Here is a 72,089-nt window from a genome sequence, read left to right as displayed (position 1 = left end):
TTCAGTAGAACTTGGGAAGATCATGTGAGTCATGTTAATAAGATGATTGATGTTTCGAAGAAAGAAAATTTGTATGTCAAAATGTCTAAGTGTGAATTTGGTAAGACCTCTTTGGTTTACTTAGGTCACATTGTTGGAGGTGGATGATTAAAAATAGATCCTTCTAAAGTTGTTGTGATTATAAAGTGGCCTAAACCCACCAATGTTACCGAGTTTCATAGCTTTTTGGGTGAAGTACAATACTGGAAAAGATTCATTGCCAACTTCTCCATCATTGCATCCCCCTCCATGCTTTGATGAGTGTGAAGCAAATCTTTTAGTGGGGAGGAAAGCAACATAAAGCCTTTGATACATTGAAATAGAAGATCAATATTGCACCATTTTTTGCCTTACTTGACCTCCAACAACCTTTTGATATCGAGACAGATTCTAGTGGGTACACCATGGGAGCTATGTTGATGCAACAGAGGAAATCGATATGTTATCATTCAAAGATATTCTCCCACGATGTTGTGAACTATCCCACATATGAGAAGGAGTTGTATGCCTTGGTCCAAAGTGTGAAAAAGTGGAAACACTATTTGATTGGAAAGGAAACCATCATTCACACTGATCACCAACACTTGTAGTACCTGCAGTTGCAAACCAAGCTTCAACAAGAACGTCATTTCAAATGGATGGGGTTCCCTCAATAGTTTCATCTGGTAATAAAGTACAAGAAGGTCACTAGCAACAAAGTGCCAAATATGCTCTCTCGCTTTCGTATTTTTGCATCTATTATTTTGAAAAATGTGTTTTTATATTTTGAAAGTTATGCTGAACAATATGTTGATGATCAATATTTTAAGGAGATTTATGCAAATAAGACTCATGGATCACAGGTACAAAATTACCATTTGCAGGGAAAATAGTTGTACCACCTTGGAAAACTTTGTATCCCCACCAATGAAAGAATACATGCAATCTGAGAGGCATATAATTCTCTTGTGTTAGGTCATTTTGGTGTAGGGAAAAATTTGTGTCATTTGCAGAGGTTTGTTATTGGTCTCACATGAAAAAAATTGTAACAAGATATGTAAAGGAATGTGTGTTGTGTTCAGTTTGAAAGCCCACTAATAGAAAATTGGGGCTCTACTGTTAAGTTATGGTATGTTCTACGCTTATAACAATTTACTTCTTTTTCTTATTATATTCCACAGATTAGCAACCACATGTACATAAAGCAAAGTATAGATAGAACATTAAACGATTGACAGAAAACAAGCCAAGACAAGAGACACAAGATGTGGTGGCTAGCCAGGGACAAACCCCACAATGTGTGGGGAAACCCTTTGATCAAATCTTCTTTTATATTTAATAATTCAATAGAGAGAAATAGTACAATAAATCTGATTCATATCAGCAGTAGCAAACGCTAGATCAGCAGCATCAGCATTAGCGACTCCATTATCAAACTAGGGCAGACGATATCTCACAAACTGACCGTCGGATTGACTTCATTCCACCACCAAAAGTTGCATCTTCCAGAGGAGGTTCAGATGAACCTACAAAACAATTCAAATGAGGAGATCTTCTAGGCCACGCAGGTAAATCTTTACTTCTGTAGTTGCAGCTTCAGTTTCAGCAGTTTCCGGCTTCAAACTAGGGCAGTCAATATCTTGCAAACCGTTCGTTGGAATGACTTCATTCTACCACCAAAAGTTGCGGCTTTTAGAGGAGGTTTAGATGAACCTACAACGTAGTTCAGATGGGGAGATATTCTAGGCCACGCAGGTCAATCTTTACTTCTACAGTTGCAGCTTTAGTTTCAGCAGTTTCCAGATTCAAACTAGGGCAGTCGATATCTTGCAAACCATTCGTCGGATTGACTTCATTCCACCACAAAAAGTTGCGACTTTCAGAGGAGATCTAGATGGACCTACATAAAAGTTCCAAAGAGGAGATCTTCTAGGCCACGCAAGTCAATATTTGGATGTGCAGTTGCAGCTTCAGGTTCAACAACTTCCGGCTTCACATGTGTGAGAGAGAGACCCATTTCTGCGCAGTAGAGAAGAGACTCATTTCTGCACAGTAGAGAGAGAGATATATGTGATGAGAAGAGTGAGTGAAAATGAGGAAAAGGTCCTCTTATATTTATACACAATGTTGGTGTTTGAGTAGATGCGACTGTTGGGCTTCTGAGCCTACATGAGTTGTATGTCGGCTTGATAATAATTCCATAATCAAAATAAATTCCTATCTCCATGAATACTTATAGGAATCGGATGATCTTTATATCAATCCTACACCTCTCGACAATAGGAATCTAATAAAAATATTATCAGCCATGAATAAGATGACCTACATGAAGTTTTGCCCTGGTTTCCAATTTTAACACTCCTTCTCAACCAGGGAGAACTTCATCTGCAATCTATCTATCGGTCGTTACTATTCATCCATCAAATGCACTGCCCTGTACAACCTGACCCTTGCCCTGCTCTACTCTATTCTGCCTGTTCTGCTTTGTCTTGTTCTCCCCTATACTGATCAGTATTGTCTTGCTCTGTTCTGCTCCTCTTGCATTGTTCTGTTCTTCTCTGCTTTTGTCCAAATTATGAAGAAGAAGAAATGATCAAGGATGTATCATACTGACTCAAAGTCAGTCTCAGAGTATGTACCACTGGTCCCAGACCAGTCTCAACCAACCCGAAGTCAGCGTCATAGTGAGTACAACTCCACTGGTCCTAGACCAGTATCATCCTCCACTGACTCAAAGTCAGTCTCAGAGTGCGTACCACTGGTTCCAGACCAGTCTCAGCCGACCCGAAGTCAGCTTCATAGTAAGTACCACTCCTACCACTAGTCCCAAACCAGTATCGTAGTCTCAGAGAGTGTACCATTTGTCCCAGACTAGTCTCAACCGACCCGATGTTAACGTCATAGTATGTACCACTCTCACTGGTCCCAAACCAGTACTGCACTGACACGAAGTCAGTCTCGGAGTATGTACCACTGGTCCCAGACCAGTCTCAACCGACCCGAAGTCAGCGTCATAGTATGGTACAACTCCTACCACTAGTCCCAGACCAGTATCATTGATCCCAGATCAATGGAGGTCATCCTAGCGTAGGGAGTACGGTAGATACAACGATGCATCCTTTAGTACTACTATGGTCCCTAACTTCATTTCCCTGTTCATTCCCTGCTCATTGATTAGATGAGAGGTACTTCCCATGAGTCCCAAACTGCATGGGTAGGATTCCTCGATAGGAGAACTAATCAATCCTATCCTCATAGGAGAACACATCAATCCTGCTACAATCGCCATGGAGAACACATCAATCCAGGCCGCCATGGAGAACACATCAATCCAGGCCTCACAGGAGAACAAAACAATCCTGCTACAATTGCCATGGAGAACACATCAATCCAGGCCTCACAGGAGAACACATCAATCTTGCTACACAAGAGAACGAAACATCCTGTTCCACAAGAGAGCAAATCATCTTGTCCCATAAGAGAGCGAGTCATCTTGTTCCAGTGTGCACCACCAGGGGAGGGTGAGTCACCCTGTGGTCGTATGTTGCTCCAGTAAGAACCGCAAGCCCTCAGAGCTCCCAGAGCTCAATGTATGCAACATGCAGGACCCTTGTACAAGGGTTTCTTGATGACTCCAAGTTGTTTGGGAAAATCATAGATTAGATCTTTCCTCGGGGCTTTGACAAGGTGTATCAACCTGTACATCATCTTAATGCGATGGAGCCTCCTTGCTCATTGACTTACCATATCCCAGATGATGTATATCTGCTGGAGCAATCGACAAATACGGGATTCACAATGGTATGTGTTCAAACAGCTCACTGAAGAACTTCCCCAACTAGGCAGCTTCTTACGAGATCATACTCGTAGATATGTATCCGGTCTCGGTGGTGCTTATCACAACTGACTTCTGCTTCCTGCTCATCCATTATATTGAAGCAGAATCCAAAAAGAAATAGCAATAAAAAGTGCTCCAGTGATCCTCCACACTACCTGCCTAATCAACATTCGAATAATCGTGCAGTTGCATATTTCTGGTAGTGTATCTCAATCCATTAGTAATTGTGCCATGAAGATATCTTAGAAGATTCTTGGAATCAATGCAGTGAGGCTCAACCAAATATGAGCTCACAGTGCTAACTGCAAAACATATGTTCGGATGGAGGTTCACCAAGAACATCAACACGAATGAGTTTTTGAAACTCAGAGGCATTTCCAAAATATGGTCCGACATCACTACCATATAACTTCTAAAAGTTAAGATCCTCGAGGTAGTCACAGGCTTGCAGTCCATCATACCAAATCTTTCCAATATCTTTACCACATATTTTCCTTGAGATAGGAAAGTTTCCCTTGGCTTCTGCCATACTTCAAGTCCTTGGTCCTTCATTTCAAATTCAGAAGCCAACTCCCTCTTACATTTGTGAATGAGGGTCTGCACCTGTTAGAAAGCGATCATCCACATATAGCACCAGTATGAGAGGCTTTTCATCTTCAACCTTAAAGTAAAGGTTAGGATTGGCTTCACTCCTAGTGAATCCCAGCTTCATCAAGTAGTTGTCGATCCTCTCATACCATGCTCGGGGTGCTTGCTTCAGCCCATAGAGAGCCTTCTTCAACCTGCATACATGAGATATTCAATCATAAATCTCAAATCCTTCAGTTTGCTCCACGTAGAACTCTTCTTTGATAGAATTGTGCAAGAACGTGGTATTGACATCCATCTGATGTAGGTTCCATCCTTGTGAAGCCGCAAGGGCTATGATCAAGCAGATGGTCATATATCTGGCAACAAGTGCAAATATCACATCATAGTCTATACCTTCCTTATGGGAGAAACCATGAGCAACAAAACGAGCCTTATACTTTTCCGTGCTTTCATTTGCTGCATGCTTTATCTTGTAAAGCCATTTAGAAGAGACAATGGTCTTGTCCTGGGGTCTCGGAACTACTTCCTAGACATCATTCTCCATAATAGACTCATATTCTTTGGTCATAGCATCCTTCCATACTTGATGCTTGACAACATATGAGAATGATGGAGGCTCATTTTTTATGATTGTGCTCATGATGGTCAAGTATCCCTGATACCTATTAGGTTTCTTACTTTCACGGAAGGTTCCTCGGGGTGTAGCATGTCCTTCAGCATCATCAAGTATCCCCCTAAGACATGAAGGCCTCTTCCTAGAAGAGGAAGGCTCATGTGGATCCATGGGTTCTTCTACATCAGGCATTGATCCGTCATCATTTTCTTTCGGTTCCTTGGTGTCGGCTTCTTGAGAGATCCTCTAAGTTGGAAGATTGTTCACCTTGCTTAGAACCATATCTTCGTCAAAGGTGACATCATGACTAATTACGACTTCCTTTTGACCAGCTACATAGATTCTATAGCCTTTAGTATTTTCACCATAGCCCACGAAAATTACCTTCTTTCAAAATGAACCCAATTTATTTCTTTTCTCTTTTGGCACATGAAAATATACAGGGCTTCCAAAATTTCTAAAATATGAAACATCGGGTTTCTTACCAGTGAAATTTTCTTTAGGAGTCTTGGAACCCAATCCTTGATGAGGGCATCGATTTTGTACATATACAACAGTGTTTGTAGTTTCAGCCCATAGAAACTTCAGAAGTCTTTGATCATGTAGCATGGCCCAGACAGCTTCCACAATCGTGCGGTTCTTCCTTCCCGCCACATCATTCTGCTCAGGAGTACATGGTGTAGTAGTCTCCCTATTAATGCCAGCCTCAGATATGCCTGAGTGAACCAACTGTAATATATCGAAGGTCTTGCTTTGGCTTGAGGGGAATGGTCCCCTTTTGAGCTTTCCTTTGGCACATCCCGGACATACACCTTCTTTCTCTACTTGGAATTCGGGCATCCCTGTTACCATTTGTCTTACATCGGGTAGAGCTTTGTAATGAAGGTGGGCAAACCTTCGATGCCAAAGTTCCGACTGAAGAGTTGTGTCACATGACACCTAGCGGACTTCCATCGACCTGATATAATGAATCAACACTAAACCCAAGAGTAAAGGCATCTTTAACATTATTTTTCCATATACATACCTTGCCATTGCTGAAGGTTACCTTGTAGCCTTTGTCTTCCATTGCCGAGATGGACACTAGGTTCTTTTTGAGGTTAGGTGCATTTAATACATCCTGGACTTTCTAGCCTTCTTGAATGGTTGTCCTCTTCCTCGATCCCTAGCTCTCCTCTTACCTTTGCTGTTGAATTTGTCATTCCTTTGATTTTCCATCAGAGGGATTTTGATCATCATCCCGGTGTGAGTCCTTTCTATCAAGGCGCTCCCTTGCATAGTGACCTGCTTTATTGCAAATGTAACATCATCCTTTTCTTCCACCCTTAGGTCCATCCTTTCCTTTTGATTTAGTACCAGAATTATTTCTTTTCTTAGCATGAGAAGAAAAGGCAACAGGGGGACCTTTAGGCATGGGCATTTCTTGCCCTTCTTCCCTTGTTTCTTCTTGAATGCATCTAGCCATTGATTCCTTGAAACCAGGAATTACATTATAGTTCAGAAGAGTAGTCCTGAACACGTACCATTCGGATGGTAATCCTCCAAGAGTCGTGAGTGCCACTTCCCAATCTATCGTAGATTTCCTTGGAGGTGTCCAATTTAGAGATGTAGGCCACCAAGTGCTTGTCGATAGAGTCCCGGATGATCTTCTATTTTGTCTTCTTCGGTTTTCCATTTGTTCCATGCAGTAGCGGTTGCATTTGATGGAGGCTCAACAATATTGCCTCTTACATGGTCCAGCACTCCTGGATCTTCTAGGGTAAGATCGATATACATCTTCCAGGTCTGATAGTCATCTTTCTCACGGAACTTGTCTTCGATAGGAAAGAGTGTTGAGGACCCCATAGTTCTTTTAGGATAGCCTTGCCAATCTTCTCTTCGGTGATTGCTCTTGCTCTTGCTTAGGCTTTGTCTTCACCTCAGCTCCGATACCATGTTAAGTTATGGTATGTTCTATGCTTATAACAGTTTACTTCTTTTTCTTATTATATTCCACAGATTAGCAATCACATGTACATAAAGCAAAGTGTAGATAGAACATTAAACGATCGACATAAAACAAGCCAAGACAAGAGACACAAGATGTGGTGGCTAGCCAGGGACAAACCCCACAATGTGTGGGGAAACCATTTGATCAAATCTTCTTTTATCTTCAATAATTCAATAGAGAGAAATAGTACAATAAATCTGATTCATATCAGCAGTAGCAAACCCTAGATTAGTAGCATTAGCATTAGCGGCTTCATTATCAAAATAGGGCAGACGATATCTCACAAACCGATCGTCGAATTGACTTCATTCCACCACCAAAAGTTGCAGCTTCTAGAGGAGGTTCAAATGAACCTACAACACAATTCATATGAGGAGATATTTTAGGCCACATAGGTCAATCTTTACTTCTGCAGTTGTAGCTTCAGTTTCAGCAGTTTTCGGCTTCAAACTAGGGCAGTCAATATCTTGCAAACCGTTCGTCAGATTGACTTCATTCCACCACCAAAAGTTGTAACTTTTAGAGGAGGTTCGGATGAACCTACAGTGCAGTTTAGATGAGGAGATCTTCCAGGCCACATAGGTCAATCTTTACTTCTGCAGTTGCAGCTTCAGTTTCCGGCTTCAAACTAGGGCAGTCGATATCTTGCAAACCGTTCGTCGGATTGACTTGATTCCACCACCAAAATTTGTGGCTTTCAGAGGAGATCCAGATGGAACTACATCACAATTCCAAAGAGGATATCTTCTAGGCCACGCAAGTCAATATTTGTATCTGCAGCTTCAGGTTCAACAACTTTCGGCTTCACATGTGTGAGAGAGAGACCCATTTCTGCACAGTAGAGAAGAGACTCATTTCTGCGCAGTAGAGAGAGAGAGATATGTGATGAGAAGAGTGAGTGAAAATGAGGAAAATGTCCTCTTATATTTATACGCAACGTTGGTGTTTGAATAGATGCGACTGTTGGGCTTCTGAGCCTACATGAGTTGTAGGTTGGCTTGATAATAATTCCATAATCAAAATAAATTCATATCTTCATGAATACTTATCGGAATCAGATTATCTTTATATCAATCCTACACCTCTTGACGAGAGGAATCTACTAAAAATTATTATCAGCCATGAATAAGATGACCCACATGAAGTTTTTCCCTGGTTGCCAATTTTAACATCTACATAACACTCCCTATTTCTATTCGTCCATGGGAAAGTGTGTCAATGGACTTTGTTGGTGGTTTGCCTTTGTCTAAGAGAGGTCATGACTATTTGTATGTCATTTTGGATCAATTTAGTAAAATGTGTGTCTTAATGCCTCGTAAAAAGCATATCACTGCAGAGTAGACTACTCATCTCTTCTTCTAATTTGTATGGGTTCACTTTGGGTTGCCCACATCTATTATGTCTAATCAGGATTCTCATTTCGTTGGATAGTTCTGGACAAGTTTTTGGAGAATGATGGATACCAATATGAAGAGGAGTATGACGTTTCATTTGCACACCAATGGGAAACTAGAGGTTGTCAACCAGACATTGATACATTTACTCCGGGACTATTGTGGCAAGAATCCCAAATTGTGGGATGAGAATATTTTTTTTATGTAAAACATGCATACAATAGGGATGTGCATTCAACCACTCAAAGCTTACCATTCGAGACATGCTTTGGATATTTACCAAAGGATGCCTTAGACATGGTCTTTGCGAGAGATGAAGACTCAAGTGAGAAAAATGATAGGGACAAGGCACCAAAGTTCATTCAATGGATTTAGATGATTCATCGGGAAGTGTACAAGAAATTGGACAAAAGTCAAGCTCAATACAAGGTTCGACATGGAAAGCACTGGGCTGATAAAAAATTTCAGGTTGGAGATAGGGTGTCGCTCCACATCAGCAAAGACAGAATGAAAGGGGAAGGAAAGAAGTTGAGACCAATTTTATATTGTTCTTTTACCAAATTAGAGAAGATTGGAGACAATGCTTTTCATCTCAATTTTCCAACATAAATGCAGATGTACTTAGTGGTGAACGTTTAAAACTTGAATCTTTATGAGCCTCATTTGATCATGGACACTGAAGAGGTTGGACAAGTTCCTACAGTGGCTGATTTTGTACCTGAATACTTTGAAAAGCTACTTGAACATCTCATTCTTGATAGGATAACTAGAAGTTCATGACGGGGAGACGTGGAGTACATTCATATTGGTTTCAAGTGAATTCATCCAAGTAAGGCCCGTTCAATTGAAAAGGATAAAGTGAGGGAGAAATTCCCTCACTTTCTAATTGACTGATAAGGATTTTGGTGGCCCAAAATCTCATTAGTGAGGAGGAATGATCCAGGAGGATCCTAAAAGGCCAAATTTTCAAAGTCCTTGAAACACAACAAACCAATCTCAAATCAAAGAGCTCGTTATTCTAAATGCAATGGTCTAAATGACACCTCAATCCGACATCATATGAATAAGTTATGGTCCACTAAAGTTTTTTGGAAATAACTAAAATTTTTTCACAAAGGACGTATAGGTGACACTTGGCATGCTAACATCAGCAGTTTGGACACTGACATCAGTACTACGGATGATGATTTCAGCAGGGTGGCATGGTTGTACTGATGTAGGAGCACCAATCAGGTGACGACATGTGGCAGGTGACATCAAAAACCTAGCCACTCGTAAGGACTAATTAGAGCACGCCATGTGGCACCCAACCAATGTTGCCATTTTTTCTTAAGTAGGTGACATTTTGTACCTTTTCAGCGATCGACGGTGGAAAAATTTTATTCTCATTAAATTTTCTAGTGACCCCTAAAAAATCATCGAGAAAATAGAACAGTTGGTCTATTATATATTATATTCAAAAAAATTCAGCAGACAGCTGGCGGGCATTCAAAACCCACCAACCGACCTAGCCAATGCCCAACTCATAATATACATATATATAGTATTAGCGACAATGAGTTTCGAACCCACCCGATAGGTCCATCGATGCCGGTCCCAACATATATAACGTGCCAAAAACTAAATAACCAACATCGAATATAACACAATGAGCAGGTCGGGCGAGGAATCAACCCCACTACCTCTGTTGGGCCAATGACCCCACAAAAAAATCGCCAAAAATGTGCCAAGTGGTGCTTCATTTTAAGTAACATTGGCACCCATTACTTAAGCCTCATTCAACTAGCACCAGGATAGAGGAGGATGCGTGGAGAGGAGGCAAAGTTTCAGTAGCATATAGGAACTAGAGCCGAATTGGCACCCCACCTGGGACGGTTTTGGAGACAAATTACTTTGGAATCTTGGGGAATGTTCCACAAGGAATCACCAACACAAAACAAGGCTGACTTTATAGTCATTTTTCACCAGGAATCAAACTGTGTAGTCTGTTTCTTCAACAAAGGTCTACATTTTCATGCCATCCTCGGAAGTGGAGGTATAAGGTGTCATTTTGTAATTGCATGTAATTTTATTTTGCTTCGAATTAATCAAAGAGGCCTCCCCACATTGAGTAGGGCCCAAAGACGTAGCCCACACTAGGTGAACTCCGTTATCAACTTGTTTGTGTGAATTTGATCTCATGGTTTCTTTTTATTTCTGCTTCTTTTATGTGTATGTTTCACTTGGTTACATGCTCTTTTAAATGCAATTTCGTATGCATCCTTGAATTAAAATATATGGATCAATAAGACAAAAAGTAACTGATATAAATGAAATATCTCATGAGATGTATGGTTCTACAATAATATCCTATTATAGGGATTTGTTTAATTCTGATAGTGTTGAAGTTGCACAAGTTGAGTGAACGTACAATGTAATCAATCATCACTGTGTGATGATTTTCAATCTTGTTTGTTCGTATGTTTCATTGTTGAACAAGGTATAATTGTGTTAGTATGTTTATTAGTCATTCGGGACTGAAGGGAAGGAGGCTTGTTTGCATCCCTTGTGACTACATTCTTTAGTTGAATTGATATGTGCATGAGATGTTGAAACCTTGATCATTTATTTTCTTAGCTAGTAGGGCTGACTTTGTAGAAATTCCTTGTATATTCAAGCTGCTTATGTAATATGATAAAACAAAATACTTGAATCTACTCTACTCATTAGCGGAAATAATTAAATGATCGAGAACTCACATAATAGAAATGCTACAAGATTCAATCACAAATGATCATAGATTTATCTAAGGGGAAATAAACTGCACAAAACCCCTTCCTATTCGTATTTTATTAGTCAAAAAATAGAGAAGAAATATAATGCTTGCTCAATCCCTATCAACCTCTGCACTAGTATAATCTATCTCCCTATTCCTAGACAAGCTCTGGTCAATACTTAACCAAATCTAAGCCTACTCAAGTCCCTATTTCCTTGTCTTGTTCCTCAAGGAATTAGCCCCCTATTAATTAGGGAATCCCAATTAGAATTGCGCAATCCCTATAGGCCATTCTCTGACTACATGCACCACTTGTACATTTTGGAATTGTATATAACTGATAGTACACTTCCCTTGAACTCCAATCTCAACTGGCTAACTCGAGTTATTTTCATGAATCAATTATTATGGGCTGATTGATGAGTTAACTAAAACATCAACTGAAGTTACACCCCACTTCTGGACCCTCCACTAGTTCTTAATCAATTGGAACTAGTTAAACTCATAATAAGTAAATTTAACTAAACCTGTTGGTAGAAATTAGGAATTATTCATAACTAAACATAACTCAAGTGTCTCCTACTCAGATTAACTAAGTTAATTGAGTGACAAGGAAATGTCACCTTAGTTAACTACCTCTAAGTATTTTTATGAAATTAGAATTTGAATTTCTCCTGATTAATTTTGGGCCAAATTAAATTAGGAATTTCTTGCTGCATTTTCAACACTCCCTCTCACGATGAAAGGGATTATCTGCTACCCCAATCTTGCATCTGTGGAACTTGAATGTGCATTTTGACAATGCCTTTGTCAAAATATTTGCATCTTGTTCCTCTATAGGAATGTAATCCAACAACATGATTCTCCTTTGCACACACCTCGTAGATGGTGATATTGGATGTTGATATGCTTCGACTAATAATGAAAAACTAAATTCTCAGAGAGTTTGGTACAACTTTGAATATCAAAATAAATCACTATAGGATCCATCATCTGACCAAATAACCCAACAAGGATATTTCTCATCCAGATAGCCTCACATGGTAATTGGCTAGCAATCATGTACTCTGGCTCTATTGAGCTGAGTGCAACACCTCACTCCTTCCTACTATTCCAAGAAACCGTTGTTGACCCAACATTAAAAATTCCTCTTTATGTGCTCTTCCTATTTGATGGACTACCCATCCAATGTGAATATGTGAATCCTCGCATCTTCACACCCTCTATCCGCCTTCACTAAAGACCAAACTCAGTGGTGCCTCCAAGGTATCTTAACACATGATTTTTTTCCTTCCAATATAGTTTGGTTGGCTTAACCATAACTTGACTAAGCTAGTTAACTACATAACACATGTCCAGCCATGTGTTCACCAAATACATAAGTGAACGCAAAAGCTTCTTGTAGATGGTAGCCTCCACTAATTCACTTGAAGTATCATCTTCCTTCCTTCAATTCCCTGCTAGATGAGTCTCCATGGGTTTTCTACTCTCCATGTGGAAATTCTTCAATATCTCATTGGCATACTTGCCCTGAGAGACAAATAGTTCCCCATATCCTTTCCATACTTCCATACCGAGGAAATAATGCATGATCCTGAGGTCCTTCATCCCGAATTCTCTTGAAAAATCCTCTTTGCAAGACTTGATCAACTTCTCATCACTGGTTAAAATTAAATCATCAACATATAAAACTATAATCAATAATTTATGTTAAAAAAAATATATGGTAAAGGTTTGTATTTGCTTCACTTTGGGTGAAGCCCAACCCGGTGATATAATTGTCGATCTTGGTGTACTAAGCACGAGGTGCTCGTTTCAATCCATACAACACTCACTTGAGTCTGCACACATGTGAACCGCTATCAAAGGTCTCAAATCCTTTCGGTTGCTCAATGTACACCTCTTGCTCAATCAATCCATTGAGGAATGTTGTCTTCACATCCATCTAGTGGATCCTCCACCCCATCTATGCTGCAAGAGCTAGAATTGATTTGATTAAAGAGTAACTTGTAGCTGGAACAAAGGTATACTCATAGTCAATTCCCTCCACCTGAGAGAACCCCTTGGCCACAATCTGGCCTTGTGTTTCTCTATGCTTCCATCTATTGCTTGATTCCCTTTTAGATCCACCTGAAACCTATCACTCACTTATCCTCTGGTCTTGGTACCACTTACCAAACATTTTTTACGATAATGGATTCATACTCCTCTGCCATGGAATTAGCCCATACTAGTTTATGCATTGCTTCCTCGAATGAGGATCACTCAGTCTCTATAATCTCACTCATCATTGCCATGTAGAAAGTGTACTGATCTAGTAAACTCCTCTTCATGTGATATGATGTGGGTGCTCCCACATTCTCTCTAGCATCATGCAATAATCTGTTAGCTTCTCTGGTGTGCTTCCTTCCATCTTTGGATGTCTCTTCTTGAGTGGAAGTCTCCACTCTCTCTACCTCTACTTGTGGTTGCTCCACAACTTCCTGAGGTTCCTCCTTTGGATCCAAAAGCTCCTGCTCTGAATGCAACTAAAGCTCCCTCTCAAGGGAACACCTCATTTCCTTCTCCTCATCAAATTTTACATCTCTTCTGACAACTTTCATCCTAAGAGATGGAAATTACACACGATAGTTGTGAGGTGTATCAATGTACCCCACAAAATATGCCCAACTCAGCTATAGGCTCTATATTTTTCCTTACATCCTTGGAAACATGATAGTAAACTAATGATACAAAGATCCTAAAGTGTGACACATTTGGTTTCTTCCCTGAAAAATCTTCCTCTGGTGTACTCACGCCAAGAATCCTGTGAGGAATCCTATTATGAAAATAAACAGCTTTGTTGCATGCTTCAACCCACAAGTGAAATGGTAGGATCTGATCATGCAACATGGCCCATGCAGCTCCCACAATACTTATGTTCTTCCTCTCATCCACCCCATTTTTCTGTTTGTTATGAGGTGTTTTCAACTCCTATCGAATGCCTTCTTTTGCACAAAAGTTCTTAAATTCATTCGACACATATTATCCACCGTTGTTTCTCCTTAGAGCCTTCACTTTCTTGCCAATATCTTTCTCAAAAAGTGCATTAAATTCAACAAATTCAGAGAATGTATGGTCTTTCTTCTGCATGAAGAATATCCAGCACTTCCATGAGAAATCATCTACAAATATCACATAATACCTGTGCTTGGTTGTGGAGGTTATCGAGAAAGGTACCCACACATCCAAGTGAACTCTTTCAAGGATTACTTGCACCTTACTATTCCAATAATTAGAGTTGGATTTCATGTACTTCCTTAATATACACCCTGTGCATGTATCTTGATGCTCTAGTGCACCCTTGGCAAGTCCTATAGAAATCTGTTGCATGATTTTCAAAGCTCCATGGTGGAAATGGCCCAATATTCTATGCCATAATTCACCGATGTCACGACTATACACCTTCTCTAATTTTGTACTCAATGTTTCACAATTGTTTACATCTAATTTGTATATATTCTTCACCCGAACCTTGATCTTCTTCATGTATCCTGTGGCGATGTGTCTAATGAAATCATTTCCTTTGCTAAAAATCAAGTCGTAGCCACAGTCTTCCAACATAGCAACTAACATGAGATTCTTCTTCAGACCCGAAACATACATCACATATTTTAATTTGAGAGGGGAGCTAGACTTCCTTTAAAACATAACTATACCAATATTGATAACAATATACCTTTTGTCATCTCCCATTTAGATGTGCATCTGTAGGTCCTATCCTTCAATTCACTAAATATTTCTCAGCTTCCCGTCATATGGAATGAGGGTCCACTATCTATATACCATTACACTACCCATCATGGTGCTCACCATACAAGTGAGGAAGGCGAAATCAAGTTCAAATTGTGAAGCAAGAGCTTCACCTACCACTCCTCTTGAGGGATTCTTACCCTCATTCATGTGTGGACACTTCGTGGTATAGTAGCCCAATTCATGACTATGAAAGCACTTGATCTTTGACAAGTCTTTCTTCTTACCTCCCTAACCAGAGTCCCCTTTGGATTGGGATTTATTCACTTTCCCTTTCTTTTCCTTTCAAACCAAGGCATAATTCTTCTTATCATCATGCTTGGATGAGGTACCATCTCTAGTGTTTAACCTTATTTCTTCTTGCACCAAGTCAAACCATAATTGCTCATAATTTGGTAGCTTCTCCCTCCCATTTACCAAATCTTGTTAGTTGTGCAAGCTCTTGGGAAGAACTAGAAGTGCTAGGCTTACCAGATCATCCTCAACAATTGTAATTCCAACACTCCCAAGTTCATCCCGACATTGGGTGAATTTTCTTAGGTACTGTGGTATTGTGTCGCCCTTCTCCATCTTGATCTTCCGAAGCTTGTCCTTCACTGCCAAATTTCTGTGGTCACTACTGTTCTGAAATAAGTCTATGAAGGCTTGCCACATTACATATGGGGTATTCTTCCCATGGATATTCGAGACAATATGATCTCTAACTCCTTCTAGTATTATCCTCCTCAACTCTGCCACATATTCCTTCCACTCTGTCAGATCCTGAGCATTAATTATTGGAGTCTTATGAATATTATAGTTTATGAATTCCTTCAACCCATTATCTTCCAACACTGCCTCCATCCTGTCCTTCCAAGCAATATAATTCAAGCTACCCTCAAGGGAATATTCAAGTCTCCATCCATAGAACGTCATCCTACTGGCTGTGAAGAATGATACCGCAAATTTGATTCACCTGCAAAGACAAACTCAAATTCTTCTCTTTATTGTGATTCTTGCTCTGATACCATGTAAAAATTCCTTGTAGATTCAAACTGGTTATGTAATATGCTAAAACAAAAGACTTGAATCTACTCTACTCCTCAATGGAAGTAATTAAATGATCAAGAAATTACAACATAGAAATGAGACAAGATTCAATCACATATGATCAGAGATTTATCTATGGGGAAGAAACTACTCAAAACCCCTTCCTATTTGTATTGCATTAGTAAGAAAATAGAGAAGAAATATAATTCTTTCTCAAGACCGATCAACCTCTGCACTAGTATAATCTATCTCCATCTTCCTAGACAAGCTCTGGTTAATACTTAACCAAATCCAAGCCTACCCAAGTCCCTATTTTCTTTCACTATTCCTCAAAGAATTAGCCCCTATTAATTAGGGAAATTCCCAGTTAGAATTTTGCAATCCCTATAGGCCCTTCTCTCACTACATGTAGCAACTGTACAGTTTAACTGATCGTACACTTCCCTTGAACTCCAATATCAACTGGGTAACTCGAGTTATTTTCACGCGTCAATTAATCTGGGTTGATTGATGAATTAAATTAAAGACCATCTAAAGTTACACCCCACTACTAGACCCTCCACTAGTTCTTAATTAGTTAGAACTAGTTAAACTCATAATAACTCAAATGAGCTAAACCTAATTGCTATAAATTAGCAATCAATCATAAATAAACATAAATCAAGTGTATCCTACTTGAATTAGTTGAGTTAATTGAGTGACAAGGACATGTCACCTCAGTTAACTACCTCCAAGTATTTTTCTAAAATTAGAATTCAAATTTCTCCCAATTAATTTTGGGAAAAATTAAATTAGGAATTTCTTACTGCATTTTCGATAGACTTATCTAAGGAGAGTGTATTTCCTATTTTTTAATGAGGTTTTCTTGTTGGAAATAATACTGAGAGGGGGGGTGAATCAGTATTATCAGATCAATCAAACTTTTACAATTTCATACTCAGAAACATATACGCTACTTCAATTAAGTGAACCCGCATGTACACGCTACTATGTCTAATGAAACTCGCGTATATCCAGAGATCTTATAATTCAGTTAGCTTAATCTTCAGTAAATGCATCAGATCATTATTAAGCATATTAACAGTAAACAGGTGCAGAATAACAGAACAGAACATCACACAAGAGCCACACACATGAACACAAAGATATAAGGTGGAAACCCAATGTGGGTGAAAACCACCTGCTGCAAGTCATCTCAATCTTCTTCTTAATAAGAAAATCCTTTTACAATATTTGTACTGGTGCAGTCTTATACCAGTACGGGAGCTACAACCCCCTTTGCTCTTGTACTAACCGATCCATTTACTAGTACGCAGGCTGCTACCTGCTACAATGCTCCAAAGATCTCCTTTAGCTTTTGTACTAGCTTAGATACTAGTACGTAGGTGCTTGCCTACAATCTTCTCACCTCCAGGTACCACGTTTCATCAATTTTCAGACTGGATACACTGAAGCACAACACATAATCTGTAAGGCCACTTTTCATCCAATTTTCATACTGGACCCATAACTATCATTGAAGCTCAAAACAATCATCAAACTCTGAATCACTGAAACCCTGTTAACAACAGTCACCAGAACACAGAGCAGACACAGAACTCTGTAATAACCATCAGATCCATCTGCAACTTCAAATATCAAGCTTTACAATGTATACGCTACTTAGATGAATCAAACCCGCGTGTATACGCTCTTTTACCAAAGACAACTCGCGTACAGATCTAAAAATAATTTCTCATAACTTGCAGCTGTACCAGACATCAGTCATACTCATAACACTTATAGAACTATACATGCGTCAGTATGTAGATCTAGAATAAGCATCATAAAGATAGTTCATTTCAAACCATTTGATCCCGATCTCTCCTTAGATCTAGTTCTCCATCAACCGGTGAGATCTCTCCTTAGCTCAGATCAAGCAATGCATCATCAACCCATAACCCTGCATACTGGATCTAATGCTTCATCAGATATTCAAGACATTTCCAATACGTTGCCTAATGATTTCCTTCTCCTTATATAGCCTTAGGCCTTGTTCAATACCAAGGGCCACAACCATAGAAATCCAATACCATCAACTTCAAAACTAGGGATCAACACGTCCGTCGAGACACCAAGGTCCAAAACCATAGGCACAACTTCCAAGGAATAACCGCCGTGGACCAAAGATAAGTTTTCCATATACACGCTCTTTTACTGAAGCCAACCTGCGTGTACACGCGACTTGGGCTTAATGAACCTGCGTGTATGAACTTTCTCTTCTTCTTATAGTCTGATCATCAATTCCTTGCTGCTGACCTTCTGCACTATGATTTGTCATCAGTGTGGTTTGCCATCAAGGACAACACTTGTCTCATAATGCCAACAATCTCCCCCTTTGGACTTGATGGCAAAGCTAACTTGTCACACTTAGAACTATCATCTGATTCCTTTGAGCTGTCCTCCATCAGTCACATCTGATATCTCTTTTGAAGATTCATCCAGTTATACATAAGTGAGATATTCTTCTATGAGAGGGTTGCCATCAAGTACAACACATGCATCATAATGCCAACAATCTCCCCCTTTGGACTTGATGGCAACAACACCAAATCACTCTCCCCCTTTGACATCAAGGGCAAAGGGTGGACCAAGATATTCTCTTCCTTTGCTGAATCATTCCACTGTCCATACTCCCCCTGAGTACCTGCTGAAATCTCTGAATAATCTCCCCCTTTGTATATGCCAAGGTGTACCAATCTGTCCATGCTCCCTCTGAGTACATGCTGAATCTCTGTACCGCTGAAGTGTGCTGTTCATGCTCTTCCTGACTGTAGGCAAGATCTGCAAAAGATGTTCTTCAAGAAGAACATGACTCTATACATCATAAAAGACCTTCCTATCATCAAAGACTCATACATACATCCATCTCTCAACTTAGTGAGGATATACAAAAATTGACTCATCCACCCAACCAAGTGGGGATACATCAAAAGTTTACATATGACAACCAATCATATTGCATCAATCATCCCAGGCATAGTGGGGAAACCAAAATAGGCCGTTACATGACCTTGACACCATAAAAGAGATATCACAAATGAGATACATGACATAGCGACAATAGATCTAGACCAAGACTTATGAAAGTCACAAATAACTGATATCGCCAGCATCTTGTCAATCAGCATTCAGATCAGCAACCAAGAGATCCTTTTGTTCTTCCTCTGACTTTGTTTCACCTGAAATCAACAACAACTTGTGAACTAGAACCAAAGGCTTCTAAGATAATGCCAACAATGCATCATTGGAAGATTATCTGCTCCCCCTGAACCTGTGCCAGATGGTCTCTGTCAGACCCAAATCAGAATCTTCATTCTGGGTTTGACCCACTGATTTCCTTCAAATTATCATATACGCGTCTGTATCTTCATAAACAAGCGTATATACGCGGATAGTCCTTATCCAACTCGCGTATACCAATTTCCATATCAGCAACCTGTAAATGTCCTGTAGAGAATAAGTCATCAACCTATAACAAGGTATGTCTGCATCAATTCATCCCTTTGAACAGAATTCAGAGTCATTCACATGTGTGAAACCACCATAGCCATTTCATCAAGCTCTACATGATCCAAGTATCATTACTTGGGAACATCTGCATCAATCAACACATGCAAGTATCAACCTATCATTATATAGATAAGAACTCATCACCATGTCTCCAACAAAGCAACCTTGAGTAGTCATCCATGTATCAGCACTATGTATCTTGAGCTCAAGCTCATTTGACAAAACTTCTTGATATCATCAACAACAACAATCCTTATTCACAAGAGTGTCTGCATCATAACTGTATGATCTTTATGCATATGACAACAGCAGTATATAAGTGACTCATCATCAAGTGAGGAAGATGTGTATTAAAGCTTTGTACTTCTCCTTGTCCTTATGAATATCACCATGTAAGCACCATATATGCATTATCAAGCAGTCAACCATAAATCTGATCTGGTCATTAACTATGTAGCCCCAAGAGTCACATCATAGCAAGATATATCATTTGGCCATATAAGAATCATCACCAAGGATTATTAACCATAATGCCAACAATGAATTACTAAAGGCATATGCTCCCCCTCAACCAGTGCCATTTGTTAGATCTGATCATGCATATATCAGTAGTAAGCATCAAAACATCTTCATCCTCAAGTTAGGATCAAAACACTTCTAGACATCATACAAGTAACGAAACATTTCCACACATCCTCAGCAGACTGTAGCTATTAACCAATAGAGCAAATAATGGACTGAATCATATCAGATCCCTTTTCTGAGCCTGTCCCCACTGCTTTTCCTCAGACTGACATATACGCGACTTTGCAGTGTCGAATTCGCGTATATACGCGACTTCCCTTTAAGGAACTTGCGTATGAGATTCATGACACTGAAGGTTTACACTTTCAGCTCCCCCTGAGTCTGATATGTCTGTGCTGTGCTGTGTCTCAGTACATTGTGCTGACTGTACTTCCTTCTTCCTCCATATCTTCAAGTGTGATGAGGTTTTCTCCTTTCGGTGTGATGTCCATCCTTTGTTCCTGCATTCCTTTGCTATATGTCCAAGCTTGTTACATGCATAACATCTAACATGTTTCATGTTCCTTCTGTAGCAATCAGCAGCTTTGTGACCATACATATTGCAAGCAAAGCAATATCCATTAAAGTACCTTGATTGAGATGACCTGTCCGCATAATAGTCTTGAACTCTTCTTCTTCTACATCTAGCTGCAACATGTCCAAGATTATGACATACATAACATTCAATATTATTCATAGGAGGAGTAAAGGATTTTCTTTGAGGAGTCTCTTTCCTTGTTTGTTGATGGGATTGACCTTTCATCTCCTTGTTGATCATTTTGGTTTTCTCTTTAGAGTTTCTTGCCTCACCTTGTGAACTAGATTCACCTTCAACAGATTCATGGAAACCAAGACCAGTCTTTATAGCAGGGGACCTTTGACTACTAAGAATATCATCCAATACTTTAGAGCTATCTTGAAATCGTAAAAGCTTATCCTTTTCTTCTAGTTTACCTTTCAAGATATTTACCTCAACCTGAAGCTGTTCTTCCTTTTCAAGAGATTTCTTTTTCAAAACTTCTTCAGCTTTCCTTCCTTCTTCCATTTGTTCCCTTAGTTTGAGAATTTCTTTTTCTTGTTCTTCATACAGATCCTGCTGCATTTGACGAACTCGGAAGGCACATTCCAGTTGAGATTTTAAGCTGGTGACTTCGTTTTCTTGTTTTGCAACAGCTTGGAGTAGATCTGTATTCTGCTTCTTTGATTCTTCAAGATCTCCTTTTAGTGAGAGGATTGTAGCTTCAAGATTTTCATAGTAGCTGGATCTATCTTTGAGTTTCTTGATGGTTGTGCTTCTTTCGTTGACTTCTTTTCTTAATGATGTCACTTCATGCTGCAATTTTTGACATTGGTCTTCCTTGTCCTTGAGTAGCTTTCTTACCTTGTTTCCTTCTTCTAGTTGGGCCTTTAGTTTGGTAACTTTTTCTTTGAAAGCACATTCCCTTTTGTTCAATAGATCTTGTTGATCTTTAACTTTGTCTGCAAGCCTTCTAAATACTGCCTCTATTTGACACTTTTCTTGCTCACCCATACAAGCATGTTCAGTAGTTTCACTATCACTTCCATCTCTTTCACAAGGAAATATAGCTGGAACATCAGAGGATAACACATTCATACCTGATAATGATTCTGAATCTGATTCTGAATCTGATTCTAAATCTGAAGAGCTTCTTATACCTAATCCCCAATCGACTCTCCCACTGTCATAGATCTTCTGAGATGTCTTCTTCTTCTTATGAGCTTTCTTCTTAATCTTCTTTCCCATTGTTCCACGGATCTCCTTTAAGCGATCAAGCTTCTATTAAAGGACCTGCTCTGATACCAATTGTTGGAAATAATACTGAGAGGGGGGGTGAATCAGTATTATCAGATCAATCAAACTTTTACAATTTCATACTCAGAAACATATACGCTACTTCAATTAAGTGAACCCGCGTGTACACGCTACTGTGTCTAATGAAACTCGCGTATATCCAGAGATCTTATAATTCAGTTAGCTTAATCTTCAGTAAATGCATCAGATCATTATTAAGCATATTAACAGTAAACAGGTGCAGAATAACAGAACAGAACATCACACAAGAGCCACACACATGAACACAAAGATATAAGGTGGAAACCCAATGTGGGTGAAAACCACCTGCTGCAATTCATCTCAATCTTCTTCTTAATAAGAAAATCCTTTTACAATATTTGTACTGGTGCAGTCTTATACCAGTACGGGAGCTACAACCCCCTTTGCTCTTGTACTAGCCGATCCATTTACTAGTACGCAGGCTGCTACCTGCTACAATGCTCCAAAGATCTCCTTTAGCTTTTGTACTAGCTTAGATACTAGTACGTAGGTGCTTGCCTACAATCTTCTCACCTCCAGGTACCATGTTTCATCAATTTTCAGACTGGATACACTGAAGCACAACACATAATCTGTAAGGCCACTTTTCATCCAATTTTCATACTGGACCCATAACTATCATTGAAGCTCAAAACAATCATCAAACTCTGAATCACTGAAACCCTGTTAACAACAGTCACCAGAACACAGAGCAGACACAGAACTCTGTAATAACCATCAGATCCATCTGCAACTTCAAATATCAAGTTTTACAATGTATACGCTACTTAGATGAATCAAACCCGCGTGTATATGCGCTTTTACCAAAGACAACTCGCGTACAGATCTAAAAATAATTTCTCATAACTTGCAGCTGTACCAGACATCAGTCATACTCATAACACTTATAGAACTATACATGCGTCAGTATGTAGATCTAGAATAAGCATCATAAAGATAGTTCATTTCAAACCACTTGATCCCGATCTCTCCTTAGATCTAGTTCTCCATCAACCGGTGAGATCTCTCCTTAGCTCAGATCAAGCAATGCATCATCAACCCATAACCCTGCATACTGGATCTAATGCTTCATTAGATATTCAAGACATTTCCAATACATTGCCTAATGATTTCCTTCTCCTTATATAGCCTTAGGCCTTGTTCAATACCAAGGGCCACAACCATAGAAATCCAATACCATCAACTTCAAAACTAGGGATCAACACGTCCGTCGAGACACCAAGGTCCAAAACCATAGGCACAACTTCCAAGGAATAACCGCCGTGGACCAAAGATAAGTTTTCCATATACACTCTCTTTTACTGAAGCCAACCTGCGTGTACACGCGACTTGGGCTTAATGAACCTGCGTGTATGAACTTTCTCTTCTTCTTATAGTCTGATCATCAATTCCTTGTTGCTGACCTTCTGCACTATGATTTGTCATCAGTGTGGTTTGCCATCAAGGACAACACTTGTCTCATAATGCCAACATTTCTATCTCTTCGTGTTTTAAAAAATAATTGCATAAGGAAGTGTTGTTGTTTTCGAATCAGTCTAATGAGAAATTGTTCATCAAGTTATGCATAAAATACCTTGAAATGTATTTTCAAATGAGTGTTGGAATTAGTGCTTGAAAATCACAAGAAATCCCAAAAAAATTGTGAAAGAATTTGAGTTTTTAAAATATGTCAAAACGTTGTAAAATGAGTTAAAATTTAAAGTATTTGGACCCACAGGTCAAAGATAGGGAGGTCAAACGGGAGGGTCGAACCTTCGATGGGTGTTTCCCCAACCTACCGTGAGCTGACCTAGCATTCTATGATTGCAGGTCGAGAGGTCAGGCAGGGTTGGTCAGGGGTCAGACATACCTCGACCCAATGTGTTACAATGCTAGGGGAAGCTGGGCCAACTCCACCTTAGGTTGGAGGTCAAGGGTTAGGCCTGACATTGAAAATGAAAATGTGTTTCCAGTGGAAATGATGTTGACCTCTAATTGGTTCACTTCTTTCATTCACCACGTGGCCCTATCCACTATGGTAGTGCTATCATGTCACTTGGAATATGGGTCAATGTGTGGCTGCCCCGTAGGGGTCAAGATGATGTGGCAAGGTGCAAAAGGGCTCATCTTTAAGATGCCATAAATTTCAATCCGTAAATCGGATTGGGGAAAACTTTATATCATTAGAATTTTCTTGACGAGGAAGACACAATGATTTCATTTGTTTGAAATTTTAAGGAGTCTAAGAAAATTCAGAATTTTTAGGTCTCGTTCCCATAACTAAACCTTAGGAGTTGAATTTTCATAGTGACTGTCTCCAGCTAAATTTGGTTGGGTTTTGGGGTTAATAGGGGGTTTACATTTATTCTATTTGGCGACTATCTTCTTGGGGTGATATGTGTTGTACAAGGAATGAAATGAAAGTCAGGAAATTTAATGAATAAAACACAAAGAAATATAATAGAGAGAATAATAACATAGTGAAATCTCAACCTCTATTAATAAATGAAATAACAAAATGCTATAGAACCCAGACTAGCTAGATTGGTAATAGATATCTCTTAACAAAGATATATAATCACTATGTACATTGGGAAAAAATGTTAAAATAGGACGGATGAATGACCTGTTAACATAAAGAAATAACCCTATAGGTCCAAAATCTTAACCATAGAATATTAAACGTAAACAAATTTGTGGCCTTTGAGGTTCTTAGTTGGTACATCAATGTGATATCTCTTGACTTGAAGTTTATGTGTAGGTACATTGTATAAATTTTGTTTCCTTTTGGGATGTTTAATTTTGAAAGACATATGAAGAACTTATTTATCAATATTTTATTACTAATGATGAATGATTGTAAAATTTGTATTTAAGATGTTTATAACAAATATAGAGATCTAGAAAATGAATGTTAGAGTACACTTCTTTGAAAAAGATGAAGTTGTAAATTGATGATGTATATTAATTACCCAATATTAAGTCCAAGGCATATAATCTGAATGATTAGATTAATTATGAATTATGTATTTTGGCCAATTTATTACTTCCCTAAAAGACGAGATGTTTTATTTGGGAGTGGGAAATAAAGCTCATTTATGAGCTAGTAACTACCTGCCAATTATTGGTGAGGTGGAGGTAGTTACGAAATACTAAAATGAGTGGTAGATGGGTAAAAAGAAGAATTATATGCTTTTTGTCCTCTTGCTAAGAAGCTCACTCTATCTTGGAGAGACAAATGAGTAGCAAGTGAATAGGATAAAAGATAAAATAATTTTACAGACATGTGCTCGAGGGGATATGTTCTAGCAGAAGTATCAAGGTTGGGAGGACTTGATTCCTATGGTATTAATTTTCCAAAATATTAATTCAAGTCAGTATTCTGAACCTTTCCATTTTATATACTCTTAGAGTGATCCGAAGAAAAAATAAAGGTCTGTTAATTATTGGTAGTATTTATTTTTTCACTTTGAATGTTTGAAAGGCTTGGCAGTAGCTAGAATTAATAAATCAACTTTTGTTTAATTATATTCAAGGCATATTTGTATAGAAATTGGTACGTAGAAATAGATATGTAGTCAAATGAAAGAATATATTTATAAGTGGGATTTATGCTAATTTTATTTGGTGCGCCCAATAGATTTAATTATTCACTGAGAGGAGGAAAGTAAGTGAGTGTGTGTGTGTGTGTGTGTGTATATATATATCTATATATCTATATATATATATATATATATATATATATATATATATATATATATATATATATATATATATATATATATATATATATATATATATATATATATATATATATATATATATATATATATATATATATATATATATATTAAAAAAGGACATACAAAAGCCTGTGTAATAAAAAGACATAAAGGAAAAAGATATATAGATGTATAGTTTTCTTTCAAAGAGGACATATTCAAACTCTAGAAAATATAAGTGTACATAGTAATTCCTATATATGTATTCTCTTTAAAATATCTAAAATAAGAATAAAAATAACAAACATATATAAAGATACAAAATCATATCAAGATATATTTTTACATAAAAGGATATTATAGACATGATTGAAAGGATATATATATATATATATATCCCATAATTTTAACAGAGTCTAATGACTAATATAACACTATTAGGGTCATATATGACCTCAAGGGATCTTGAATTTAAAAAACAAAATCATAAAAATGAAAATGTGGAACCAGGGTGTTCCGGATTATTATTACATGAGAGGTCTTGAAAATTTAATGTACATTTTAACCTATACATAAATCAACTACAAATAGATTCTTAAAACTTAAAAATATACAATGGTGAGAACATAAAATATACGCAGAAGTTTTCTCCTAGAACCTAAACCAGGAGAACCAGATTGATTTTTCATTATATTCCTTTCAATGTTTCAATACATTATATACATGCCAAAGCATTCATAAACCCCAATCCATTAACCATGTATTAGAACATAATCATGATTCCCTTGAACGAATCTTAAAAATACCATGGGAAAAAATAATCATGCCCAAAACCATGTGCAAAAACCATACACAAAACCATGGGTAGGTTTGCCCACTATCTTTGGGTCTCTCCCCCGAAAAAAATATAACACACCTAACATTTAATTAGTCACTTCTGTTCAAAAGGAAATACATCTCAAGAAATCATAAATAGAATCAACCATTAAAATTTTTAGAACAAAAAACTCTAGGGTTTTGGATTTGTTAGTGCCAATCTTCTCTGCCTGTCACCAGTGATCAAATATGCTTTTACCAAGGCTGTTAGGGGTCTCAAGGTCAGCGTTAACATGTCACTGGGTTTTCAGAGTAAAATTTGGTCACTGGCTAGTTTGTCTAGGAATGTCTATATTATTTTGAAAAATCTCACATACTGATCCCCTACTTCACTCAGATGAAGGAATCATAATAAGCATGATGTTTTCATCATATCAGTCATCATCATTACCATTTCACTCAGTCTGATATCTTCATTAGGTCATAAGGGTTTCAAGCTCCATCCTCATTTCATTACTTAAATCCAGCATGAGATGAGTTGTGATAAGCAGCACTTTGCATAACTTTTTATGAATTTTCATAAGTTCTTCATGGTTGCAATCTCAAGGTTCCAAAAGAAGAAGTCTCACTGTTCAAAAAGATAAAAGGAATCTCAGGTTTCAACTCTCCAAAGTGGCCAAGTTTAAAAGGTGAAAATCATGTTTTGAAAAGGTATGTGGGGCCCATTTTTATTCAAAAGAGGATCATATTGTGCCTATAAAAGCTCAAAAAGCCCCAAACTTGTTTCATTTACATCCTAACCTCCTTTGTTCATCAATCTCTCCTCTCCATTGGTGAAAAAACACGAGTTTCCTAGCCAAATTTGGACAAAATCTCTTGGCGCAGCACTTCTGGAGACCGTGTTGCGCTTCTAAAGGTGGCATTGCACTTCCATGAACTGCGTTGCACTTCCATGAACTGCACTGCGCTTGTGACAAAGTAGCCCGAAAATCATCCAAACTCACCCAAATTTCAAATTTGAGCTTGCATTCCTACTTCTTGTTATTCTAAGCTTGTTCACAAGTAAGTATCATCCTTTTTCTCACCTTTTTCCTTTGGCAAGATGAATGCAAATGTAAGTTTTCTTCACCTAGGGTTTATGTGAAATTTTCATGTTGTAAGACTAGTGTAACTGATGGGTTTGATTAGTTATGACATTGAAAACATGTAAATTTTTCACCTCATACCTCTGTACATGTTTAAATCATCCTTTGATTCACTAATTAACTTATCTACCCTCAAATTACCTCACCCTTACATAAACCCTAGCTCATACCTATCATTTTGGGCAGATTTCCTAGCAGCACTGTTTCTCAATTTCTCCTAATCATTTCTTTCCCTCATTTCACTCCATTTAAACTTCATAAGTTTCTTGCAGCCCCTATTCACCTCCCAAATTTCCCTACCATCATTTCCTTTCCCCAACCCCCTCATTTCATCATTTCACTCATTCCTCACTGTTTTTCCATTTTCCTGTTATCTAGGGTTTCTATCATAATGGAGGGAGATTATTCACCATCAGAAAGGAGAAAACACCATAAAGGAGGCAAAATCCTTAGATATGAGCCTACCAACTGCAATGAAATCAACTCATCACCATTCATCAAGCAGTGTTTTGAAGATGTCAATTGTCTAGGGTTTTGTAAAAGGGTATGTGAAGTGGGTTTCCATGAACAGTTAACTGATTGGATTTCCACCCATCTAAAAGGGGAAAGGGCCATCATAGCAGGGGTTGAGTTTACATTTTCAGTAGCTTCCATTTCTCTTGCCACAGGGATACCTGATCATGGAGAGTACTAGTTTAAAGGCATGAGCTTGGACCTTCAACATTACAGATATTTCTTGAAATCACCCTATAGAGAGGCCCATACACACATAATCCCATTTAGGTACCTGTTGGAGAAATATGCGCCATTGATGAAGGTTATAATGAAGTTTTTCACCTGTGAGGGAAGATTTTCTAGATTGTATGCATATCACATCAAGCTTCTAATGCACTTCACAGCTCTAAAACCTCTCAACTTGTGTAATTATCTATGTAGAATCCTTGTTAAAATGTATGAGATGGTACAAGTGAAAGATAAATAACACTACCCTAGTCTTTTTTGTCACAACTTGATAAATATTGTAGTTCTCCATCAACTAGTAGAAAATAACATGACATGGGATTCATTCATAGAAACAAATTTGCAATGGCATGAAACTAATTTTTTAGTTCATCATCGAAACATATCAACACAACAGGTGGAGGTAGGATCGTCAATCAAGTCAGTGGAGGTTCCCAAGGCATCTAGACCTAAGGTGACCAAAATGTATCAAAGAGGAAAAAGTCTTGTGTTTACTTCTCAAGTTGAGAAAAGGGCCAAGCTTTCTACATCAGCAAAACAAGGATCACATGTATAGGATGAAGATCTAACTGAACATGATTTTGAATTGATTGACTTGGATGCAGCAAACGAACCTTCAAACATGCAACAGATTATCAAAGAGAAGGATTCTTAGATCAAATAACTCATGGACAATATGGCAAGAGCAAGCTTCGTCATCTCCTTCCTTGAGAAAGAAAATAGTCAACTTAAGGCTAAACAACTCATCATGGAGAAAGAGAAATCTAAGGTGTTGCAGCAAGGAGGCAAAGGAAAAGCAGTGTTGGAGCCTAGTGAACATGATGAAACTGTAAAACAAGTTAGGAAAAAGAGGCCAAGGACCAATGGACTCAAAAATGCATTGAAGGAGGATAAAGGACATAATTTGCTAGATGAAGACCTAGACATGGAGGATAGAATTGCCTTAGATATCAATGAGGATAGAGAGTATTGGCTAAGTAAGGTCAATGACCACTTAGAAAAGATTCTTGACAAAGCCAATGAGGATAATCATCTATTGAGGCACATGGCACATCATTATCAAACCAGAAACATGATATGTAACATCAAGCTCAAGAAGTTGAAAAATAAGCTAAAGGAAACCCTAAAGGACACAAATGAGAGGGATAAATTGGAGATGCTTGCTGAAGCATCCATGAGGGCATGACATACCTCATTTTTCACTTCATGACCAATTTTGAAGATTTTCTGACCGTGTTTGGTTTTTTGAGAATTTTGGTGCCAAATTCAGAAATTGGACTAGTCACAGAAGCGTAGCGCCTTCACGCTGCGCTTTTTCCTCACAGCTCCAAATGACAAGTGGATAACATTTTTGGAATGCTAGTGACCTACTCTAAAAACCAATTTCATCATATTTCTAAGAGAGGGCTCAAATTTTGAGAAAAAGGAGAAAAAGGGGTCAAAAATCACCATTCTGCCATTGCTTTTGACAGGCGATGTGCTTCTGGAGACACCTTGGGAGAATGCGTTTTTGAAGGCCTTCCCATGGGCCTGGTTAAAAAATTTAAGGTGTTATGGAAACTAGACAGGCAAGGATATTGATCATTCTTTCAGATCTCAATTTGGACTTCAGGAAGGCACATAAAAGTGGGATCAAAGTTGGCGTTGTGCTTCTGCAAATTTCTGAGTTTTTATTTTAAATTTCACTATGTAATTTCCTAGTTTTCAGTTTGACTTGGTCAAAGTCAAAACTCATGATGTAATTGTAGTAGTTCAAGGTTAGATGATGTAATCATAAATAAATAGACATGATAGGTTATTTTTATGGTTAATTAGGCCTCATAAAGGAAGAAAAATTCAAAACAAAGTCTAAGAGAAGAGTTTGTATTTGACCTTCTCACTCTCACCTATTGGTTGAGAGAATCTTGGAAACAGTTCCACCACCTAGGAATTCGATTCCTGAAGACGAGGAAGTTTTTTAATTGAGTATATATGTATCATTTATCATTCAAAGAGAGAGGTTGGACTTTTTTGGAGAGTCTTGGTACCTTATGTTCTCTTACAGCTAATACAGGAGTAGTTACAGCTATATTTCAGGAATACTTGTTCAGTGAGTCTATGGTGTTGTTTTTCTTTCATATCAGCTTCTAATTGATAAAATCATCTCTCTTTTCATGCTTTATCTTCTTCCTATGGTTTTCCTTGCAGTTATATAGACAAAATTCTTAGATTTAAGCTTTGTTTATATGGAAATCATGCTTGTGTTTCTTTTCTCCTAAGACTAATGAATTCATGCTTTTACATGCTCATTATGTTCTCTTAAGCTCTGAGACCTATACTACATTGACAACACTTTAATTTCACCATAACACACTGATATCTAGCTCATTTTTATACTTTTCATTTCATACGTGAAGCCTTAACCTAATTACCTGCTCGAATCCCTAGCCCAGCAAACCAAAAACCCTAAATTCACAAATACTCAAACAAGACTTGTATATCTAGCCTAAAACATATTCCTTTCCAGTTATTCATTGAGAAATCCTTAGAGATATCCCTCTCTAGTTCAGTAGGGCTAGCTACTGAACTAAAAGTGGTTCGAGGTTACCTCTTTCGATCTCCTCCTCATCCTAGGAAATTGTAGCTTGCCTGGTTGGGATTGCTTCTGTTATCACCTAAGAAACAATTTCTAAATTGTTCACATCATTTTGATTGTAAAGGTTTAGTGTTAGTCCGAGTTTAGTTTTCTTTCAAGATTGGGCTTTTGGGCTTATATTTCTCAAGATATGGACAAAATTGGTATTGCTGGGTCAAATGGCTCCCCTTGCAGATGACAGCTGGCAAATAAAATTGATCACTGCCAAGTAATTCAAGAACGCCTTCTGACCCCATGGGCAATCAATGGGATTCACAATGGGTGCAAATGCTGACACATAATTATATTTATTTTGATTTTTAAAGAAAATTGTCAAAGCTCCATGTCCCCCCATTGAATGACCAAAAATAGATGCATTTGCAGGATCTAGCTGACGAAAATGGGAACTTAACAGTTTAGGCAGTTCATCCGCAACATACTCATACATTCGCCAATTTTCCCACTTCTTTTGAGTAGCATTCAAATAAAATCCAACACCTGTATAAATCAAACTACCCATTGTGTCTACACCAAAATCTCAGCTGTCAGACTCCCCTTCAACATTTAGACCTCGTGGAGATGTGTCAGGGGAAACCAAAGCAACACTTTCTTTAGATGCAGCACGTTGAGCTCCAGATTTTGTTATGAAATTCTCATCCGTGCAAGTCAGACCAGAAAGCCAATAGAGAACAGGGACTTTCTTGGTCACTGAAGCTGGAGGAAAGAAAATTGAGAACATCATATTGTAGCCTAGGGTTGGACTGTAGTGCTTGTATCGCCAAACAAACAGACAGATTTGTATTCCCCGGTTTATTATGTCCATATCAGTATTAGTACAATATAACGAGTACATGGTTGCCGTTGAAAGAAATGAAGTAGCAGTGGAAAGGATGCCTGGTGCATCGCTTTCAGCATTTGATAATCGGTTTTGGATTCCAGTAACAAACATTCTTCTGCGGCTTTGTAAGGGTTCTGGATTCAATCCATTGTAAATGCAATAAAACAGGGCTACAGGGAAGATGATGGGCTTTACCTTGAGAGTGATGCAGATGAGCAGCTACTGATCTATATACCATTTACTCAAGTTATCAAATTGCATTCTTTGGTAATTAAAGGTCTTACCGAGGAAGGTCCAAAGACAGTGAAACTATTTGCAAATAAGGAGCATATGGGGTTTAGCAATGTAAATGACTTTCCTCCAAGTGATACCATGGTTTTATCACCAGATAATCTTGAGGGAAAACCAGTTGTCTTGAAGTATGTAAAATTCCAGAATGTTCGCAGTTTGACCATCTTTATAGAGGAAAATCAGGGCGGTGCCAACGTTACACAAATTCAGAAGCTTGTCCTATATGGGAGCACTGTGGAAACAACAAATATGAAGAAGTTACTAAGCTGTCTGAGGATGATGTTTACCTGACTTGTGGCTGTTCACAAACAATTGATTTGGTTCTCTCAGTTTTGGCTCGTGAAGGCGCAAATATTCTCCTCCCAAGACCAAGATTTCCAGCATATGAAGCATTAATGGCATACAAAGGCATTGAAGCAAGGCATTATGATTTAGTTCCAGAAAGGGGTTGGGAAATAAATCTAGATCAACTTCATATAATTGCAGACAACGACACGATGGAAATGGTTATTATCAATCCAAGCAACCCATGTGGCACTACTTTTACCCATGATCATTTGGCTAAGGTTGCAGAGATAGCTAAAAGGTTAGGTTTGTTAATAATCTCAGATGGAATATATCCTCATATTGTCTTTGGTGAGAAACCATTCATTCCAATGGGATTCTTTGCATCAACTGTCCCAGTAATTACTCTTGGGGGCATATTGAAGAAATGGATGGGCCCTGGTTGGCGGATTGGTTGGCTTGCGACATGTGATCTAGATGGTATTCTGAGGAAATCTCAGATAACTAAAGGCATTATTGCAACCCATTTAATTGGCTAGGCACCAGATAGGTTTGTTACTACAGCTGTCCAGAGTCCTATGTGTAATCTCTCATTAATGGTTGGCACAACAGATATTCCTGATTGGTGTTATGTGGAGGCATATGGAAAGAATGGGAAAAATGTTTACACTAAAGCACCTTCAATAGAAGATACCGTCCTTGACCGCATTCTGCCTTGTGTAGATGTGGCAACAGCTGAACAATCTTTAAATCAGAGCAAAACAGTAACCAATAAAGTGGTAACAGTTGTGAACAAGGTGCTAGGTACTGTTGCTAATAGTAACTTTCCGCCAAATGCTGGCCCTCTTTATTATAATCAATCTGGTCCTCTAGTGCCTACACTTTGCAATCCTTACACTGGTCGACTAGATGATCAGCAATCCAATACTGGAGAAGTTAATCTCACAAATGCACCATAGGTCTGAAAAAACTATACATGCACAGTTTCATCATCTGGAATATGTGCAGAATTATGTTTACAGGTCTTGCCATGAAGTCCGAAACATTATACTGAAGAGGGCCCTGATGTATTTTTCTTTAATGCTAGAAATCTGACATACTCGGGTGGACTACCAAGACAATGAACTTCGTTTTAGCCTCTTATGTCAGGCAGCTATTGAAGCTCCAAGGATTCTTAATCTCTCAAGCAGTGAACACTTTAGTGGACCTTATGGGGAGGATGTTGTCTTCATTGCCAATGATTGGCATACATCTCTTCTTCCTTGTTACTTGAAGATTCTTTCACAAATGCCAAGGTTGCATATTGCATACATGCCTTCAAGAATGGGGTCCATATATATATTCAGTTTGAAAAGCTCCAGGACACATGAAAAGAGACATTTCAAGATAATGAAGCTCAAGACAGTTAGATTTTGGGTTGAAGCTGTGCTTTTAGAATAACTCAGCAGTTTCGTAGTGCGCTATGAAACTGCTAAAGATGAAGACTAACGCTCAGCAGTTTCGTAGCGCGCTACGAAACTGCTGAAGCTACACAATCTAATCTCAGTCACCGGTTTTGAACTATAAGCGGGAATTTTGAAAGGGGAATGTCTACAAGGCATACAAGGCATCATCTGAAGCTATCAACATTCAACCAGGTCAAGACAGGTGGAGAAAATATATATTCAAATCCAACTTTAAATTTTTGTCATAAAGTGAGCACATTTACCACAGTTCAGGATATGTCAAACAGTTTGCAAGAAATTTTGCCTTCACACATGAAAATGGTGGACAACACATCAAGGATGTGGCAATCTATTCTATTTTGGATAATTAAAGATAAAGGGCATGCTTCTTTGGATTCAAACATTTTGAGGCAAACCAAAGACCGGTAAACAGGGGTAGTTTCCTATGTTTCAGGGCAATGGAAAACATGTGACATTGAAGACCAACATGGAGCCTTGAACATCCATCACAGCCAAACTAGAAGGGGACCAGATGTCAAGGAACGAGAATGATTGTAAATCAAAGCATAATATGGAATTAGAGTCCTACTTGATTTAGATCTCTAGAAAGTCTAGTTGAAGTTTGTTACATTTAATAGGCAGTTAAAAGTTAAACAGGTGTCATTAGAAGTAGTTTTCGAGTTCCCTTAATGTTTAAGGAGGAATCTCAGTCAGGGAGGAGGAACTCTATATATATAGGAGAAAGGGAAATGTAAAAGAGGTTGGAAGTTTATGTAAAAAGCTCTGTTATTAAGCTTATGTAAAAACTCTATTTCTTTGATAATACAGTACTAGCTCCTGCTGCTCAAGAATCATAGAGATTTCAATGTATGTGTTCCTGTTGTTGTCTTTTCATGTTGCCTACAGTCTTATGAGTATTTGATTACTTAGAAATCACTTGTAGCGTTCTAATTTCCTTCACATACTTGTAAGCTGTCCTCTTTGTGTTTGGTGTACTCTAACTACATTGAAATTTGAATGCCTTGATTTGATTGCAAAGCCAATTCTATTGTTAATGCTAAAGGACATATGACTCCATAAGCCCAATGGATGCTTGTAAATTTTGATTCCACCACCTTCATTCCTATTTGTTTCACAAAGATTTAACCATCTTAATCATAATTGAAAACCTTCAATCCTTTGAGAGAGCCCTCTCAAGGTAAGGAGGCTAAGCCTTAGCTAAAAGATTGGTTTGAAACAGTTACTTGAAGTCTTCCTGGTCTGCAGCCTTCCAGGGCTTGATTTTGAGATAACAGCTTCAATCCATTTTGTAAAATAGTTCGTGGCTATCAAGATCCACTTGTGTTGTGATGATGATGAAGGATGGATCTCACCAATGAATTCAAGACCCCATTGCTGGAAAGGAGTTGCGATTGAAATGGGTTGCAAGGGTAATGGCAAAAGTTTTCTTTTTCCTTGGAAAATCTAACATTCATGACAGCTCATCATTGTTTTATATACATCAGAAAAAAATAGTGGGCCAATAGAAACCAAATTTCAAAATTTTGTTTGTTGTAGTCTTCCAAAAGTGATGGCCACCACAGCCTCCTTTGTGAAAATAGCTCATCACATCCTTAGCTTCATTTTCTACCAAACAGTTCAACAAAACACCATCAAGGTCTTTCCAAAATAAAACACCATCAAGAATACAATAATTTTAAGGTTTTAACTTTAAATATCTAGTTTTACCTTTGGGTATTTCTGGTGGAGGATTTAAATGCTGCAACACATAAACAATGTCAGAATACCATGGAGATGAAATGAACATATTAGACACATGCAAGTGTAAATCTTCTTCTTCTTCTTCAGAAAGTGCAACAATCAAATTGATATACAGTGCATGAAAATTAGACTTAGCCATGAGCTTAGCCAAACCTTTTCCCTTGACAACCATTGTGGGCTTTATCTCTAAATCATACTCTAGCATGGTTGCAATCCATTTTCCCCATCTTCCTTCAGGATCTGTTTGCACAAGAATTTATTTTACAGCTATTATGGGAACATAAGAAATGGGGTGAGAATGCAGAATATAAACTTGAAAATCTTTGAGAGCTTTCACCAATGCCAAAGCATGCTTCTCAATTATGTTGTATTTTGGTGCTGCATCTCTTATTATTCAACTGAAAAATGATATAGGCAGCTCATTTTTTTTATCTTTCTTTTGCATTAGGACTGCTGCTAATGTATGCTCAAAGGCAAATGAAAAAATGATGAAATTTGAAGTATAATATGGGCTAATCAGAATAGGAGTAGTAGATAATGCAAATTTGACTGCATGGAAAGATTTCTTAGCATCTAAAGACCATTTTACCTCACTGTCCTTTTTCAGCATGTTTGTCATCTCTTTCAAATGTTCAGTGAGGTTGGGATGAATCTTCTCAAAAAATTGATTTTTCCATTAAAAGACTGAATTTCTTTCTTGTTCCTTGGGAAATCTAATCGTTCAATGGCTTGAACTCTAGGAGGATCAATGTGAATGCCATCCTTGGAGATAATATGTCCCAACAACTTACCTTCTTCCATGGTGAATAAGCTCTTCTTTGGATTAAGTGAGATACCAAATTTTCTGCATTTCTGAAAAATAATTCTCAAATGATGTAAATGATCTTCATCAGACTTGGAAAAAACTGTGAGATCATCTAAATATATAACCAGAAATACATCATTTTCATTAGCGAAATATATGTCCATAGCTTGCTGAAAAGTCGCTCCTGCATTCTTTAATCCAAATGGCATCTTGGTGTACATGAATGTACCCCATGGTGTTGTGAAGGTTGTTTTAAGTTGATCGTCTTTGTGCACCAAAATATGCTTGTACCTGGAATATCCATCTAGTAATGACATCTTGGAAGATCCAACTACCCTCTGAATTATATGATCCATCTTTGGTAGAGGATGATTTTTTTAAGGACACTTTGTTTAAGTTTCTGAAATCAATGCAAAGACGAATCTCCCTGCTCTTGTTTCTTACTGGCACTAGATTTGACATCCATTCAGAAAATTGAATAGGAACTATGATACCAGACTTATAAAGCCTATTTACCTCTTTTTCAATTGATGGTAGCAGCTTAGGATTAATCCTCCTCAGTTTCTGGTGAAATGGCTTTGATCAGGCTTGACCGGAATAGTGTGTTGAATGATATTCTAGTCATAAACCTTCAAATCTGAATAGTCCTAAGAAAATACATCAGAACATTTTGTCATTAAAACTATGTACTTACTTTTCATCTCAAGAGATAAGGACTTTAACAATTTGTCCATCTTAGGCTTATCAGCTGCACCAATGTTCACATCTTCAACACCTTTCTCTATGGGGACCATGGTGGGATTTTTGGCAACATTGTCACAATCAAACAACTCTTCCAAAGGTACAAGACCTCTTCCAATGTTGTTGTCCTTCAACTGCACTATTTCAATCTCAGTTGATTGAATCTCTGGATGATTCATATTGGATGTATCATCAATGCAGGAATTTTGGAATTTACCTTCCATTTGCAGAAAAATTATTGATTTGTTTTTCATCCCAAAACACCTACCAAAATATCATATTATGAGGAACAGCTAGGTGGTGTTTAACATGAATAGAATACTTCTGATTAGAGTCAATGGGAATCTTCACCATACTAGCTACAGTAGCAAGAGAATCGACTATAACATTTTGAGTTCTAAGAATAAGAGACAAAATATATTCTGAAAAAGTTTTGAGGATGTCAAGGACAACATTGTGATAAGCTCTCATTCTTGGATGCTTTGCCTAGTATTCCCCTTTTACTTGTTTGATTACCAACTCAAAGTCTCCATAAATATAAAATTTCTTTGCTCCCAACTTTTTCAAAATTTTGAGGCCAGCAATTCCACCTCATTGTTTAAGAAATCAAAAGCTAACCTGTAAGAACTCACTCTTACATTGTGTGGAATTTTACATGAATTATGTAATGGACCATGAATCCAAACACCAATCCCAGCTCCTTCTTTCCTTAATGCACCATCAAACTCCATGGTCCAAAAACCATTTTCTTCATCCAAAAAAAGAACTTCTGAAGGCTGTACCTATTGATCTTTTGGAGGATGACTTGCTGTCTCAAGACACTCTGTTTTCTACGCTAACTCAACAATTTTTTCAAGAGGATTTACTGGCTGCAAACATTCTTCATTCTTCTCTTTTCCTTCAGCAATCACAACTTTATGCACATTACTTATAACATCCGAAACTTCTGAAATTTCTACAAGATGACTTTCATCATCGACTGAATTCATATCACTATACAAAATGAAAGAATCGATATCAATATGTACAACATGTATGGGGTGATTTATTGGTTTTTCCTTGCTACTAATCATGAATTTCATCTTCTTCTCCCGATAGAGTTTTTTGAGCTTCCCAAATACTGGAATAGTAGCATATGAAAAGTCAAGTTGTAAAGTGCCTTTTAGCTTTGCCCCCATGACCATGAAACTAACATACCAAACCGAGGAGGTATATCAGTGACCACTACATCCATCAGAACATTCTTAGCCATAATTTGGTCCAGTGACACTACTAAATCTTTAATGAGACCAAGGCATTTCACTCTTCCCTAATCAAATGATTTAAGGTCACGATAGGGTTGGGTGATACTCAGTCCTAGTTTGTCCATGATGAGTTTTTGCATAAGATTATGAGAGGCACTAGAGTCCAACATGGAATTATATAGGATAAAGTCATGAAGTTTGAGACTAAGATAAAAAGGTGGGATCTCACTATCTTCAGGACTTCCTTCTAAGGTTGGACCAAACAGGATTGTAGGCTCATCATTGACAACATTTATTGTGTCTAACATTTGGTCTACCTTCAACATTTTTGCAATCTGAAACTTATACTTATCATTCTTCACTAATTCAGTTAGAGGAATTGAAACTTTCAACTTAGAAATTTCATTCTCTAAACTAAATAGATTAGATTGCTTTTCTACCTCTTTTGCAGTGATGTCCTTCTTTTCAATCTACCCTTTAGCTTGAGATTCCTTCTTATGACTTTCACTTTGAACCTCCTTATCTTTTCTCACATTGTTGGTAGAGGCTTCATTGGTTTTATCTCGGCTCAGTATAACAATCTCCTTTTCTTTATTCTGATTTGTAGGAGTTTCTTCTTTGCTTTGTGTATCTTTTTGTGCATTTTGCCTCTTCTCGTTTAATGTAACAGGTACATTTATATTCCTTAAGTTGTACTGTTTCTGCAAATGACTAAGAGCATTCTGATATCCTCTTTGGTATTCTTTTGTTTGCACAACCCATAGATCATCACTTGCAAGTACAAGTTGTTGATCACTTGGTACAAAAGATTCTTCAGAAAACTGATCTTCCTCCGTTAGAAAGGTGGGTAGCTCATCTTCTTCAAAGAAATTATTTTCTTCTACAATTTCCTCTTCATCTTCTTCCTGCCCTTCGATATAATTTTGCTGAAATGGAGCTCTTACTTGTCCTTGAGGATCTTGATTTTGCTGCTCTTTCTATCTATTTCTGAACTATTGTTGTTGTTGCTAGACACGAAAATTCGGATTCCTTATTGAAGGCTCCAATTTTTGATCTATTATGGACATTCTGTCCATCATTATTTCCATGGTTTTGATCAGAGTGTCAAGATTTACATCTGAAGATGATGAGGGCTCTTCTTTAAAAACAACTTTCTTCTCAGACCTCTCAGGCTTTGATTTAGATTTCTTGATGAGTAGATTAGCTTCGACACTTACTGCATTTCACTGCATTTCTTCAAGAGTTGCAGGGTCCCTCTCCCTAAGCTGATATGCCATGTCTGGGTCGAAAGCATCAGGATAGTGGAGAAGTGCTAAACCAGGAGGAGGTTTCATATCATCAAGGATGGAATTATACACCATATTGAACCTTGTTGTGAACTCTTGGACTGTCTCATTTTGATTCCTTTTCATAGAATTGTACTCAACCAAAATCTATAGTGGATTTGTATTTTCTTGCCAACGTGCTAAGAACAATTCTATCAGTCTCCGAGAATTATTGATAGAATTAGAAGCTAATTTACGAAACCATTTCTTCACATCTCTGGAAAAACTCTGAGCTATTATTCTCATCTTAGCATCATCTTCATCAATTTATTCCAGATCAATAAAATCTATCAATTTATCAACTTGTTGTTGGGCTATGATTTGTGAGCTTCCATCAAATAGAGGGAGTCTTTGGCCATAGTTCCGAGGTAGAGCAACAAGTTGATCAGGCAACATAAGAGGTGCAAATCATGCCATGATTGCTGGAGGTGGCGGATGTACTACAAAGGTTTGTGTAGGTAATTTTGATGACACTAATGGAGGTGGTGGAAGAAGAGATGAGGTAGGTTAGGTATTTGGAGATGTAGTAGATGTTTTTGGAGGTGTAGTAGAGGATGAAGTAGCAGTTAAGTATTCAAGCTAATATTGAATATAGGCTTTTTCCGTAGTGATTTGGAGCTGGTCAGCAAGACTTTGAAGTTTGTCAAAATTCAACCACAACTCATGATCAACTTTAGCAAATAGAGATTCTAAAGAATGGGAATGAGATTCAAATTAAAGAGGTTCAGATATCACTTTAGAAATGCAAGACTCATATTTTGACCTTGAAAGAGACAATTCTAACTGAATATCAAAAGGAAGCTGCTCAAAAGAAAATAGATTTTTAGGCAAAGAAGTTGTCCTTTTTATTTTTTGAACTGCACTTTTAGAGATAGGTAACTTGAGTTTTCTGAGCAGTTTTTATGGGTCTTCAACAATAAAAGGTGGATTTGGGTCAGGATTTGACCTAGTATATCTTTTAGGAGCCAGAATTTTTTTTTACACCTTAAACTTGATGAAATTTGTAAAATCAGCCTATCTTTAGATACTGGAAATTGTCAACTACAGAACCAATTTTCTTGAAAGCTCTAAAATAACTCCCAGGAATGATTTATCAGTCGTTTCCCCAGCAACGATGCCAAAAATGTTATCCCCTACAATTTCCTAGGCTGAGGAGGAGATTGAAAGAGGTAACCTCAAACCAATTTCAGTTCAGTAGCTAACCCTATTGAACCAGAGAGGGATCCCTTTAAGGATTTGTCAATGAATAACTGGAAAGGAATAGGTTTTAGGCCAGATATACAAGTCTTGTTTGAGTATTTGTGAATTTAGAGTTTTTGGTTTGCTGGACTAGGGATTAGTGCAGGTAATTAGGTTAAGGCTTCAAGTATGCAGTGACAAGTTTAAAAATGAGCTAGATATCAGTCCATTATGGTGAAATTAAAGTGTTGTCAATGTAGTATAGGTCTGAGAGCTTAAGAGAACATAATGAGCATGTAAAAGCATGAATTCATTAGTCTTAGGAGAAAATAAACAAAAGCATGATTTCCATATAAACAAAGCTTAAATCTAAGAATTTTGTCTATATAACTACAAGAAAAACCATATGAAGAAGATAAAGCATGAAAAGTGAGATGATTTTATCAATTAGAAGCTGATCTGAAAGAAAAACAACATTATAGACTAACCGAAAAAGTATTCCTGAAATATAGCTGCAACTGCTCCTGTATTAGTTGTAAGAGAACATAAGGTACCAAGCCTCTCCACAAAAGTCCAACCTCTCTCTCTGAATGAGAAATGATACATATAGACTCAATTAAAAAACTTCCCCACCTTCAGGAGTCAAATTCCTAGGTGGTGGAACTGTTTCCAATATTCTCTCAACCAACAGGTGAGAGTGAGAAGGTCAAATACAAACTCTTAGACTTTGTTTTGAAATTTGCTTCCTTTAGGAGGCCTAATTACCATAAAAACAACTTATCATGTCTATTTATTTATAATTACATCATCTAACCTCAAACTACTGCAATTACATCATGAGTTTTGACTTTGACGAAGTCAAACTAAAAACTAGGAAATTACACAGTGAAATTTAAAATAAAAACTCAAAAATTTGCAGAAGCGTAGTGCCAAAGTTTAGACCACTTTTAGGGGCCTTCCTGAAGTCCAAATTGAGATCAGAGAGAACAGTCAACTATCCTTGCATGTCTAGTTTCCAGAACACCCTGAATTTTTTAAAATGATCCATGGTAAGGCGTTCAAAACGCATTCTCCCTAGGTGTCTCGAGAAGCACAACGCCTGTCAACAACAGTGGCAGAATGATGATTTTTTGACCCCTTTTTCTCAAAATTTGAACCCTCTCTAAGAAATATGGATGAAATGGGTTTTAAGAGGAGGTCATTAGATTTCCAAAAAAGTAAGCGACTTTTCATTTGGAGACCTGAGGAAAAAGTGCAACGCCAAGGCACTACGCTTCTGTGACTATCCCAATTTTTGAATTTGGCACCAAAATTCTCAAAAAATAAAAAATGCTCAGAAAACCTTCAAAATTGGTCATGAAGTACAAATGAGGTATGTAATTCCCTCATGGATTCTTCAGCAAGCATCTCCAAGTTATCCCTGTCATTTTTGTCCTTTAGGGTTTCCTTTAGCTTATTTTTCAACTGCTTGAGCTTGATGTTACATATCATGCTTTTGGTTTGATAATGATGTGCCATGTGACTCAAAAGTTGATTATCTTTGTTGGCTTTGTCAAGAAGCTTTTCTAAGTGGTCATTGACCTTACTTATCCAATAATCTCTATCCTCATTAATCTCCAAGGCAATTATGTCCTCCATGTTTAGGTCTTCATCCAACAGATTATGTCCTTTCTCCTCCTTCACTGCCATTTTGAGTCCCTTAATCCTTGGTCTCTTTTTCCTAACATGTTTTTTAGTTTCCTCATGTTCACTAGGCTCCAAAACTTCTTTGCCTTTGCCTCCTTGCTACGACACCTTAGATCTCTCCTTCTCGATGATGAGTTGTTTAGCCTTAAGCTGACTGTTTTCTTACTCAAAGAAGGAGATGATGAACCTTGCTCTTGCCATATTGTCCATTAGTTCTTTGATCTGAGAATCCTTCTCTTTTATAATCTGTTGCATGTTTGAAGGTTTGTTTGCTACTTCCAAGTCCACCAATTCAAAATCATGTTCAATTATGTCTCCATCCTGTACATGTGATCCCTGTTTTGTTGATGTAGAAGGCTTGGCCCTTTTCTCAACTTGAGAAGTAAACACAAGCCTTCTTCCTCTTTGATACATTCTGGTCACCTCAGGTCTAGATGCCTTGGGAACCTCCACTGACTTTCTTGACGATCCTACCTCCACCTGTTGTGCTGATATGTTTTGATGATGAACTAAAAAAGTAGTTTCATGCCATTGCAAAGCTGTTTCTATGAATGAATCCCATGTCATGTTCTTTTCTACTAGCTGATGGAGAACTACAATCTTTATCAAGTTGTGATGAAAAATACTAGGGTAGCGTTCTTTGTCTTTCACTTGTACCTTCTTAAACATTTTAACAAGGCTTCTACATAGATAATTACACAAGTTGAGAGGTTTTAAAGCTATGAAGTGCATTAGAAGAATAATGTGATATGCATACAATCTGGAAAACATTCCCTCATAGGTGAAAAACTTCATTATAACCTTCATCAATAGCGCAGACTTCTCGAACAGGTACCTAAATGGGATGATGTGTGTATGGGCCTCTTTGTAGGGTGATTTCAAGAAAGATCTGTAATGTTGAAGGTCCAAGCTCATGCCTTTAAACTAGTACTCTCCATGATCAGGTATCCATGTGGCAAGAAAAATGGAAGCTACTAAAAATGTAAATTCAACCCCTACTATGATGGCCCTTTCCCCTTTCAGATGGGTGGAAATCTAATTAGTTAGTTGTCCATGGTAACCCACTTCACATACCCTTTTACAAAACCCTAGACAATTTACATCTTCAAAACACTGCTTAATGAATGGTGATGAGTTGATTTCATTGTAGTTGGTAGGTTCATATCTAAGGATTTTGCCTCCTTTATGGTGTTTTCTTCTTTCTAATGGTGAATAATCTCCCTCCATTATGATAGAAACCCTAGATAACAAGAAAATGGAAAAACAGTGAGGAATGAGTGAAATGATGAAATGAGGGGGTTGGGGAAAGGAAATGATGGTAGGCGAATTTGGGAGGTGAATAGGGGCTGCAAGAAACTTATGAAGTTTAAATGGAGTGAAATGAGGGAAAGAAATGATTAGGAGAAATTGAGAAATAATGCTGCTAGGAAATCTTCCCAAAATGATAGGTATGAGCTAGGGTTTATGTAAGGGTGAGGTAATCTAAGGGTAGATAAGTTAATTAGTGAATCAAAGGATGATTTAAACATGTACAGAGGTATGAGGTGAAAATTTTACATTTTTTCAATGTCATAACTAATCAAACCCATCAGTTACACTAGTTTTACAGCATGAAAATTTCACATAAACCCTAGGTGAAGAAAACTTACATTTTCATTCATCTTGCTAAAGGAAAAAGGTGAGAAAAAGGATGATACTTACTTGTGAACAAGCTTAGAATATCAAGAAGTAGGAATTCAAGCTCAAATTCGAAATTTGGGTGAGTTTAGATGATTTTTGGGCTACTCTGTCACAAGCACAGCACAGTTCATGGAAGCGTAGTGCCACTTCCAGAAGTGCAGCGTAGTCTCCAGAAGTGCAGCGCCACCTCTAGAAGTGCAGTGCAGTCTCCAGAAGCACAGCGCCAAGAGATTTTGTCCAAATTTGGCTAGGAAACCCGTGTTTTTTCACTAATGGAGAGGAGAGATTGATGAACAAAGGAGGTTAGGATGTAAATGAAACAAGTTTGGGGATTTTTGAGCTTTTATAGGCACAATATGATTCTCTTTTGAATAAAAATGGGCCCCACATACCTTTTCAAAACATGATTTTCACCTTTTAAACTTGGCCACTTTGGAGAGTTGAAACCTGAGCTTCTTTTTATCTTTTTGAACAGTGAGACTTCTTCTTTTGGAACCTTGAGATTGCAACCATGAAGAACTTATGAAAATTCATAAAAACTTATGCAAAGAGCTGCTTATCACAACTCATCTAATGCTGGATTTATGCATGGAATGAGGATGGACCTTGAAACCCTAATGACCTAATGAATATATCAGACTGAGTGAAATGGTAATGATGATGACTGATATGATGAAAACATCCTCTTTATTATGATTCCTTCATCTGAGTGAAGTAGGTGATCAACATGTGATATTTTTCAAAAGAATAGATACATTTTTAAACAAACTAGACAGCGACCAAATTTTACTCTTAAAAGCTGGTGACATGATAAAATTTGACCTTGAGACCACTTGTTAGAGTAATTATTTGCAACCTTCCACCAGCGATCAAACATGCTCTTACAAAGTGGTCTTAGGGTGTCAAAGTCAAATTTTGTCATTTCAATTAGTCTTCAAGTAAAATTTGGTCAGTAGGTATTAGGTCTAGGGTTGTTTTCACTTCTTCCAAAGTTTTCCAAATACTGGTCCATGTCACCATTTGGCTAAGTGTACCATCATTCAAAGAGTTGTCATCATTATTTCAATTTCCAATGGGTCATTTTACACCTTGTTTGTGCTTTAGTTGTGCTTAGGTAAAGCTCATTTCCCTCTCCTAGGGTTTTGAAGGTAATTTTCCTTGGATGGTCAAATCATCAACAAAACTTGTATCCTGATGCTCATACACCTTCCCCTACCCTCAAAATACCTTCTTAAACACTTTCCATGGCTGATATCCCTTAAATTCATCATTTTCCCACAAACCCTAGCATATTGCTATAATTTGACACTTTTCTAGGTTAGGCCTGTGTTTTGCCCTTTTTGACCCCTTCCCCTCACTCAATCTTTGAAATTCCACTTTCCCCTGCTTCCTAACATTCCTCCCTACTTCCCAATTTTTTTTCAAGAAATTAGAAGCCCCACATCCCCTTCATTTCCCTTCATTACTATAAATCCCCTGTTCCACACATTGGGATAGATTTTGTTCAAATGATGTTTCTGAGCACGAAAAGATGAGTTTGACAAAAGTGAGAGAGGTTTTTGTCCATCATAGACACAAGAAGAAAAAACTCCTTCTGTTTTTACACAGGTCTCATGGTTTGGGATAAATGTCCAAAACATCATTTTCCTTAGGAGAGTTGCTGCACTTCTGGAGTGACTTTCGGAAAATCAATATTTCTCCTAGATGTAGTGACCAAATGACTTGTTTGATGAGTCAAATGATAACTAGACACAGAGAGATTTCCAATGAGCTATCATGAGCTTAATTTGGAGTTAAGAAAGACCTCAAAAAGTTGACTGCAACATCAATCTACATTTTGGCAGCCTCATTCTGCACATTTTGACCAGTCTTGGGAGATTGAGCTTTTGACAAGAAAAATGAGCTCCAAATAGAAAAATTCAAGATGTTTTGGAAATTAGACTCAACAAAATTTCCAACGAGATATCCCATGCCTAATTTTGACACCAGGAAGGCACTCAAACGTTTATTTGAAGTTGGCACTGCGTGTTTCCTTAAGGCGCTGCACGTTTGTCCAGGAGAATTAAGCATTGCGTGTTTCCTTAAGGCGTTGCGCGTTTGTCCAAGAGAGCTAAAATCACCTCCTCAGCTCTACTAAAGTGCTTTCAACCTCAAGACAAGTAAGTAGCAGCTAAGGGATGTTCCTTTTCCTCCTCAAGTCAATTGCTAAGTGTTTGAAAGGTTTTATTGAAGAGTTGGTTTAATTTCACATCTAAACCCTAGATTCCCCCAACACTATCCTTGTATTCACAATCCCTTTCATATACTCCCCTATACCTTCCTTCCCTCTCCCTAAGCCTTTACATCCCAACACTCTCTAAACCTTTGTCCCAAAACCCTAAACCCTAGGTGCTACAATTACCTAGGTTCCCAAACCCCAACCCTCATATCCATCATCATCTCATCCACCATCCTCCATCCCTTCATCTCAGCCCATGCATTATTCATTCTCCTCTGATGAGTCAATCATACCATCACCTCCATTATCACCACTCCATGAACTTGTTCTTTCATCTGATAGAAAAGGGGATAGTGGCAAAGGACAAAGTGATCAGGGTCAAAGCAGCAAGCCAGGAAGGGCTAATTTAGGTACTTTGGTGCACATTTATCAGAGAGGAAATAGGCAAGTGTTTGCCCCACAGATTGTGGGAGGGGCCTTTCTCTCTTCATCAGCAAAGTAGGTACACAAAGGAAAGGAAAAAATGGCTGAAATAGAAATGCAAAAACAGGAAGAACACCTCCATGAAACTGAGCAAGATTTTAACCTAGTGGACTTAGATGAGGAGGGTGAACAGACAAACACTAGAATGCTCATCAAAGAACAACAAACACTGACAGGTGAGTTACAGGTGAACCTACAAAGAGCCAAATACATCCTCTCTTATTACAAACAGGAAAACAGGCAATTGGAGAGTAAGCATGAGCTTATGGAAGTTCAACTCATCAAGGCCAAAAGGGAAGCAGAAAAGGCTAAGGTACAGCTTGAGGAAGATTATGGTGAATATAGTGAGACCATGGAGGAAGATATGCCTAGGAGAAGGCCTATGACTAGAGGCCTAAAGAGAGATTTGGAGCTTGAGAAGGAAAAAGAAGCCCAACTTGCAAATCAGCTTACCTTGAATGAACAAATGGGCCAAATGGTGAATGAGAACAAGGAGTATTGGCTTGAGAGGGTTAACACTCACCTTGAGGGCTTGTTGGCCAAAGCCACTAGAGATGTGGAGGTGCAAAGTAGAATGGCCAAACATTATGCCATGAGGGACAAGATTGCTAGAGCCAAGCTCAAAAGAGCTCAAGCAAGAATTGAAACCTTAGCTCATCAAGAAGAGAAGGACAAGATTAACCTACTGGTGGAGGCTTCACTATAGGCCTAGTCACCTTCAACATTAGCCATCACAACCATTTTTGAGGAGCCTTGGCTTATTTCTTGATTTCCTAGCTTTTCTGTGATTTCCAGGCATTTAATTTATCAGTCCACTTGTTAAAAGCGTAGAGCCTAGGGCATTGTGCACTTTTTTGGGGCACTTTTTGGAGAAATGGCCACCACCATTGGATTCAGAAGGCCATGTACATGTAGGAAAACCATGTTTCCAGGTGTGAAAGTTAGATTTTCTAGGTGAAAAGGCCAAAAAACCACCAAAATTTCATGTTTTTGCCTGTTTTTTGAGCCTGGCGTTGCACGTTTGAGCAGTCTTGGGAGATTGCAATTTTAGAGGGTCAAATCAAGCTCAAATTGGAAACCAAGGGAATTTTTGGAAACTAGATAGGACAAGCTTTCCAATGAGCTATCATGAGCCAGATTTGGAGGTCAGGAAGGCAGTCAAAAATTAGCTGGAAGTTGGCACTGCGCACTCCCTTCAGGCACTGCGCGTTTGACACTAGCACTGCGCACTTGACAGATTGCCTATTTTTTCACTGTTTCTTCTAGAATTTACTTTTCACCTATGGGATTTTGATATTTTCACTGATGAAATGTAAAATAATGATGTAATTAATGTATATTTTGGTTACCTAGGGTAGATACATCAAATAAATGGCCTAGGTGGCATGTAATGAATCAGTTTGCATCATCTTAGGGATGATTCAGTTTAACCTCCCTAGTCTTTAGCTTTCAGTTCAGTTTTTTGTGCAACTGCTCCTCCTATCATGGATTTGGCCCCTGAGGCTAGGATGGGTTATTTTGATGCCTATATTATGTATTTTCTTAGACATTTGTTGAGGTTGGACTTAGCTGGATGCTCAGCACTTGATTGTATTTCTCTTGTAAGCAGTTTTGGTAGGCCATTAATAAGAATTGCAGCTATTTTTATGGGATCCCTGTGGTATGGAGTTCTAGCATAGTTTTTCCTTATGTGATCATTTGTTTACTTGATTTATGTATGCTCTCATCTGAATGCTTCTAGTTGAATATTTTCAAGTAAGATAGGTAGAATCCATTGTATTTAATGCTCTGCCTTGGGAAAACACTCAATATTTCGTTTTTTTTCTACTGTTTAAGAAGGATCCATGATCTCCACATGCCCTCCTTAGCTTCTCACTAGTCAAACACTTCATTTCATCAAGCTTGAGAACGCTATAACCTATACCTACCTTGCCCCATAGAACACACTGCAATTCTAACCTAATTCCCTAGACCTAAACTGCCCAGCTCCTCCTGATCCAACAAAACCCAATCAAAACTCTCGTGCTACTATACCTAGCCTGAATCCTTACCTGATTTAGTCATCTCGACTGAGATTCTAAAGGAGAGAGCCCTCTCCCGGCCATGTAGGGCTAGCTACAAGGCTAAGCTTGGTTTGTGGTTACCCTGGAAGTTACCCCCCTTCAGCCTGAGGTCAATCTAGGTGATAACACCACTAACAGACTTAGTAAAAGCATATTTGATCATTGGTCACAGACAGACAAGACTGACACTAATAGACGTCAAACACAACATTCATGTCCAAGAAGAGGAAGAAACAAGGGGTTCAGATCATCTGATGTGGTGAAATCAGTAAGCAGTAACTCCTGTGAGTGAAAAGAAATCTTTAATGTTGCTATGGTGAGCTAAAACTCCAAAAAAATTTATACACCAAGCAATACTTGAGAATAATAGTCAAAAGATCAAATGAAGTTAGAATGAACATTAGCCCATACATGGAAAAGTAGTGAGAAAAATTATAGTAATTAAGGATAAACCTAAAAAAATTCTAATGTACTGTACCTGAATATAACCGAAGTCACAAAATATCTAGTTATATATTTTAAAGGAAAAGGAAACGAATTAGTAAGAGGATAATAGAGAAATCCCAATCCTTTGTACAATAAAAGATTGGTCTTCGAAGGAAAGTAAAGGTTGTGTGAAAAAAGGCTCAAACTCATTCCAAGGCTTAATATAATGGAATAATACATAAATATTACAAAAATTTCCCCCTAGGGTTAAAATCCTAAACAAAAAATCCCATAAAAAATTTTCTTTCATGTAGATGAGCGAAATAAAAAATAAATAAAAATAAAAATTAAATAAAAAAATAAAAATTAAATTAAATTAAATAAATAAAAATAATCCTGTACAAGTCTGTGCTCTTCGAAGAAGACAAATACTTGAATATACCCTAAGGATTAGGGCTTATAAATTAAATATTTTAAAGTTAAATGATAACAAAAGAAATGATTCATTGTTGAAATATCATGGAAGGCCTAGGGTTATAAGAAAAACCCTAGCCATATAAATACAAAAGAAAAAGAATTAATTACAGTCATTATACATGTAGCATTGAAGTCATATTAGTTGAGTTGTAGAAAACCTCTTGGGATTAATCCTCGGTATAATAAAACCCAAAAAACAACTAAAAAAAGCCAGTTGTAAAATAAATAAGTAAAAAGGGACCAAAAAGTGTGCATTCTAAAAATGAAATGAGACCAAGAATAATAACCTAGGAACAAAGATGCTATGAACTTGAATATTTAAAAAATTAAAAACAAACAAAATGTTAGGGTTTTCAAATATTGGAATTTCTCCAGTTAAGAGTACATCATGTCTAGGAACTTGAAGTATAAATCCTAAACAAAAACCATGTGAATGAGGTTATAATTGGCAACAATGACAGGAAACAATCTTCAAACCCTACAGAGATATGTTCAACCAGAATATCGATCAAAGTTAATGAATCCAGTTGTCAAAGAACCCCTAAAAATTAAACACACCCATGCATTAAATCATTTTAGGGAGAGAAAAGGAGTATTCGAAAAAACAAATTACAAAACGAAATGGCGACAAAATAGATGTAAATAATTTCAAGTAAAAATCTGATTTGTAGTTATAAGGTATAGGGTAATTGTTACAAACTAGATAAGGGAAGTTAACTATGACTTCCAAATGGAAACAATTATGAGCATATTATTAAACACCATGTAATAGCCCCGTGTTAAAAGTTCATGTAATAAATTTGATAAAGGAAAAATAAAACCAAGGTAATGTGACACTTATTCCAAGATGAATGTTGGGAAAAACATCATAGTGGGCATCAGTTGTTGTGTATTATGGCTAAGGGGAAATTGGAAAAGGAAATGGCAAAGGATTTGAAAAGTCAAAAAGACATTATTGGTATTTTATTTATGAAAATAAAGGAAAATAGGAGAAAGAGGAGGTGAAAGGTCACAAGTTGCATGTGAGGAGGAAATTGAAGGAAAATGAAGAATTAGAGGCATCAATAATTAAAAGACATAAGAGTATCAGTTTGAGGCCTTTTGTCATTTTTGTTTTTGGATTAGTCTCAGAGAGGAGAAGAGCACCAAGAGGAGAAGGAAAGCAAGAAAGCAAAGGAAGGACAAGGAAAGAAAGGAAAGCAAGGATGAATCAAGGAAAGAAAGGATGAAGCAAGGGAAGGTTGGATTAAGTAACTTCAACAAGAATACTTGCAGGTAACAGGTTGCATGTATGATTTTCTAGCTAGTTTTGGCATACATGGTATCTGTATGTGTGTATTTGGTTCATTTGTTGTCATTGGCATGGGTTTTTCCAGGTTTCGACAGTGGTTTTTAGCCTTGCCTTTCCATTTTCGGATAACCATGGTGTGATGAGATTCTTTCTTAGTTGAGCTTTGGATTATCAGAAGGTTTTGGATCCGGGAAAATCCCAAGGGCCTCGGGGTAGAGATTTTTTCTTCAAGAAATCCTCAACAAGTGGGTGGAGACAGGAAAATTCCTCAAGGGATGGTGAAGGAATTCTGAGGCATCCAAGCTTGGTTTGGTTTTGTGATCTCGTGGTCGGTTTAGGTGAGATAGTTGTATGGTGACAGTGGAGGGGGTTTAACCTATGTATTCCCTTAGTTGTTTATGGATTGGCTTATCCCATGAGATCCCACATTCATGCTTAGAATATGGCACGGGGTTGATTGGATGAAAGAAAGATTTGGTTCAACCAATTTATGGCTGGGTGGTACATGTAAGTCCCTGACATGGTTGCATTTTTAATATGGTTAATAAGAGCTAAGTTACTCTTGTTTTTTACAAGTAATTATACTTTTTATTATGTGGCTTTAATGGTTGTTCTATCATTATTATCTATCTAGTTATATGTTGGTTATAAGCATGATTTTATTGCAGATTTAAGTATGGTCTTATCATAGTTTAATTAATGAATGTATGATTAATGAATGCATGAAATAAATGGAATTATGGAAGCTATTATGAGAAGGCATTGATCCTTCTTGTTAAACCTTAGATAAACTTCAAATCCCTATGTTTATATATGCATTCATGACCTATAGGTTGCATGTTTACCATGTGTTTGACAATTTTTTTTGTCATAGTTAGGAGGGGTTAGATCAAGTCGTTGTTCAAGTTTTTGGTTTATATGCTTTATTTCTATATTAGTTATCATTTCTGGAAGTCTCACCAAGTTCTGGGCAAAGGCCTGAGTCCTAACCCTGAAAATGTGGCTTAGAATTCGGGGTCGCTGGCATAGAACTGACTAGAAAAGTCTATAGTCACTAGGAAGCGGGCCTATGGGAGAAACTAGAGGCTTACAGTCACTGGGAAGCAAGCCTTTGGGAGAAACTAGAGGCTTACAGTCACTTGTAGGCCTTATCAAGGGAGCGAATGAGGCTCTAGGTCAGTGAAAAAGAGAATTAGCTCAAGGGTTGGACATATGGAGGGTTCGGGTAGCTCCTGGAGGTCTCGTACCACCTTATGGAATTCAATAAGTTCTTAAGTTTTCGATTCCATTTCCATAAGGTCATAGAGGAGGTTGAAATTATCATAGTGACCCTCAGCTCATGTTTACCCCGGGAAAATCGGTGAAAGTGAGTAAATGTGAGAGGAGGCGGTTACACACCATAAATGACTGCATTGGAGCTATGTCCAAAAGCCAATGAGAAAATGAACTTGCGAGTTAGGGGATGAGGTGGCCTATGAAACAAGTAACAACCCCTAATTAAATTCCCATCGTCAAATTTCCAAGATTCAATAAGCATCATTTATCTTAGGGTTGAATTGTACCCTCAATTTCCTCGCCAAAATAATTCATGGAACTTTACTTGTATGCTAATCAACTTAACAATATTGAAACGTTTTATATTATACACATGTAATTCACAATAAACAAAGTATATTATGTAATAACCATGTGGATGGTCGAATGCACTGTGATTATTGCAAGTTTTTCATAAGGCGAAATATGAACTTTGGAGTTACCCATGCTCGAGAATAGTTATATGATTACAAAGTGACAAGTAACAACAACTTAATTAGTCACTATGTTGAAAACTGTAGAGCCTTAATATAGTTAACATTTTTCATAAAGAGTAATGCAATATAAGATAATGGAGATGGATGGGTCTTTAAGACCTTGTTAAAATAATATGTAGGAATTATGAGTTGGAATTTTTATATATATATTAGATTTTATTATAAATTTTGTGGCTAGTTATGTATGTGAAAAGGATATCAAAAATACTACTAGAGTTAATATGGTGTTTAATTACAAAATTAATTTTACCATTGATAAGACCAAGGAATCATAACTTATTATTGGGTGCCTTATTAATGTGATAGGAAGAACCTTGTAGGAAGTTGGAATTAATACTTACATACATACATACATATATTCATTAAACGTTATTATAACTTTTGTGCCTAGTGATGTATGTGAAAGGGATATAAAAAAATACTACTAGAGTTAGTATGGGGTTTAATTGCATAATTAATTTTACGAGTGATAAGACCAAGGAACCATAACTTATTATTGGATGCCTTATTAGTGTGATAGGAAGAACCTTTTAGGGAATATTATTTAGCCTTGTGAAGCTTTTATATTAGTCATTAAAAAAGAGGGTTAGTGTTGAAGAAATCAAAATCGAGTTAGAGTTAATCCTCAATAATCAAAATAAGAGTATAGAAAAGTTCAAGTGCTTAACATAAGTTGTCATTATGGTTGGATGTTAATTGCAAAACGACATCCCAAATTAATTAACTGATTTATTTTTGTTTATATATCTATATATATATATATATATATATATATATAGAAAAAAAAATTTAAAAATGTGTACTTAAAGTATGAGGAGGTTTGTTACAAGTGATATCAAAGCTATAAGTTACAACATTGGGCATTTTATGAGTCCTAAATTGAAATAGTTATTTTTGTATGTGTCATGAAGTATAGTTGGCGAATATAATGGGAATACTTCCATAAGATCGCCTAGAGGTGGTGAAGAACCTACAAATAAAATTGGAATGATGGATGGAGGAAATGATAATACAAAAAATAAAGAATCTAACATATTGCACGTAATGCATAGCTTGAAGAAAGATTTAGATAACGTAAAGGCCAATCAAGAAAGACAGTCTAAATTTAAAGAAGAAAAATAGGATATAATTAATGACTATATGTTGAGAAATATAGATGAAGATAGAGCCAATAATAAAACAATAGAAACTTATAAGAAGAGAAATAGGAGTGTATCAACTGATCCAACTGATTCCATAACTTCTAGTGAAAGTAAGACCCATGATTTTGGTGAGGAAGAAGAAAAAAAATATGAAAGTATTATTTATGTTTCCAAGAAGAAGAGGGCTACATCTCAGTTGCAATAAGAATTCAAAAATATTAGGCCTTCAAATTTTGTTGAAGAATCCAAAGAAGGAGCATAACTATGGCTTCTTAGTATGTCAAAGTATTTCATGGTCTACAATTATCCAAGAAATTTGAAGGCCAAATTGGAAACATACCAATTAACTGGTAAAACAACCTTATGGTGGGAGGAAAATAAATATATAAAGAGAATTAGAAGTAAAAATAAGACATGGAAACTCTTTAAAAAAGAATTTAAAAATAAATATCTAACCAAAATGTATTTGGATGAAAATTTTAGAGATTTCCATGACTTAAGATTGGGACAATCCACCATGAATGAGTTTGTAAATGAGTTTATGAGTTTGTTGACATATGTACCATACTTGAAAGAGGAAAAAGCCAAAATACAAAGGTTCATTAGTTGTTTACCTTTTTCATATACAGAAAGGATTATGTTTGACAATTCGAAGACCATGGATGAGACTATAAGAAAGGTAAAATTTCTAAGAAAAATATTTAAATATTAATGGATACTAGATCTAATTTAAGTTACATTTCTCATAATACAATTGAAACGTGTGAACTTAAAAAAGAAAAAAAAATAGTAAACCTTAGTTAGTACAACTACCCACAGGAGAAAAAATAAAAGTTATAAAAATAAACAAATAATGTTTATTAAACATGAATGGAATTAACACTCATTTAAGTCTAAATGTTTTTCATTTGGGGTCATATGATGTTCTTTCTAGGATGGATCTTTTAGAATCTCACAAAGTAATTATGAACTCATGAGAAAAACATCTTGTGTCATTAATGAGGGAGAGGAATGTATAGTTAAATAAGTACCAAGAGCTATTTCTGTGAGGAAAATTTCTTCCTTACAATTAAATAAATGTGCTTGTAAAGGCTTCCAAATGTTTGTAGTTCAGGTTGAAGACTTATCTAATGACAAGCAAAAGTTATCTCTAGAAGACTACCCTATTTTGAAGCAATATAAAAATGTATTTCTTGAAGAGATATTATGACTTCATCTAAGGAGAGATATAGATTTCACTATTGATCTCATTCTTGGAGCAGTTCTGGTATCAAATCTCCATATAGAATGAGTATTCCTCAGCTAATGGAGTTGAAAATTTAGTTACAAGAGTTTCTAGATAATGAGTACATAAAGCCTAGTAGTGTGTCTCCTTGGGGTACACCAGTTTTATTCATTAAGAAGAAAGATGGAACTCTTAGGCTTTGTATCGACTATATAAAACTAAAAAAAATGACCATTAAAAATAAATATCCTTTACCTCAGATAGATGACTTTTTTTACGAAGTCCAAGGACCTTCAATATTTTCAAAAGTTGATCTAAGATCTGGATATCATTAGATTAGGATCAAGGGTGAGGATATACATAAAAAAAAAACATTCAAAACAAGATACAGAAACTATGATTTTGTGATGTTTCCATTTGGACTCGCTAATGCACCAAAAACCTTCATGTGCCCAATGAATAGTGTGTTGAGTCCTTTTCTTGACAAATTTTTCCCTGTATTCATAGATGATATTCAAAGATGAAAGAAGAACATGATAAACACTTGCATATTGTTCCTCAAACACTTAGACATACTAATATTTATGCTAAATTTAGCAAATGCTCATTTTACCTGGAATATATTCAATATTTGGGACATGTAGTCCTTTTTTTACTCTTTATTCAAAGAGTAAAGAAGAACATGATAAACACTTGTAGATTGTTCTTCAAACACTTAGAGAGAATGGGATTTATGCTGTATTTAGCAAATTATCATTTTACAATGAATATATTCAATATTTGGGACATGTAGTGTCTAAAGAATGGATTTTTGTGGATTCAGGAAATATTCAATCTATTATTGAATGGTCAATACCTAAAGATGTAGATGATATTAGGTCATTTATGGGAATTATAGGTTATTGTAGTAGGTTCATAGAAGATTTATCTAAGTTGACATACCTTATTACATCCTTACAAAAGAAGGGGATAAAGTTTCAATGGAGTTAGAGTTATAAGGATAGTTTTGAGAAACTAAAGTAGCCATTAACCACTGCTCCAACCCTGAAACTAGTTAATCCTAATAATATTAAATTGTTGTATGCATAGATGCTTGTAATGAAGGATTAGGAGGTGTATTAATGCAAGAAAGTCATGTAATAAGTTATGAGTATTGTAAACTAAAGGATCATGAAAAGAATTATGCTACATGTTGTAGCATCCATTGTTATTTTAATTTTATTTTCAGTTTTATCGCGAAAATGGAAAAAAAAAAAATCAAATATTATGTTATAATGGAAATAAAAGGAAATGCGGAAATTTGAAAGAAATGACTTATTTTATATTATTAATGTCTTTTTAATGTGAGAAACCCGCGAGAAGATCTGAGTCATCCGCTTGGAAGGCAACAGATCTGACGGTAATCGTGCGGTTAACAAGGGCGAGGTTTACTCCAAAATTAGACGCGAGAAGTTATAAAATCAGGTTAAAACCTTAGTTGATCAGGGTTGTCCGCTTGAAGAATGCAAATCCGATGGTAATCGCATGGTTAACAAGGACGATGTTTAATTTGGAAAATATATGTGATGGTTTATAGAATATGGTTTAATCTATTGAAGTCTGGATCAATCACAATCGCTCATCTAGAAGGCACAAGATCCGACAAATATCACGACGAAAAGTGCTCGGGTTTTATTATAAATTTCAGACCCGAGAAGTCTTATAACTGCAGTTTTGTTTACTATCAGGTCTGTGGGCAAGGCACAGATCTATGGAAAAGGTAGACGTGATAAGATTATGAATCGGAGCCTAAATTCTTTTCAGTTCCGTGGTAAGCCATATTCTGTGTAAATCAACCAATTTCATTGTTTTAACGGAATAATTAGAATTAGAGGCGAATGACCGAAACTCCAAAGAAAAAGTTATTGGTCGGGTTTCTTTGTGTTTCCACCAATCAGAGAAGTTCCGATATATATGTGGGCCATAAGGATTTCTTTGTGTTTCCGCCAATTAGAACATTTATAATACATATGTGGGTCCATAACCCATAACCATGCACGAAATCTTGTAAAGATGCAGTTTTGATGTGTTAAAATAGTCTAGCTATTATCAGAACATTTACAGAGAAACTTCATCAACAGTCATGCCACAGATCTGAACAGCGAGCAACCATGATCAGTTATATCTAATTTCTGTACTTCTTATTATTATTTTTTCTTGAGAATGAGGTGTCTTTTACCCCCCAATATAATTTTCTGTAATGACTTTTACTTTAGACAGTTATGAGATAGTTAAGACGTTTGACAGTTTTGCTGATTATCATCTGTCACATGATGTATAAAAAGAGGAAAAATTATAGAAAAAGGGTTCGAATTTTGAAGAACTTGGAGACTCGGCTACTGTACTTTTGATAAACTATTGATTAATGAAAGAATCAGAAGTTTTTCACATATTGTTGGGTATGATTTTGTAGCTTCTTTGTTATGTGTCATCATTTGTATTATTTTCTTTAAGTATAGTAATGAAGCTGCAGTCTTTGTTTACTTATGTGAATGAAGTTAAAATTCCTTAAAAGAGCGCTCCTATACTTAAAACCCCTACTTCTACATTTCTTCTAAGTTACAGATAATAGTTTTTGTGAAAAACAACATATTGTCTCTAACTTCTCAAAGTGTTACAGATAATAGTTTCTGTGAAAAACAACATATTGTCTCTAACCTTTCAAAGCATTCTTCACTCAGCATTTATATCCAGCATCATATGGCATTCTGAGATTTTCATATCAGCTAAGTATTAAGGGTTTAAAATTAGGTCTTTCGGGTCATTCATTTGAGGATACATCATACAAAAAGTGACAGAAATACTAAACGTTAATGTCTTAAGCACAATTTATACATAGCCAAGAAATTGATTTCCTAAGGGACAACACCACACATGACCTAATATTAGCAGTTATCATCCATGCTTTAAAAATGTTGAGACATTATCTGATAGAAAGGAAATTTCAGCTAAAACACACAATTTTAGCCTCAAATACATTTTTGACTAGCCAAATATGAATGTTAGGCAAGCTAGATGGTTGGTGATCTTTAGTGAGTACGATTATGAAATCGCACACATTAAAGGGAAAGAAAACAATTTTTTTGATGCTTTGAGTAGAAAGTTAAATCAAATTTGCACAATTTCAGTAACCAGTTGAGATACACATTTAATAGAAAAGATAAGAAAACAATAACAGATTTTGATGAGGAATACATGAAAATTAAAATAAAAAGGAAGAAAATTGAATTATCAAGTGAATAATAAACTGATTTTTCAGTAAATAATCAAGATCTATTGTTTTTCAAAAACAAATTTTACTTACCTAATGATCCAGAACCGAAAACATTTATTTAAATGAATTGCACGAGAAACCAATAGTTGGTTATCATAGGTATAAAAAACTAATAATTGTGTTGAGGAAGTATTTTATTGGCCTAACATGGAAACAGAGACATCAAAGTATGTGACTAAATACAGAGAGTGTCAACATGTGAAGGCTTCCCATCAACATCTAGCAAGATTGTTGCAACCCTTTCCCATTCCATAATGGAAATGGGAAACCATATCCATGGATTTCGTTATTGGTTTTCCAAGGATGATTTTGTTATTATGGTACTCTAATATTTTCTTATTTTCTTATTTATGTACTAGAATGGGACTGAAGTATTTTATTACTAGTTTAATTATTATTAAAGAAATATGTTCAAATGGATAATGAAAGTTGAATTTCTTTAGTTAATATTAAGATATTATTTTAGGATTAATAAGTTATTATTCCATTTTATTATTTATTTGAAGCACATTGTAATATTTCATTGTATGAAGGTTTATAAAATTATTATTTATAATATTTTTGAGTGTGGTATTTGGTTTAATAAAAAATTTAAGTGTAAATTGATAATTTATAAAGAATTTATTTGAATATTAAAAAAACAAAAAAAAGGAGAAGATGAAATAAAAGAAGAAAAGATGCAAGGATTGAGATCATATTTGATTACTTACACTACAAGAGAAGTGAATAAACATAAACCTAGTAATAAGGATTTGGATTATTTGGTTAAGTAAGATGGAGTGATTGAAATTTTGGATTCATGGTGAATATTGGTAGTTTATTGGTTGACTTTTCTCTAAGGATGTAGCCTCTTGAAGAAGGGAAGAATGGTAATGAAATCCTAACTATGGACATTAGGAAGAGGCCATCCAATATGAAGTAACATCTAAGACTAATAATAGGCTAAATTGGCCAAGGTACATGTGCAAACTAGGTGTGGAAAATCATATTTGAGTGAATTAAGGTGGATTATGCACAAGTTAATTGTTTTTGGAATTAATGTAAGTCATGTGTATCTTGAAGAGGTTGTATAAAGAATAGCTATAGGAATTGCATTATCACTGAGATATTTATGTTTGTAGTTCTTAAGAGGCACACCTTTTAGAGTGTTTCATTGTGGAAAATTAACGAAATATTGGAAGGTTGAAATGTTTTAAGTTTTTTTATATCCCAATGAGATAAGGACCAATTAACAACAAAATTTTCTAACTTATTTATGATGTGACTATGGGGTGATGATTACTATGAAGACCTACTAAGAATGATGTTATTTAGAAGTGAGAATTTAATGATATAAAGGAAAGGAGGTAATGTTTATCAATTATCATGTTTTCTTATCAAAGGGAAAATATTATTACAATATACAATCCATAAAGAGTTGGGAGTTTGATGTAGAATATATTGAAAGTGCCTATAAAATAAGTCAAGATGTTATGACTTTGTTTCAAGGATATCTCCTCTTAAAGAGGTGAAGGAAAATTATACAACATTAAAATATTAATGCTAACAACTACCATTTTGGAAAAATAAGTATAAATAGACAAGGATATTAAAAAATTATTAAATGTGAAAAAAAGGTCCTAAGATTGATCCTTAATGTTAGTGGTATATGTTTGATGAAGTTATCTAAGAAGGAATGACACAGAAGGAACTTATTTATTTATTTATTATTAATGATAATGAATGGTAGTCATGGTGACCATGACCAAATTGGAAAATAAGATAAATAAAAAGGAGTACTAGGCAGATACTTAAGGGAATGAGTTGAAGTTTCACAAACAAGCGTAAGAAATCAACAAGAACTAATAAACTATCCTAGAATGTGATGGAAGATTTTACAACAGCCATTGATAGTGATTAATGAAGTTTAATGATCGTGATAATTATGGATTTCATTAAAGGAGTTGTAGGAATTATGGTAACCTTTGATTACATAATCCATGAATGTTTGAAGGATGGGAATGAAGAAGCTAAAAATAGAAATTGTGAATATTTTGCAAGCAAAAACTAGGAAAATGTCTAAGCATTAAGGTACTATTTTCATGGTAAGTCGAACATTACTGATAGTTGAGAATGGTGCTAATATGAATAAAAACAATATGATTTTAAGATTGGAGTATCTACTTAAAGTTCATACAGTTCTTAAGGTGCATAACATTAAAATGTGAAGGGAATTGTGAAAATGTAATAATGTCTAGGGATAAATTATGGGGTCTATCTCAAGTGGAAATTTATATTAAGGATATTGATGAGTGGATTGAAAAACATGATTGGTAAGGGTCATAATGATGACCTACATAATTTAAAAGTGTCAAGATTGGAATTTGTGAATCCTTATAATTGGTGAAAAATGACAAGTGTTAAACTAGGAAAATGTTTGAAGGATAACGATTGTTTAACTTATGGAAACGGAAATAATCTATGTATACTAATGAGAAAACATTGAGCATGAAGCATAAGAACATATGTTGTTGGAAATTATATAATGAGACTTCAAGAATAATTATGCACAAATTGACAAAAGAAGTGAGGTCAAGTGGTATTGAGATGAGAACTTGATGAGATAAGTAGGTGTTTTGAGGATGTACAATGATAATTACACAATGACGGATAAATCACTAGGGATCAATAAACCCTCATGCAAGTTGATTAAGCATGATAACAAAATTAAACAAGGATGACCTAGTGTATGTGTGTCATTAAATAGAATGGTACTAGAATGGATAAGAAAAATATGTATAGTGATCATGGAATTTTAATTTGATATGGATGATTATAATTTGTATGTCTATTAATATCTTAAAGATCAATTTCACTAAATTTCCTTGGGGAAGGAAGAATACATAACTAGCGATTAATTTCCAAAATGATGAGGTTTATTTGAACGTTAAACATGTATTTAAATGATTATACCTACTATGAAAATTGTCAACTTCCTAGTTGAAAGAAGTGGAAATGATTATTGAAAATTAATTGTTTTCTTAATGAAAACATGACACTAATAGTATTGATGAGATAACCTCATTGAATAATCTTACTACGTCATTGACATCCGTTTTTTTATATACAAGCAAATGAAATTGATTCTTTTGATGAATCGTGATAAGAATGCTTATGGTGTATTACTATTCTATATTTGATAAGTGTTGAGATCATTCTCATATTGATGATGTAAAATGATGTGATTATATGAGCTTAATGATGCACGTGTGGTCCTTATCCATTCATTTTGATATAATAATGATGGTGTATGCTCATGATGGATATGATATGAATAAGGATTATAATGTTGCAATATGATGCATATTGACATGTGGTTCATTTATTATGTGATGTCATGATATATCTTTGATGAAAATATGTTGATGATGGTATTTCCTAAGGAGAAGCATGTGGTAATTACATGCAGATTTTATGACATGCATGAGCATGAAGTTTTCTATGTTATAATGATGACATGCAAGACTTGGCATGTGAATTATTTTCTATGATATTATGATTATATCTAATGCATTGGTTGCATGTTGAGATGTGGTGACTGATAGGAACTCCACAAATGGGTTGAGAGGGTCGGGTTATTTGATGATCTCATGGGAGCCCATACCTACAAAGGAGAATATGTAACACCATATGGGCTGGGGAAAAACTCAATCAACACTACATATGCCAGTGGTTCCTTTGTCTTGTATAGCTCTTGATGGATAGCCCTTGAGGGGCTATGGGACCATCTTGAGGAGGCCAAGTGCTTAATATTCTAGGCCAAGTGCTTGATATTGGATTGGGATTCCAAAGTCTAGTGGGGGTGTAAGGAATTTGATGCGTGGGGCTGTAAACCTTAGTGAGTGTGGAGGGAGTGGGTCAGCCTTGCGATATGCTCGAAGTCATTGAATACTCAGACAAGATGCCTACCCTAGGGCAGATGAGGTCTAAGCCCATGCGCGAGCCTTGGGCCTAGCCATATGATAATGAGGGTTATGCCTTGTTTTTAAAGTTGAGAAAAAATAAAAAGATTCATTGGGATTTCCTGCGTGTTGCAGAAACTTTCAATGCCTGATGGTTATGCTAGTTCAACAAAGGGTATAGGGAAAACATGAAGTAATAAATCAATAAATAAATTAAAATGTTAAATGATTCAATTTAACTTAGGGATAAAGTTCCTTAAAGAGGGGGGAGTATGTAATACCCTCTAATAATAATAATAAAATATAAGTAAATAAATAATAAACAATAAAGAGAATATAATAATAATAAATAAATGAATAAAAAAAGAAAATAATCAACTAGAGTTCTAAATACATATATATAAAAGCAAACTATAAAAATAATAAGAAAAAAATAAAGTTAACAAAAAGTAAAAAAAGAATAAAATAAGAAAGAGTGAAATTAAGAGAAATATTAAATTAAGTAAAACTTAAAATAAAGAAATAAAAGTTGGCATGTTGACACATGGATTATGTGCATGAAGATCTTTTTCCATTTTTTGGTCTATTTAACGAATGATCAGGAATATGAGATTCATCCATTCTCTTGGGAGAAAAATGTTGTGAGACAAAGGATTCTCTCGCAGTAGTACATTGATTGAGGGCTCGGGGGTAGCCAGTTGTATAAAGACTATGTGTAGCTAAGCCTACGATTGCATGGAGAGCCATCCCCAAAACTTTATTGTGGTTAGAAAGATTCAAATAGCGTTCAACTCAAAATCACAAATAAGGAATATCATCACTACAGGTAAGTTGTCTCTGCTCATGTTTTAAGAAATTCTATGTTAATTAGTTGAATGGTTGTGTGTTGATTTTAAATCACATAATTGATCTACATAGTTGTATATTTAAATTGTGGGTTGTTACAAGGACTATGAGACAACATGACTCTATCATGGTAGTGGTGTATAAACTCAGTGAAGATGCACATTTTATCCATGTTAAATCTACCTTTAAGGCTATTAATATAGAAAAAATCTTCATGAAGGAGATATTTTGACTCCACTGTATGTTCAAAAATGCAATTTCAGACCGTGATGCCAAGTTCACGTCAAAATTTTAGAAGGGGTTATTTGAAGATATGGGGATAAAGTTAAACTTTAGCATAACCTCTCATTCTCAAATCGGTGGTCCAATAGAAAGAGATAATCATATCCTAGAATATATGTTAATAATGTATGACATAAGATGCAAAGTACCTCTAAGGTAGAACCATCGTGAAGATCGGTTAGTATTTGGACTTAATTTGTTAAAGGAGATAGAAGAAGTTGTTAAAAAGGCCGATCAAAATTTAAAAATAACCCATGATCGATAGAAGAGTTATGCATATTTGAGAAGAATTTAGAAGGAATTCATTGTGGGGGATCATGTATACTTAAAAGTGAACCAAATAAAAGCACACATAGACTTGGGAATTGTGCCAATTATCACCTAAAATATTGTGGACCTTTTGAAGTTGTAACAATAATTGGACCAGTTGCTTATCAGCTTACTATTCCAACAAACACAAAAGTTCACAATGTATTTCATGTATATTTGTTAAATAAATTTTTACACGACCCATATCATATAATTGATTGGAATTTTGTATAGGTGGAACCAGAGGAAGAGTTCTTGGTAGAACCGCTACATATTCTAGACCAGAGGGTAGTCACGCTCGGTAATAGAGACATAGCTAAAGAAAAAGTTCAATGGAAATATTTTAGTCCACAAGAGGTGACTTGCAAGTTGGAGGATGATTTTAAAGAATCATATCCCTCTCTATCTTAGAAAACTAGAGTGAGTTCCAAAGATATGATTAGACACTAGGATGGTGTCAAATTCAAGAGGGGGAGAATGTGATATCCCTTGACTTGAAGTTTATGTGTAGATAAATTGTATATATGTGTTTCCTTTTTTATGTTTAATTCTAAAAGAGGTATGAAGAACTTAATTACTATTATTTTATTACTGATAATGAATGATTGTAAAATTTGTATTTAAGATGTTTATAATAAATAAAAAGGTGTGGAAAATTAATGTTTTAGTACACTTGGCTGATGAGGTTACAAATTGATGATATCTATTAATTACCCAGTATTAAGTCCTAGGTATCTAATATGAATGATTAGATTAATTATGAATTATGGAATTGACCAATTTATTACTTCCCTAAGAGACATGATGTTTTCTTTGGGAGTGGGAAGTGAAGCTCACTTATGAGCTAGTAACTACCTACCACCTGGTTTGGTGAAGGTAGTTACCAACTGCTAAAATAAGTGATAGATGGGTAAAACTAAGAATTATGTTCTTTTTGTCTTCTATAGAAGAATCTCATGCTCTCTTGGTTGAGTACGAAGTGAATAGGACAAAAGAGAAAAGAGAAGTGCAGATATGTGGGGATATGTTTTGGGAGAAGTATCAAGGTTGGGAGAAGCTAAGTCCTCTCATATTAATTTTCTAAAAAATTAATTCAAATCGGCATTTTAAACCTTTCCATTATATATAATCTTAAAGTGATTTGAAGAAAAAATGAAGTTATGTTAATTACTTATAGTATTTAAGTATTTATCTTTGCCCTTTAAATGTTTGAAAGGATTTGTGGTAGCTAAAATGAAGAAATCATCTTTTGTTTAATTATATTAAAGGCATATTTGTACAGAAATTGGTACGTGGAAGCATATTATATGTAGTCCAATGTAAAAATATAATATATATATATTGATGTACAATTTTCTTTGAAAGCGAACATATTCAAACTCTGGAAAATATAGAAGTATACAAAGTAATTCATGTATACATGTTCCTTTTCAAATAGCTGGAATAAAAATAAACAATAAAAAAGGCAGAGATCCTATCAAGATATGTTTTAACATAAAATGATATAAAATGATATTATAAGGCAGAGATCCTATCAAGATATGTTTTAACATAAAATTATATTATAGATATGAAAGGAAGGAAAATTTTATATATATATTCCAAAATTTTAAAAGAGTCCAATACAGGTGGAATAAAAATAAACAATAGGAAAGGCAGAGATCCTATCAAAATATGTTTTAACATAAAATAATATTATAAATATAATGGGAAGGAAAATTATTTATATATATATATATCCAATAAGTTAACACTATAAGATGCATATATAAACTCAAGACTTCTTGCATTAAAAAATATCATGAAAATGAAATTGGGAAACTATGGTGTTCCAGATTCTTATTACATTGAGAAGTATTGAAACTTTAATAATTTATTTCCATTCAGAAAGAAATACATCAAAATAAAGCATAAAGAAAAGTAACCATCAAGAATTTTAGAACCAAAAAATCTGAGGTTTTAACTTCAAAGACAGCATTCACCATCAGGTATAGGAAGAAACCAAGGCATTCCGGTCATTCGACGTAGTAAAAATGGTAAACAATAACTCTTACCAGCGAAAGGAAAATCTGTACTGTAGCTATGGTGAACTAAAGCTCAAAAAAAAAATTATAGACCAAGTTCCTAATAATAATAGCCAAAAGTTCGAATGGAAAAATGGGGAGAAAAGTTATACTATTTAAGGAAAAACTTTAAGAAAATTTAATATAGCGTACCTTACAAGTCATGAAATATCTAGTTATATATTTTAAACGCAAAGGAAACAAACGAATTAATAAGAGGATAAAGAAAGAAATTCTTAATTTTTGTACAGTAAAATGTGGGACTGTGAAGGAAATTGAAAATTTTGTGATTAAAAAAAAAAACTCAAAATCATTCCAGGGATTAATATAATTATATAGTACAAACAAATTACAAAAAATTCCATTTAAGGTTAAAACCTTAAATTACAAGTGCAATAAATTTATTTATTTCATGAGAGAAATGCAAAAACCCTGTACAAGTCCATGTTCTTCAAAGAAGACACATACTTGAGTATTCCCTCAAGATTAGGGGTTATAAATTAAAGGTTTTAAATTTAAACTATAATGGAAGAAATGATTCATTGTTCAAGCCTAGGGTTATAAGAAAAATCATGTACTCTTATAATGTACAAGTGCATGATTCATTGTTCAGGCCTAGGGTTATAAGAAAAAATCATGTACAAGTCCATCTTAATCAAATAAGACAAATACTTGAGTATACTCTAAGGATTAGGGTTTATAAATTAAAGGTTTTAAATTTAAACTATAATGGAAGAAATGATTCATTGTTCAAATATTATGGAAGGCCCAGGGTTATAAGAAAAATCATAGCTTTATAAATACAAAAGAAAAAAACTATTTACCATCATTATACTTGTAGTATTGAAGTAATATTAACTTAGCCATGGAACAACACTTGGGATTAAACCAGAGTATAATAAAACCCAAAATGCAACTGCAAAAAGTTAATAGTAAAACAAATAAGTAAAAAGGGACCAAAAAGTTTCGAAACTTGAAATGAAATGAGCCCAAGAATAATAACCGAGGAACATAGATGGTATGAATTCGAATATTGAAAAAAGTAACTACAAACAAGAAGTTATGGTTTTGGAATATTGGAATTTTTCCAGTTAAGAGTAAACCGTTTCAAACAGGAAACAATTATGACTTCCAACAGGAAACAATTATGAGCGTAACTGTAAACACCAGACCCGATTGCACCGAAGCTATGTCCAAATGCCAGTGAACAAATGAACTTGCAAGTCAACTGATGCGGTAGTCTATGAAATGGGTAACAATCCCTAATTAGATGCCCACTGTATATTTTCCAAGATTCAATAAGCACCATTGATCTTAGGGTTGAAATGACGCTCCATTTCCTCGCCAAGTTAATACGTGGAACTTTATTTGTATGCAAAATCAACCGAACAATATCGAAACATTATAGATTATGGGACACGCAATTTATTTGTGAGGTTTTCGTAAGGAGAAATATGAGTTGTGGAGTTAACCTTTTTCATAGAGTAATGTAACATAAGATATAAAAAACATTATTAGAGATAGTATGGGTTTTAAATTGCAAAATAATTATACCAACCAAGGAATCATAACTTATTGATATGACACGAAGAACTTTTATGTGAAAAGGATATAAAAAACATTATTAGAGATAGTATGGGTTTTAAATTGCAAAATTAATTATACCAACCAAGGAATCATAACTTATTGATATGACAAGAAGAACTTTGTAAGGAAAATTATTTATTTATGTGACTTTTTTATATTAATTATAAAAAAGGGGTTAGAGTTGTAATCAAAATCAAGTTAGAGTTAATGCTCAATAATTAAAAGAAAAATGTAGAAAAGTTCAAAGTACTTAACATAAGTTTTCATTGTGGTTGGATTTTAATTGTAAAATGACATCTCAAATTAATTAACTGATATATCTAAATGAATGGGGCAGATCAGGGGCTGAAACCGTCCAGGCGAAGATGAAGCACGGCTAGGGTTTGAACCTGCAAAACCCTGACAACTCTTCAGAAACCCTCGACAGAGAAAACCACTACAATCGCATCACACTGATCACGCCTTCTGATCGGAGTCATGAGTCATCTGATAGGGGGGAGAGATCCCCTCCTACTGAAATGTAGCAGTAGGCGAATTGAGTTTCCATGGAGCGACAACAAGTAACCACAACGGTCGTGGTAAAGGACCATCGGTCCTGAGAGCTCAATGGCAGGCAAGTTTGAGAGGGCAATGCTTACCTCGGGCCGCTAAGACACCAAGATTCATCATCCCTAATAACAAACTAGAGGAATACAGGAAGTACATGAAGGACCACACCCTCATCTGCAAATTTATTGGAGCCTGGCTAACAGAGAAGGACTTGATCAAATGGATCCAACTCAGATGGCAATCAAAGGGCCACATCGACCTCAAACTGGGAGCAAAAGGCTTCTTTATAGGGATATTCCCCGACCTGGAGGACAAGGAAAGAGTTTGTGAGGACGGACCATATTTTTTGAACAATCCAGAACTTTTTATGAGACACTGAGAGGAATGTTACAACCCAGATAAGGAAAAACTACTTGCCACTCTAATGTGGGTTCGACTATTTGCCTTACCAGTGGATTTCTGGGACCCACACATCTTGGAGGGGATTGGTAACTCTATTGGAACCTTTGTGAAGGTTGCAGAGTCCACAAGACGGGGAAGGTATACTTCCTACTCCAGGATCTATGTTTACATGAATATCACAGAGCCACTACCTAACTTCATAGAGTTTGAATACCATGACGAGGTATGACAACAGTCCCTAGATTACAATAATATACCTTCAAATGTCGGCATTGCCATGAATATGGGCACCTGTTCCGAGCCTCTCCGCTAAACTAGAATGAAGTCCATGAAGCATCTAAAGTAACAGGGAAACGAAGGCAAAATAAGGTGGCGAGGGTTTCCAGGAAGTCCAAAGAAGAAAGAGAAACCAGAGGAATCCAAGGAACCACAGCCTAGTACAAAGTGGAAAAGGGAAACGCGACCACAACCGATATGAAATCCTACAAGAGAAGGAGGAAGGAGAGGCAATCCCAGAAAATACAATGGAATCAAAAAATGCCCAAAAGTCTCCCTCATAGGGGAACAAGCCCAAGCGAAAGGCGGAAGCGAAACCTCATGGGAAAGGAACTGGCACACAAGTGGTAGAATAGGTCCATATGGAGATTGATAGTCAGAAGGAAGATCTCAATGTGGAAGAACAAGTGATGAAATGTCTACTGTAGGAATGGAGCCACTTAGATGAATGATTCATCCTAGAAGACCAAAAGCAATTGTACAAAGAAACTTTTCAACAATATAAAGCTAAGCAAGGTACAACTGTCATAGATCAACCGAAGCATTTGGGCTCCCAAGCTAGCCAAGCCCAAGACCCTGGACCCCAAGGGAAAGGAGGAAAGAAGCGAGGAAGAAGAACTCTAAAGGAGTCCATCTAGATGGTTGAAGAACTGTTCATAAACTCTGGAAGGTTAGTGTCATTGTCAGAGGTATTCCACCAACTCAACAAACTGTTGAAATGACCATTACATCCTAGAATGTACGGGGCCTCAACAGAAGAGACAAACAAATGTATCAAAAGGATAGATTCAAAAGAGACACGACAAGTGTTATGATAATACAAGAGACAAAAATCAGTGAAAGCAAACTGAAGGAAATTCAAAATAATTTCAAACCCTAGTATGAAATAATCGCTCAGGATGTTGATGGAAGTGCGAGAGGTCTTGCTATCCTTTGGAATGCTGGAGACATAATTTTTGAATAAAAGATTAGTTTACCGAGAATACTTTCTGGAAAATTTCGACATATTGGATCTAGAGAGAGGGTTCTCCTAACAGGGGTCTATGGGCCTCACATTCCAAGGGAAAAACAGGTGTTTCTCCAAAATTTGACAAAGTTGAGGAATTTGTACCCAGATGATCTATGGGTAGTAGGAGGGGAATTTAACATTATAACCTCTCTAGCAGAAAAGAAGGGGGGTATGTGGAAAACATAAGTAGATATGGAAGCTTTCAGGGACCTTAGAGCAGAGCTTCACCTAGTGGGCCTGCAGACGATTGATGGAGTTTATACTCGAAACAATAGATGGGGAGGAAGCCACCATATCGCCTCACGCCTAGATAGATATATGATATCATAACAAACCATAAGCAGGGATATATTCATGGAAGCCTCGATCCTCCCTTGCATGGGTTCTGACCATTGGCCGATAAGACTGGAGGTTGACTTGAAGTTAAGGCCCAAGAGCCACCCATTCTGATTTGAGGCCTTCTGGTTAAGGGATCTAGAACTACTAAAAAAAAATTGAAGACTGGTGGAGGAACAATAAAGAGTAAGGGAGGAATTGTATGCACACCTTTCAACTAACGCTGAAGGAACTTAAACAAAAGATAAGGAAACGGAATAAGGAAGAATTTGATCATATTATGAAAGACCAAAACTAGTTGACTAATAAAATCGAGGAGCTGCAACAACAGATCGTTCAAGAGGGAATATGAGATAATGGATCCCATTATTGCATCCCTTCCTTTTAAATATCTATGAATGCCTTTATCGTTGAATTCTTTGAATACTTCTTGTTGGCAATCTATGCTTCAAAAAATCAGTGGAAAACTCAGTAGCTAGTCCTATAGCTTCCTCAACCTAGCGGGGAGGAGAGTCATTTTCAAAGCAGTACTTCAATCAATTCTAATTTATCAACTTTGAAGAATGGTAGCCCCAAAAATGGCTTGCTCCAAAATGGTAAACATCTTTAAAAAAATCCTATGGGGAGGTGCACAACAAGTCAAGAAGTGGGCTCTGGTGTCATAGCCTATTCTCATAAAAAATGATGGAATGAAATTATGGTGGAGGTGGATATGAAGAAGGATGTACCTCTAGAAACAAATGTGGACACGATAATATCACATGCCAGTGAGAACAAAAGATATTCTTAGATATTGGGACCTGCCCAAAGGATTGGTGATCTAGAACTTGGAAGCCCAAAATAAGAACCTCATTCAATAGCATGCTTTCTGGGAAATACGTAATGGAAAAATGACATTGTTCTGGCAAGACTCATGGAAAAAAAGAGAGCAACTGTGGAAGGCAAGACTTGAGGGACATATTTACATACACCAGTGATAGGAACCTCCACACGGTTGATCAATTTTGGAAAGAGGGACAAGTAGAGGAAGGATGGTAGAGATGGAAGAAGCAATCAGACTGGCCACATGCACCTGCGTCAGAATAGTGGAACCGGCTGGACAAAGAACTTGAATCCAGAAAGTTAACCACCCTCAATGGCCTAGATATACTTAGATGGGGACATACCACTAAAGGCACCTTTACTATAAAAGAGGCATATGATTTACAGATTGGGAGTGATCTAGAAGGGAAAAACTTGATATGCAAAAAGATATGGAAGGGAGGGTGGTGGCCGAAGGTGACACACTTCTTATGGTTGGTAAGTAGAGGTTACATTTTAACGTGGGACTAGCTCCAAAGAAGGGGGATCCATCATCCTTCTTTCAACATGTTGTGCAAACAACACAACAAAGACCTTGAACATATGCTCAACTCCTGTCCTTTTGCAGAACACAAATGGATACAGCTGCAAGAAGTATTTGGAAGAATGGATCGGGATAACAACAACATTCACGAAACAATACTCCTATGGAGAGCCAGCATATTCTCCATCCCTGTGGTAAATAGAGCTTGGGGGTTGGCTTTGGGACTATCTCTATGGGCCACATGAACGGAATGAAATTGCCTGATTTTTAAGAACCAACCTTTGCCCCAAGAGAATGTCATGTCCCTTCTCAAACACATTTGTAACAGGGTGCTGCTACATAATTTTGCACAATTTTGGCTAAGGAAGAGAACCCATCATGTTCAACTTAGGGACTTAGGAGGCAAT

At 36.4% G+C, this 72,089-nt stretch overlaps 2 pseudogenes; one reads left to right on the top strand and one right to left on the bottom strand.

Annotated features, from left to right (window-relative positions):
* Nucleotides 1-31,183: 31,183 nt before the first annotated feature.
* On the bottom strand, nucleotides 31,184-31,831 carry LOC149196050 (S-formylglutathione hydrolase pseudogene; annotated as a pseudogene).
* A 28-nt stretch (nucleotides 31,832-31,859) lies between these two features.
* On the top strand, nucleotides 31,860-32,428 carry LOC149196049 (PITH domain-containing protein At3g04780 pseudogene; annotated as a pseudogene).
* Nucleotides 32,429-72,089: the final 39,661 nt, after the last annotated feature.

This window comes from Pinus tabuliformis, chromosome 2_2 (assembly GCF_031772625.1).
Source record: "Pinus tabuliformis cultivar Carrire ecotype Pingquan chromosome 2_2, CPIR1, whole genome shotgun sequence".
Classification (NCBI taxonomy): domain Eukaryota; kingdom Viridiplantae; phylum Streptophyta; class Pinopsida; order Pinales; family Pinaceae; genus Pinus; species Pinus tabuliformis.
This window is presented reverse-complemented; position numbering and strand designations above follow the sequence as displayed.